This window comes from Coregonus clupeaformis, chromosome 29, assembly GCF_020615455.1.
Source record: "Coregonus clupeaformis isolate EN_2021a chromosome 29, ASM2061545v1, whole genome shotgun sequence".
Lineage (NCBI taxonomy): Eukaryota > Metazoa > Chordata > Actinopteri > Salmoniformes > Salmonidae > Coregonus > Coregonus clupeaformis.
Genome location: NC_059220.1, coordinates 63,826,934 through 63,899,022, shown reverse-complemented (window position 1 = coordinate 63,899,022; position 72,089 = coordinate 63,826,934). Strand labels below are relative to the sequence as shown.

The 72,089-nt window shown below is 43.9% G+C and overlaps 1 protein-coding gene across 2 annotated transcripts; it reads right to left on the bottom strand.

Annotated features, from left to right (window-relative positions):
* Positions 1-31,705: 31,705 nt before the first annotated feature.
* LOC121572288 (Y+L amino acid transporter 2) lies at positions 31,706-65,992 on the bottom strand. Of its 2 annotated transcripts, XM_041884308.2 has the most exons (10): positions 65,910-65,992; positions 48,432-48,943; positions 46,513-46,655; positions 43,063-43,188; positions 38,113-38,257; positions 37,734-37,857; positions 36,990-37,190; positions 36,424-36,573; positions 35,993-36,176; positions 31,706-33,915 (listed from the first exon to the last, which is right to left on the bottom strand). In XM_041884308.2, exons 2-10 carry the CDS (start codon positions 48,737-48,739, stop codon positions 33,821-33,823), a joined length of 1,476 nt encoding a protein of 491 aa, XP_041740242.1. In that variant the 5' UTR covers positions 48,740-48,943; positions 65,910-65,992; the 3' UTR covers positions 31,706-33,820. The 2 variants fall into 2 exon arrangements, with proteins under 2 accessions (XP_041740242.1, XP_041740243.1); XM_041884309.2 differs by lacking the exon at positions 31,706-33,915 and having other exon boundaries at positions 36,033-36,154.
* Positions 65,993-72,089: the final 6,097 nt, after the last annotated feature.

Sequence of the window (72,089 nt, the reverse complement as noted above, 5' to 3'; positions counted from 1 at the left end):
CAGTAGAAATAGCAGTAGCGACAGCAGTAGAGACAACAGTAGACAGTAGTAGAGACAGCAGTAGAAATAGCAGTAGAGACAGCAGTAGAAATAGCAGTAGCGACAGCAGTAGAGACAACAGTAGACAGTAGTAGAGACAGCAGTAGAGACAGCAGTAGAGACAGCAGTAGAGACAGCAGTAGACAGTAGTAGACAGTAGTAGAGACAGCAGTAGAAATAGCAGTAGAGACAGCAGTAGAGACAGCAGTAGAGACAGCAGTAGAAATTGCAGTAGAGACTGCAGTAGAGACAGCAGTAGAAATGGCAGTAGAGACAGCAGTAGAAATTGCAGTAAAGACAGTAGTAGAGACAGCAGTAGAGACAGCAGTAGAGACAGCAGTATAGAAAGCAGTAGAGACAGTAGTAGAGACAACAGTAGACAGTAGTAGAGACATCAGTAGAGATAACAATAGAGACAACAGTAGAGACAGCAGCAGACAGTGGGCAGAGACAAAAGTAGACAGTAGCAGAGACAATAGTACAGACAGCAGTAGAGACAGCAGTAGAGACAGCATTAGAGACAGCAGTAGAGACAACAATAGAGACAGCAGCAGACAGTAGCAGAGACAAAAGTAGATAGTAGCAGAGACAACAGTAGAGACAACAGTAGACAGTTGCAGAGACAACAGTAGACAGCAGTAGAGACAACAGCAGAGACAGCAGTAGAGACAGCAGTAGAGATAGTAGTAGAGACAACAGTAGAGAGTAGTAGAGATAGCAGTAGACAGCAGTAGAGACAGTAGTAGAGACAGTAGTAGAGACAACAGTAGACAGTAGTAGAGATAGCAGTAGAGAGAGCAGTAGAGAGAGCAGTAGAGACAGTAGTAGAGACAGTAGTAGAGACAACAGTAGACAGTAGTAGAGATAGCAGTAGAAATAGCAGTAGAGACAGCAGTAGAGATAGCAGTAGAGAGAGCAGTCGAGACAACAGTAGACAGTAGTAGAGACAACAGTAGAGACAGTAGTAGAGACAACAGTAGAGACAGTAGTAGAGACAACAGTAGACAGTAGTAGAGACAACAGTAGAGACAGTAGTAGATACAACAGTAGAGACAGTAGTAGAGACAACAGTAGACAGTAGTAGAGACAGCAATAGAAATAGCAGTAGAGAGCAGTAGAGATAGCAGTAGAGACAGCAGTAGAGACAGTAGTAGAGACAACAGTAGACAGTAGTAGAGACAGCAGTAGAAATAGCAGTAGAGACAGTAGTAGAGACAGCAGTAGAGACAGCAGTAGAGACAACAGTAGACAGTAGTAGAGACAACAGTAGAGACAGTAGTAGAGACAACAGTAGACAGTAGAATAGACAGTAGTAGAGATAGCAGTAGAGACAAAAACAGTAGACAGTAGTAGAGACAGCAGTAGAGACAGCAGTAGAGACAACAGTAGAGACAGTAGTAGAGACAACAGTAGACAGTAGTAGAGACAGCAGTAGAAATAGCAGTAGAGACAGCAGTAGAAATGGCAGTAGAGACAGCAGTAGAGACAGCAGTAGAAATTGCAGTAGAGACAGTAGTAGAGACAGCAGTAGAGACAGCAGTAGAGACAACAGTAGACAGTAGTAGAGACAGCAGTAGAAATAGCAGTAGAGACAGCAGTAGAAATGGCAGTAGAGACAGCAGTAGAGACAGTAGTAGAGACAGCAGTAGAGACAGCAGTATAGAAAGCAGTAGAGACAGTAGTAGAGACAACAGTAGACAGTAGTAGAGACAGCAGTAGAAATAGCAGTAGAGACAGCAGTAGAGACAACAGTAGACAGTAGTAGAGACAACAGTAGAGACAGTAGTAGAGAACAGTAGAGACAGTAGTAGAGACAACAGTAGACAGTAGTAGAGACAGCAATATAAATAGCAGTAGAGACAGTAGAGACAGCAGTAGAGTCAGTAGTAGAGACAGCAGTAGAGACAGTACTAGAGACAGTAGTAGAGACAGTAGTAGAGACAGCAGTTGAGACAGCAGTAGAGACAACAGTAGACAGTAGTAGAGACAGCAGTAGAGACAGTACTAGAGACAGTAGTAGAGACAGCAGTTGAGACAGCAGTAGAGACAACAGTAGACAGTAGTAGAGACAACAGTAGACATTAGTAGAGACAACAGTAGAGACAGTAGTAGAGACAACAGTAGACAGTAGTAGAGACAGCAGTAGAGACAGCAGTAGAGACAGCAGTAGAGACAGCAGTAGAGACATTAGTAGAGACATTAGTAGAGACAGCAGTAGAGACAACAGTAGACAGTAGTAGAGACAGCAGTAGAGACAACAGTAGAGATAGCAGTAGAGACAGCAGTAGAGACAGCAGTAGAGACAGTAGTAGAGACAGCAGTAGAGACATTAGTAGAGACAGCATTAGAGACAGTAGTAGACAGTAGTAGAGACAGCAGTAGACAGTAGTAGAGACAGCAGTAGAGTCCGTAGTAGAGACAGCAGTAGACAGTAGTAGAGACAACAGTAGACATTAGTAGAGACAGCAGTAGACAGTAGTAGAGACAGCAGTAGAGACAACAGTAGACAGTAGTAGAGACAGTAGTAGAGACAGAGGTAGACAGTAGTAGAGACAGCAGTAGAGTTTATGGGAGAGGCTCTGTGCCACTCTACGGTCATTAATTAGCTACATTATGTGACAAGGCTTTTGGAGCACAGCGTTCTCTCTGCTGTCACTGGGCATTCAGCTGATAAACATGAACTAAATCCTCTCTTACATACAGTACAACAGGAACAACCCTGTGTTGTGTTCACACTTGATGTCTGTTACATGCTAAATGCTTTGTGGACTTCACTGGACAGAAGTTGCTATCCGGTTTTGTGATAAAACAAAGGTGTGGTTGAATTTTTGGCTTCCCCAGTGATTTCACCCACGCACCACTACTGGAAAGTAGAGGGCTTTATGTCCAAAAAATTACCCTCAAGTCTTACTCTGTTGAGTTCAAACAGGCTGCATCATCTCAACTCACTGAATGAATGACATACAGCAATTGTAATCTGTATAACCCTCTCTCTCTGTCTATTTCTCTCTCTCTCTCTCACACACACACACACTCCTTTTCCCCCTTTTCTCTCCTTTTCCCACTCCCTCTTTCCCCCCCCCTCTCCCTCCCCGCCCCCCTCTCATTCTTTGGCATTCAGGTCTCTCCGGCTGAGAGGGCAGAATCGTGGCAGAACGCGAGCGTGTTCAGCTCTGTAGTCAAACCCAATTTGGGCTCACAGGCGTGAGATTTAGACAACGTGTTAGTACCAATCAGTATTCTGTGTCCTACTTCATACAGTTCTGATTAATTTCACAGGGTTGCGTGTTTCCGGTGCCTGAAGCCTTGCCCTACTTCAGCTTAACTGCTTCAGCACACACATCTCTGTTTGTCTGTCCAGTTCTACAGAGAGCTATAGACCCTGTCATACCACAGAGTTGGCCCAGAGTATTGGTCTACTGGACATGCAATGAGGTGACAGCCACATATGGCTGTGTCACTTGAGGTGAGGTCACGTAGAGACCGTAGAGGGTCACCCAAAGGTCACAGACCACCACATCCCATAGACCCATACTATATGGTCAGAGACAGGCTGTTGACCAGTCAAATCACCACATCCCATAGCCATGGTCAGAGAATGGTGCTGGAATAGTGGAGGCAGCTCCTGTTTTCTTTGCGACTTGCGGTAACTCTCCGTGGTTCTAAATCAATAGTTGTTTAGTGGTCCGATAATGCCGGAAACATTAACCTGCTTGATGCTGTAGGTAATGGAACTGTCTGTTACTGTACATACAATATGCTTTGTGGACTTTACTGGACAGAGGTTGCTATCTGGCTTTGTGATAAAACAAAGGTGTGGTTGAATTTATTGGCTTCCCCAGTGATTTTACCCACGCACCACTACTGAAAAGTAGAGGGCTTTATGTTTCTAGAACCATACCGCAATTGAGAATTGATTCACGTTTAGATGGAGTTTTTGGCTGTTTTGGCTTCCGGAGCGAATTCGCCCTTTAAACAGAACAGGTAAGGTCCTTGGACTATAAGGAGTAACGTTAGGGTCCTTTAGTCCAATATTGCACTAGTAGCTAGCTAGATAGCTAGCTAAGCAAGCAACATGTTTCACTTAGCTTGATTCATCAGAGATTAGGCTTTTGGAAAGAGCTTGACATCGGCAAGTCATCATCCTGGTAAAGTTGTCTGTCAGACTACTGTGATCCCCACTATCTATGTCAAGCAAATCAAACAATATTTTGAATATAGCCATCTAATTTATCCCGTTGACGTTGTCCATCAATCATGTCTGTCAACAGCAATCGTGATTAAACACTCTTAAAAACAATGTTGAAAAGGGGATAATGTTAGTCAACTTCGCTAGGTAGGCCCATGTTGGTTGGATAAAAAACGTACCACTATGTTTAGCCAACTGTACTAAGTGTCTACCGGTAGCTTGCAAAGTAAACATTATCAGCTAACAGTACATCGGAATATGCGACCTTCTGCTGCTTGACATGCAGAGCCCAGAAAGGATGGGAAATTAACCTAAACCACTCATACTTGTCAGGTACGATTCACTTTTATTTTACATCACTCAAATATCTAATTAATGGTAGCCAATATTGAGAGATATCGTGAGGCTAGCCTCATGTATCTGAAATTACATGATCAATTGATGTACTGATCATGAAAAGCAAGCAGTTACTTGCTATATAACTCTGATGATAGAGATAAATGTAGAATAATTGGAAATGTGTAGTTCTGACTATGCTCTTCAAGAGGTGATGATATTACAACCACATCGTTTTCCTTTATTTAACCATCCCTTGAAAACGGTACGCAGTTGTCAATGGGTTTTAGATGAGCTACGGGTCTCGTTGCCCCCCCAGCAGGCAAGTCGAACGTTCTTCCCCTTATTGTGACATTTTAATGATAACGACCTTTATAGCTAGGCCTGGAGTTTTTCCTGACCACACAAATTAGGGGTTCAACAAGGGTTCTTCTAAGATCCTCAAAGTTCTTCGAAGAACCTTAACGTTCTTGGCACTGAAAATGGCCTCCAAAAGGTTCTTCCAAGAACCCCATAGGAGGTGGGGTTCATCGAGGAACCTCCTTAGTTGCTGGGGGTTCTTGCAGGAACCTAACTGCCCAACTGAAACACAAGGATTTGAATTTGAAAGGACAGCAGGTGCAGGCACTTAACTGAAAAAATGTAAAGATCTCTTCAATTTAAGGTAAGATTTGTCCCTTGTATGATCTAAATTGATATTGTTTTATGATGATACCATCTATCTTTTCATATTTGTGCAAATCTTTCTAAAACAGAAAATGGACACAATACAATGGATATCAATCAACAAAGAGGTAAAACTATGTAGGGTATAAGAATATGTTGAAGGATAGCTGAATTGGGTGCAGATGACTGAACTGCTCACTTTTGTGTCTGTGTCTGCAGGTATACAGACAAGGAGGCATACAAAGGTTTGTCAATTGGTATGTTATGCAGATCACATTTACCATCCTCTTTCCTTACCTCGTCAATGTATATCCCATAAGCCTCTACATTATGGACAAGGTATGTGTATGAAAACCATGAACTAAAACCAAGGTATGAATACTGTTGTGTGCATATTTTGTTCATCATCTGTATAATTACTATGTTTTTGATTCACAGACTTCACCCTCCCTACACCTCTGATGAATATAACAGGAAACCTGTTCGATCACCATGCACTGCAAAATCATTCTGGCTATGAATACGGAGAACATCAACACATTAACATCAACACGCCAGAGGATATACCCATTATACTTGGGCGTTTACCTCATATTTAGATTTGTTTATTCTGCTTTGCCACTAAAATCATAATAAACACTGACAACTAAAATATTGTGTTATTGTTGTTAGTGTTATGCATATTATTATTATGAACAATAATAATAAGGGGGGGGGGGGGTTAAAAAATTAACCCCAAAAGGTTCTTAGAGGATTCATTTTTTCTTCGAACAATTTATAGGGGTCCAGGAACCTTTTCTTTTTAGAGTGCACATGACCAGATTTTTTTTCCTGACCACATGACCTGAGTTTTTCCTGGTAATAGACTAGACGGAACCAGAATAAATCCCCAGAGGTTTCTGACAGCCCCTCCCTTCTCTCTTTCTGCTGCCTTATCAGCCCAGTGCCACACATCGCACTGAGTGGTCCATTACCGTAGACCATCGCAGACACACACACACACACACACAAACACACACACACAGACACACCAATACAGCTGCTGAATGCTGCTCAATAAGCAGGAGACACTCATAAAAAGGAAATGGGATACAGAAACACTACAGTAACTACTCAGGACACAAGCTGCAGAGCACACTGCTTTTCTGGACGGGTCAGCAACTTGGAAATGGTTTGTTGTTGTACTACAGTGGATCCCAGTCAATAACCTATATCAGTGTTGTATAATGCTCCAACTCCAAGATACAAATCTGCCCTGGCCCAGCCCTTACAAAAACGTACCATGGTACTTTCATTCATACCATGGTATAGTGTGAATCATGGAAATGTACAATGGTTTCAGCCTTGAAGTATGATGGTACCACCATCATTGGTAGAGCATGGTGCTTGCAACGCCAGGGTTGTGGGTTCGATTCCCACGGGGGGCCAGTATGAAAATGTATGCACTCACTAACTGTAAGTCGCTCTGGATAAGAGCGTCTGCTAAATGACTAAAATTTAAATGTAAAATGTACCTAAATATTACCCCACACTCCAAAAATTAGGGGTTCAACAAGGGTTCTTCTAAGATCCTCAAAGTTCTTCGAAGAACCTTAGGGTTCTTGGCACTGAAAATGCCCCCCAAAAGATTCTTCCAAGAACCCCATAGGAGGTGGGGTTCATCGAGGAACCTCCTTAGTTGCTGGAGGTTCTTGCAGGAACCTAATTGCCCAACTGAAACATTTGGATTTGAATTAGAAAGGACAGCAGGTGCAGGCACTTAACTGAAAAATGGAAAGATCTCCTCCATTTAAGGTAAGGTTTGTCCCTTGTATGATCTAAATTGATATTGTTTTATGATGATACCATCTATCTTTTCATATTTGTGCAAATCTTTCTAAAACAGAAAATGGACACAATTCAATGGATATCAATCAACAAAGAGGTAAGACTATGTAGGGTATAAGAATATGTTGAAGGATAGCTGAAATGGGTGCAGATGACTGGGTATGCTAATTTGTATTGGTATGTTATGCTGATCACATTTACCATCCTCCTAACTTACCTCTTCAATGAATATCCCATAGGCCTCTACATTATGGACAAGGTATGTGTCACAGCGACGTGTATGTGGTAGGCGAAGTCAAGAACAGGACACCGAGCTACTGGCAGAAACTTTACTGGATGCAGTGCAAAATACAAAGTACACAGGCAACCTCAAACAGCGAGGAAATAATAAGACCTGCACACATGGGCAACTGCCGCAAAGACCAAAACAATTACGCACAATACACAATGAGAAACAGAGGGTTATAAAGGGAACACAATAAAACATAATAGGAAACAGGTGTAAACAATAAAGACCAAACAAGACAAACACCGAAACATCGATCGGCAGCAGCTAGTACTCCGGGGACGACGAACGCCGAAGCCTGCCCGAGCAAAGAGGAGGTGCAGCCTCGGCTGAATCCGTGACAGTAACCCCCCCTTGACGTGCGGCTCCAGCCGACCCCGGCCTCGGGGACGGCCAGGAGGACACGGAGCAGGGCGAGTCGGATGACTCCGGTGGAAATCCCTCAACATGGAGGGATCTAGGATGTCCCTCCTAGGGACCCAGCACCGTTCCTCCGGACCGCACCCTCCCACTCCACCGAGATACTGCAGGCCCCCCATCCGACGCCTCGAATCCAAGATGGAACGGACTGAATACGCCGGAGCCCCCTCGATGTCCAGCGGGGGCGGAGGAGCCTCTCGTACCTCACTCTCCTGGAGTGGACCAGCTACTACCGGCCTGAGGAGAGACACATGGAACGAGGGGTTAATGCGGTAATTAATGGGCAGTTGTAACCTATAACATACCTTGTTCAATCTCCTCAGGACTTTAAATGGCCCCACAAACCGCCGACCCAGCTTCCGGCAGGGCAGGCGAAGGGGCAGGTTTCACCGGGAGACCCGATCTCCCGGTGCATACACCGGAGCCTCACTGTGGTGGCGATCGGCTCTCGCCTTTTGCTGCCTGATCGCTCGCTGGAGATGGACATGCGCAGCGTTCCAGGTTTCCTCTGAGTGCCGAAACCACTCGTCCACTGCAGGGGCTTCGATCTGGCTCTGATGCCAAGGTGCCAGGACCGGCTGATAACCTAGCACACACTGAAAAGGCGTAAGGTTAGTTGAGGAGTGGCGAAGTGAGTTTTGGGCTATTTCGGCCCAGGGGATATATTCCGACCACTCCCCCTGCCGGTCCTGTCAATAGGACCTCAGAAACCTACCCACATCCTGGTTCACTCTCTCCACCTGCCCATTACTCTCGGGGTGAAACCCTGAGGTAAGGCTAATCGAGACCCCCAGACGTTCCATAAACGCCCTCCAGACTCTAGAGGTGAACTGGGGACCCTGATCAGACACTATATCCTCAGGTACCCCGTAGTGCCGGAAGACGTGGGTAAACAGGGCGTCAGCAGTTTGTAGGGCTGTAGGGAGACCTGGCATAGGAATGAGATGGCAGGCCTTTGAAAACCGATCCACAACGACCAAGATCGTCGTATTCCCCTGGGAGGGGGGAAGGTCCGTGACGAAATCCACCGAGAGGTGAGACCACGGTCGTTGTGGAACGGGTAGGGGTTGTAATTTCCCTCTGGGTAGGTGTCTAGGCGCCTTACACTGAGCGCACACCGAGCAGGAGGAAACATAAACCCTCACGTCCCTTAGCCAAAGTGGGCCACCAGTACTTTCCACTAAGGCAGTGCACTGTCCGTCCAATACCAGGATGGCCAGAGGAAGGTGACATGTGAGCCCAATATATTAATCGATCACGAACCTCGAGCGGCACGTACTTCCGACCCTCTGGACACTGTGGGGGAGTAGGATCGGCATGCACGCCCGCTCGATGTCCGCATCAACCTCCCATACCACCGGTGCCACCAGACAAGACTCCGGAAGTATGGGAGTAGGCTCAATGGACCTCTCCTCTGTGTCATATAGTCGGGACAGGGCGTCTGCCTTAGCGTTCTGTGACCCTGGTCTATAGGTGAGTGTAAATACAAATCGGGTGAAAAACATAGCCCACCTAGCCTGGCGAGGGTTCAGCCTCCTCGTCGCCCGGATGCACTCCAGGTTACGATGGTCAGTCAAAATGAGAAATGGGTGTTTAGCCCCCTCAAGCCAATGACTCCACACCTTCAGGGCTTGCACCACAGCTAACAGCTCCCTGTCCCCCACATCATAATTGCGCTCCGCCGGACTGAGCTTCTTAGAAAAGAAAGCACAGGGGTGGAGTTTAGGTGGCGTACCCGAGCGCTGAGACAGTACAGCACCGATCCCAGCCTCGGACGCATCCACCTCAACTTGGAACGCCAAAAAGGGATCCGGATGTGCCAGCACCGGAGCCGAGGTAAACAGGTCCTTCAGATGCCTAAATGCCCTGTCCGCCTCAGTCGACCACTGCAGACGCACAGGACCCCCCTTTAGCAGGGAGGTAATGGGAGCTGCTACCTGCCCAAAGCCCCGGATAAACCTCTGGTAGTAATTGGCAAAACCCAAGAACCGCTGCACCTACTTCACCGTGGAGGGAGTCGGCCAATTGCGCACGGCTGAAACACGGTCAATCTCCATCTCCACCCCTGACGCGGACAACCGGTGTCCCAGGAAGGAGATGGACTCCTGGAAGAACAGACATTTCTCCGCCTTTGCATACAGGTCATGGTCCAACAGTCTACCCAGCACCCGACGAACCAGGGACACATGCTCTGCGCGGGTAGCTGAGTATATTAGAATGTCATCAATATACACCACTACACCCTGTCCATGTAAGTCCCGGAAAATCTCATCCACAAACGATTGGAAGACTGAAGGAGCATTCATTAACCCGTATGGCATGACGAGGTACTCATAGTGACCCGAGGTGGTACTGAATGCTGTCTTCCACTCATCTCCCTCCCTAATGCGCACCAGGTTGTACGCGCTCCTGAGATCCAATTTTGTGAAGAATCGCGCCCCGTGTAATGACTCCGTCATACTAGCAATCAGAGGGAGAGGATAGCTATATTTGATGGTGATCTGATTGAGACCACGGTAGTCAATACACGGGCGTAAACCCCCATCTTTCTTCTTCACAAAAAAGAAACTCGAGGACGCAGGGGAAGTAGACGGACGTATGTATCCCTGTCTCAGCGATTCGGCGACATATGTTTCCATAGCCGCCGTCTCCGCCTGAGACAGAGGATACACATGGCTATGTGGAAGCGCAGCGCCTACTTGGAGGTTTATCGCACAATCCCCCTGTCGATGGGGTGGTAATTGAGTCGCCTTCTTTTTACAGAAGGCGAGAGCCAAATCAGCATATTCAGGTGGAATGTGCATGGTGGGAACTTGGTTCGGACTTTCCACCGTCGTGGCCCCTACGGAAACACCCACACACCTCCCGACACACTGATCAGACCATCCCTTGAGAGCCCTCTGTTGCCATGAAATGTTGGGGTCATGAGACATCAACCAGGGAAGCCCCAACACCACGGGAAACGCAGGAGAGTCAATCAAATACAACCATATTATCTCCTCATGGCCCTCCTGCGTTTTCATCCTGAGCGGCGCCGTGACCTCCCTAATCAACCCAGACCCCAAAGGGCGACTATCTAGGGCATGGATAGGGAAGGGCACATCCACTGGAACTATAGGAATCCCTAACTTATGGGTGAAATGGCGATCGATAAAATTCCCAGCTGCGCCTGAATCGACTAGCGCCTTGTGCTGGGAATGAGGAGAAACCTCGGGAAACACAACTTTATTACACATATGCGCAACAGGGAGCTCTGGGTGAGTTGGGCGCCTACTCACCTGGAATGACTCATTAGTGCGCAGCCTACTGCCTCGATTCCGAGGAAACCCTCCCCAGCACCGACCAGCAGTGTGTCCCCTGCGGCCACAGTTGGTGCAGGGGACGGCCTCTCTCCTGGTCTCTCTCCTAGTACCAGCACCTCCGAGCTCCATCGGGGTCGGCTCGGAAGTGATGGGGGATGGAATGGACGGCCCCGAGTCCGGACGTCCGCGGGCAGCCAACAGGGTGTCCAGGCGATTCGACATGTCCACCAGTTGATCGAAGTTTAGGTTGGTGTCGCTGCAGGCCAATTTCCGACTCACGTCCTCCCTCAAGCTACATCTGTAGTGGTCGATAAGGGCCCTCTCATTCCATCCCGCGTTGGCAGCCAGTGTCCGGAAGTCCAGTGCGAACTCCTGCGCGCTCCTCCTCCCCTGTCGAAGGTGGAATAGACGTTCACCCGCCGCCTTACCCTCTGGTGGATGATCGAATACTGCCCTGAAGCGGCGGGTGAACTCCGCATAGTTGACTGTAGCGGCGTCTATTCCCCCCCACTCGGCGTTGGCCCACTCCAGCGCCTTGCCGGACAGACAGGAGATGAGGGCGGACACGCTCTCGTATCCCGAGGGTGCCGGGTGGATGGTTGCCAGGTAGAGTTCCACCTGGAGCAGGAAACCCTGACACCCGGCAGCAGTGCCATCATAAGCCCTCGGGAGCAAGAGCCGAATCCCACTGGACCCCGGAGATGAAGCGATGGGCATAGCTGATGGTGGTGGTAGACCAACTTCTTCTTTCCCATCGCTCCACGGTTTTCACCACCTGTTCCATGGCGGTGCCGAGAGCCTGGATCATAGCCGCTTGTTGTTCTACGCGCTCTTCTATTGATCCAGCTGGCACCGCCGCTCCTGCTGACTCCATGTCTAAAGGTGCGTAATTATGTCACAGCGACGTGTATGCGGTAGGCGAAGTCAAGAGCAGGACACCGAGCTACTGGCAGAAACTTTACTGGATGCAGTGCAAAATACAAAGTACACAGGCAACCTCAAACAGCGAGGAAATAATAAGACCTGCACACATGGGCAACTGCCGCAAAGACCAAAACAATTACGCACAATACACAATGAGAAACAGAGGGTTATAAAGGGAACACAATAAAACATAATGGGAAACAGGTGTAAACAATAAAGACCAAACAAGACAAACACCGAAACATCGATCGGCAGCAGCTAGTACTCCGGGGACGACGAACGCCGAAGCCTGCCCGAGCAAGGAGGAGGAGCAGCCTCGGCTGAATCCGTGACAATATGTGTATGAAAACCATTATCAAAACAGTTTTTTTCATTCACATTCACCACAAAAACCAAGGTATGAATACTGTCGTGTGCATGTTTTGTTAATCATCTGTATAATTACAAAATGTTTTGATTCACAGACTTCACCCTCCCTACACCTCTGATGAATATAACAGGAAACCTGTTTGATCACCATGCACTGCAAAATCATTCTGGCTATGAATACGGAGAACATCGACACATTAACATCAACACGCCAGAGGATATACCCATTATACTTGGGCGTTTACCTCATATTTAGATTTGTTTATTCTGCTTTGCCACTAAAATCATAATAAACACCGACAACTAAAATATTATGTTGTTGTTGTTATTGTTATGCTTATTATTATTATTAATAATAATAATAATAGGGGAGGGGGGGTAGTTACAAAATGTCCCCCAAAAGGTTCTTTGAGGATCCATTAAAGGGGGTTCTTTGAAGAACCCCTAAAGGATCCTCCAGGAACCTTTTCTTTTTAGAGTGCATGTCCTATGGATATATCCTCTGGCGTGTTGATGTTAATGTGTCGATGTTCTCCGTATCCATAGCCAGAATGATTTTGCAGTGCATGGTGATCGAACAGGTTTTCTGTTATATTCATCAGAGGTGTAGGGAGGGTGAAGTCTGTGAATCAAAACATGCACACGACAGTATTAATACCTTGGTTTTTGTGGTGAATGTGAATGAAAAAAACTGTTTTGATAATGGTTTTCATACACATACCTTGTCCATAATGTAGAGGCTTATGGGATATTCATTGTAGAGGTAAGGGAGGAGGATGGTAAATGTGATCAGCATAACATACCATTATAAATTAGCATACCCAGTCATCTGCACCCAATTCAACTATCCTTCAACATATTCTTATACCCTACATAGTCTTACCTCTTTGTTGATTGATATCCATTGAATTGTGTCCCATTTTCTGTTTTAGAAAGATTTGCACAAATATGAAAGGATAGATGGTATCATCATAAAACAATATCAATTTAGATCATACAAGGGACAACCATTACCTTAAATTGAGGAGATCTTTCCATTTTTCAGTTAAGTGCCTGCAACCGCTGTCCTTTCAAATTCAAATCCAAATGTTTCAGTTGGGCAGTTACAGTGGGGAAAAAAAGTATTTAGTCAACCACCAATTGTGCAAGTTCTCCCACTTAAAAAGATGAGAGATGCCTGTAATTTTCATCATAGGTACACGTCAACTATGACAGACAAATTGAGGAAAAAAAATCCAGAAAATCACATTGTAGGATTTTTAATGAATTTATTTGCAAATTATGGTGGAAAATAAGTATTTGGTCACCTACAAACAAGCAAGATTTCTGTCTCTCACAGACCTGTAACTTCTTCTTTAAGAGGCTCCTCTGTCCTCCCCTCGTTTCCTGTATTAATGGCACCTGTTTGAACTTGTTATCAGTATAAAATACACCTGTCCACAACCTCAACCAGTCACACTCCAAACTCCACTATGGCCAAGACCAAAGAGCTGTCAAAGGACACCAGAAACAAAATTGTAGACCTGCACCAGGCTGGGAAGACTGAATCTGCAATAGGTAAGCAGCTTGGTTTGAAGAAATCAACTGTGGGAGCAATTATTAGGAAATGGAAGACATACAACACCACTGATAATCTCCCTCGATCTGGGGCTCCACGCAAGATCTCACGCCGTGGGGTCAAAATGATCACAAGAACGGTGAGCAAAATCCCAGAACCACACGGGGGGACCTAGTGAATGACCTGCAGAGAGCTGGGACCAAAGTAACAAAGCCTACCATCAGTAACACACTACGCCGCCAGGGACTCAAATCCTGCTGTGTCCCCCTGCTTAAGCCAGTACATGTCCAGGCCCATCTGAAGTTTGCTAGAGTGCATTTGGATGATCCAGAAGAGGATTGGGAGAATGTCATATGGTCAGATGAAACCAAAATATAACTTTTTGGTAAAAACTCAACTCGTCGTGTTTGGAGTACAAAGAATGCTGAGTTGCATCCAAAGAACACCATACCTACTGTGAAGCATGGGGGTGGAAACATCATGCTTTGGGGCTGTATTTCTGCAAAGGGACCAGGACGACTGATCCGTGTAAAGGAAAGAATGAATGGGGCCATGTATCGTGAGATTTTGAGTGAAAACCTCCTTCCATCAGCAAGGGCATTGAAGATGAAACGTGGCTGGGTCTTTCAGCATGACAATGATCCCAAACACACCGCCCGGGCAACGAAGGAGTGGCTTCGTAAGAAGCATTTCAAGGTCCTGGAGTGGCCTAGCCAGTCTCCAGATCTCAACCCCATAGAAAATCTTTGGAGGGAGTTGAAAATCCGTGTTGCCCAGCGACAGCCCCAAAACATCACTGCTCTAGAGGAGATCTGCATGGAGGAATGGGCCAAAATACCAGCAACAGTGTGTGAAAACCTTGTGAAGACTTACAGAAAACGTTTGACCTGTGTCATTGCCAACAAAGGATATATAACAAAGTATTGAGAAACTTTTTTGTTATTGACCAAATACTTATTTTCCACCATAATTTGCAAATAAATTCATTAAAAATCCTACAATGTGATTTTCTGGAATTTCTTTTCTCATTTTGTCTGTCATAGTTGACGTGTACCTATGATGAAAATTACAGGCCTCTCTCATCTTTTTAAGTGGGAGAACTTGCACAATTGGTGGCTGACTAAATACTTTTTTTCCCCACTGTAGGTTCCTGCAAGAACCCCCACCAACTAAGGAGGTTCCTCGATGAACCCCACCTCCTATGGGGTTCTTGGAAGAACCTTTTGGAGGCCATTTTCAGTGCCAAGAATCCTAAGGTTTTTCGAATAACTTTGAGGATCTTAGAAGAACCCTTGTTGAACCCCTAATTCTTAGAGTGTGGTATTATTTAGATGTGGGGCTCTGCTGGGAGTTTACCTCATTTAGATGTTTTAATTCTGCTTTGCCACTAAAATCATAATAAACACTGAGAAGTAAAATAGTGTGTTATTGTTATGCGTATTATTATTAATAATATTATTAATAATAATAATCATAATAATAATAGGGGGGGTAGTTCAAAAATTATTCAAAAGGTTCTTCAAGGATCCATTAAAAGGGGTTATTTGAAGAACACTTTTAAAGGGTTCTTCTAAGAACTTATAGGGGTTCCCCCACAGTTTCAATTTGAAGAACCCCTAAAGGATCCTCCAGGAACCTTTTCTTTTTAGAGTGCATGGTATTGCCAGATTTTTGTCATGGTATAGATGTGGATCATGGAAATACCATGGTTTCAACCTGCATTATACATTCTACCATGGTAATGCACAATTATGATAAATGTTACCAAAAATGATCATTTGGTACCATTTTTATTAATTGTGCGTTACCATAGTACAATGGCAGTATAATGTATTAAATAAATAACCTCCACAAGGTCAAAAGAGGTTGGTTGGTATTATATTGATGAATTTATTTACCAATATGGGCAAGTTTCTGATAAAGTCAGAGGCAGGCTACTATTGTTGGTCCTAGTTTGTCTGTCACATCAAATAAAAAGGGAAATAGTTGCTATGAAAAAGGCGTAACACTTTCTGTATTAATAGTACAGTTTTTTGCTCATGTTTGGGTTCCCTGTGTTGCCAACCTGAAATGTGGGGGAATGTGAGATATATTGTAGCCTAATCTTTGGCATTTTGTAATCATTTGCAGTATTTATAGTCAAGGGGTGTTGAGCTTGTTTCAGCCTGCAGAGGGAGCCGCTCGCTCTAGTGGTTGCTTCACGCGCTCTCACTCTACAGTGGCTCTCGCACTAGCCTGCCTAGTCGGTGAGTCAGTTGAATGAGCGAGCCAAGCCAACTGAAAACTAACGAGAAAAGCACCAGATAAACAAAATATTTTAAACGTTATCATCACAGTGGGCGAGTTATAAAGCATAGGAAATGACACACCAAGTTAAGCGGAGTGTAATTATATTATTGTTGTTATTTTTTATGATGTTTTGATAGTTTAATTAATTTATAAAAGTCTGTTAGCATAGAAGCTAACTTCGGCTAAAGTTAGCTCCAGTCAAGCTAGCCTGTCGTAGTTATGGTGACAGGACCAATGAACGTTCAGATGGAGTGTAAACAAAGGGAAACATAACTTGCTGTTTTTAGGGATATGTTGAGAATTACATTATGAAAATATATATATGAGGACACAGACCATCATAATACATTGTAAACAACTACCATGCTTTGATGTTTCACTACATGCGACAAATCATGGTATTTTTTTCATTGTACTACCATGGTAGCTAGTACAATGAAAAAAAATATTTTTTTTGGTCAATACCATGGCAGGAAAATACCATGATATTTGCACCAGTACCATGGTATTTTCCTGCCATGGTAGTGACCAAAAAAACATGGTATTTTTTTCATTGTACTACCATGGTAAAACATTTTAAGGGAGCCCAGGTAATCAGGCTACAGCAGCCAGTGGTGGAAAAAGTATGCAAGTAAAGATACCTTAATAGAAAATGACTCAAGTTAAAGTAAAATACTACTTGAGTAAAAGTCTAAAAGTATTTGGTTTTAAATATACTTAAGTATCAAAAGTAAATGTAATTGCAAAAATATATTTAAGTATCAAAAGTAAAAGTATAAATTATTTCAAATTCCTTATATTAAGCAAACCAGACGGCACCTTTTCCTTTTTTACTGATAGCCAGGGCACACTCCAACACTCAGACATCATTTACAGATAGCCAGGGGCACACTCCAACACTCAGACATCATTTACAGATAGCCAGGGGCACACTCCAACACTCAGACATCATTTACAGATAGCCAGGGGCACACTCCAACACTCAGACATCATTTACAGATAGCCAGGGGCACACTCCAACACTCAGACATCATTTACAGATAGCCAGGGGCACACTCCAACACTCAGACATCATTTACAGATAGCCAGGGGCACACTCCAACACTCAGACATCATTTACAGATAGCCAGGGGCACACTCCAACACTCAGACATCATTTACAGATAGCCAGGGGCACACTCCAACACTCAGACATCATTTACAGATAGCCAGGGGCACACTCCAACACTCAGACATCATTTACAGATAGCCAGGGGCACACTCCAACACTCCGCCAGATCAGAGGCAGTAGGGATGACCAGGGATGTTCTCTTGATGTGTGTGAATTGGACCATTTTCCTGTCCTGCTAAGTATTCAAAATGTAACGAGTACTTTAGGGTGTCAGGGAAAATGTATGGAGTAAACATTATTTTCTTTAGGAATGTAGTGAAGTAAAAGTAGTCAGAAATATAAATAGTAAAGTAAAGTACAGATACCCCAAAAAACTACGTAAGTAGTACTTTAAAGTATTTTTACTTAAGTACTTTACACACCTGACAGCAGCCCTACTTGGCAAAGCCATGTTCAGTAGAGTGGTGTGGTGTAATCCACTGTCTTTACTACATGATACTCTACCATTTCAATTAAACCTTCACAGATCTCCCCCACGTGATAGAAGTCTGATTAAATAAGTATCATCACTTCTACTGAGATGAGTTCTCTTAATGGGTGTTTGAATCAGGGTATTAAGCCTAGTAAGAATACCTATGTCACATACGTTAGTATACATCAGTATGAAAATGTATGCACTCACTAAGCTCTGGATAAGAGCGTCTGCTAAATGACTAAAATGTAAATGTAAAATGAAATGGCACTGCTGGTCAACTGGCACTGACAGACCCTGACACAGTGTCAGTCCAACGGCCTTTCGCTTTAAGATGTGACATTTATTTCATGGAAGGGTCTGCTTGTATAATGATTCTCACTAACTAACCTACCACTAACAGTACCTGTCAGCTGTATAATGATTCTCACTAACTCACTTGGCACTAACTTTGTAGCTGTTTAATGATTCAGACTAACTAACTTCTACCTTGAATTTTAGGATATGGGATGGGTAAACTGATCCCAGACCTGTCTGAGGGTAACTTCTACCCGGAGCAGGGCACGTGCCACAGCCGTGTGCCTCTGAGTGGAGGTCGTTGAAGTGACACTACACTGCTGTTGTTGACATGGCATCACCCCCCATGGTGGCCCCATGGGTATCAGAGCTCTGTGAGGATCTGTTCCAGGACCACTTCCTTCCTCACAGTCACATCACATCACACACCAGCCAGCAGCCATGGACCTAAGCCAATCAGCTGGCTGCGTGACCTGATCCCAGACTCTCCTTCAGTTCTAGCTCCTCCCTCCAGCAGAGTGGTTCAAGTTATTATATTCCACTGCAATCACAGCACCCTACTCTATCAGCACATCAACATACTGTACACACTAACACTCTCAAATGGATGCACACACAGGTATGTCAATCTGAAAAGTACATCTCTTTGTATTTATGTTAAGGCAAAAGAGTGACACAAAAACATACTCAACATGGATGGCCATCAGAACATTTACATATATCCAACAACAGTCCAGTTTGAGTCACAGTGGGGGGTGAGAGGAAGGCAGAACACCAGATATCTATATAGAGGACCTCTCACTGCGCTTTATTACATAAGACAGCCGACTACACCACTACGTCCCTTTATCTCCAGACTACACCACTACATCCCTTTATCTCCAGACTACACCACTACGTCCCTTTATCTTCAGACTACACCACTACATCCCTTTATCTCCAGACTACACCACTACGTCACTTTATCTCCAGACTACACCACTACGTCCCTTTATCTCCAGACTACACCACTACATCCCTTTATCTCCAGACTACACCACTACATCCCTTTATCTCCAGACTACACCACTACATCCCTTTATCTCCAGACTACACCACTACGTCCCTTTATCTCCAGACTACACCACTACGTCCCTTTATCTCCAGACTACACCACTACATCCCTTTATCTCCAGACTACACCACTACGTCCCTTTATCTCCAGACTACACCACTACATCCCTTTATCTCCAGACTACACCACTACATCCCTTTATCTCCAGACTACACCACTACGTCCCTTTATCTCCAGACTACACCACTACATCCCTTTATCTCCAGACTACACCACTACATTCCATTATCTCCAGACTACACCACTACATTCCATTATCTCCAGACTACACCACTACATCCCTTTATCTCCAGACTACACCACTACATTCCTTTATCTCCAGACTACACCACTACATTCCATTATCTCCAGACTACACCACTACATTCCATTATCTCCAGACTACATCCCTTTATCTCCAGACTACACCACTACATCCCTTTATCTCCAGACTACACCACTACATCCCTTTATCTCCAGACTACACCACTACATCCCTTTATCTCCAGACTACACCACTACATCCCTTTATCTCCAGACTACACCACTACATTCCATTATCTCCAGACTACACCACTACATCCCTTTATCTCCAGACTACACCACTACATTCCTTTATCTCCAGACTACACCACTACATCCCTTTATCTCCAGACTACACCACTACATCCCTTTATCTCCAGACTACACCACTACATTCCTTTATCTCCAGACTACACCACTACATTCCATTATCTCCAGACTCCACCACTACATTCCATTATCTCCAGACTACATCCCTTTATCTCCAGACTACACCACTACATCCCTTTATCTCCAGACTACACCACTACATCCCTTTATCTCCAGACTACACCACTACATCCCTTTATCTCCAGACTACACCACTACATCCCTTTATCTCCAGACTACACCACTACATTCCATTATCTCCAGACTACACCACTACATCCCTTTATCTCCAGACTACACCACTACATCCCTTTATCTCCAGACTACACCACTACATCCCTTTATCTCCAGACTCCACCACTACATCCCTTTATCTCCAGACTCCACCACTACATTCCTTTATCTCCAGACTCCACCACTATGTCCCTTTATCTCCAGACTACACCACTACATCCCTTTATCTCCAGACTACACCACTACATCCCTTTATCTCCAGACTACACCACTACATCCCTTTATCTCCAGACTACACCACTACATCCCTTTATCTCCAGACTACACCACTACATTCCTTTATCTCCAGACTACACCACTACATTCCATTATCTCCAGACTACACCACTACATCCCTTTATCTCCAGACTACACCACTACATCCCTTTATCTCCAGACTACACCACTACATCCCTTTATCTCCAGACTACATCACTACATCTCTAGCTCTCAGGGGAAATCTAATGGCTGAGTATATTTAACACAAGGCTCCAAGACAGAATATATGAGCTATACCGATTAACATTGACTGTAACTCCTGACTGTTAGTGTCTCCAGAACTATTTCACAGCACTATATCTCCAGCTATAGCACTCAATCTGCTGACTGACTGGCTAATGGCTTCATCTGTGTGCTCCGTTTCACAGGAAGTGCATACACAGTGCATATTAAACGAGCAGCAAGAAGCCTCTCTCGACTCGCTCAGAGACCATAGACATAGGCAAAATAGACACAGGCGCACATGCACACACACACACACACACTACTACTCACTGCTGAACTCCCTGCGGCGGGCCCGGGCCCTCCAGGGCCGGTTGCGGATCCAGTGCAGCCGTCTAGATAGTTCCATGGCCTGGTGCCAGCAGTGTGCCGTGGCCCTAGTCATTCCCCATCCACCCACACCATCACCCGGTGCTCCACGCTGCCTTGTCCTGGAGACAGGAGCTCATCCCTGGCCTGTAGTGGACTGGCTCTGGGCCTGACCCTGGTAGTCTCTGGTACTGGACAGCTACCTGCTAGAATATGTAGTTCATATGGATCTCTGGGTCAGACTGACTGACTGACTGGCTGGCTAGGTCTGTCTGTTTGTTTACAGCCAGTTCTGGGGAGTCTAGTGAGAACATTGTGATGGTGTGGATGGTCTCTCAGCTCTATCTTTAATTCATGAGTCAGTGGAACCCAACTCCCTGGGCTGGGCGGGAGGCTCAGGGACACACACACACATACACACACACAGAGAGAGACACACACACTCCCCAGGCCTCCGCACCTATCGACGGGCTGCATGTGAGACAAGGAGAGGAGGTCACACCCTGCTGAAACGTGATCCGCTACCATCCTGTACGGACCTGAAGGGAGAGGTGAGGACAAGAGAAACAGCGGTCACAAAAACACACTCATACTGACTCATACACACAAATACACTCATACTGACTCATACACACAAATACACTCATACTGACTCATACACACTCATACTGACTCATACACACAAATACACTCATACTGACTCATACACACAAATACACTCATACACACAAACACACTCATGCTGACTCCTACACACAAACACACTCATACACACAAACACACTCATACTGACTCATACACACAAACACACTCATACACACAAACACACTCATACTGACTCATACACACAAACACACTCATACACACAAACACACTCATACTGACTCATACACACTATATAGGGCGTACTGCACTTTCCTCACAAATAAACGCAGAAGATCATCTTTAGTTGGCTGAATAACAACAGATGAGTTGGGTTCCACATTTACTTTGCCTGCAACCCAATGACCATGCAAATCCATAATGGGCTTGTTTAGAGCTGTATTTTGCACTAGAGGGACCTCTAGTGGACGACCCTTTCATTGCATGTTATGTATAATCACTTCATATACTGTAACTAGGCCTAGTTTTGCAAGCCATACTCAAAAGAGGAATTTGGTCTCGATATCAAAAAGCATGACCCTTCCATTGTCTCTGCTTAGCCTCATGTCATTCAAACAAGTCTAAAACATATCCCAGAACTGTCTATTTTCACATCTTTATTTTATTTTAATTCCACTTCATGTACCTGAATCATTTAATATCAAAGTATATACACCTTTGCATTGTAAAGCTTGTTTGTCATTTGGTGCACTGTACATTTCTCCATCAGAAAATCTAACGAATACAAAATGGAACAAAGCAGTCAGTCAGACTCACACTGGAATAATGACTCAACATGTACACATCAACAGGACCATTAAAGAACCTCCACTAGGAGTGACTACAACTTGACCGTCAATGGAACATATACTGTTAATAGATACAATAAACCACAACATATTGACCACAACCAGCTGCATAGGAATGAATGACAAGACCGTAGCATGACAACAACATGAGCAAACGGAATTGGAACGCAATGGAATGAGAATGCTTCAGTTAAATGTTCTGAAGGATGAATTGATGGGTGGTGGGTATATAAGGGACTGGGAGGTGTTTCCATGTGCACCGTGCAATGCATTTAATTGACATAAACATTTGGACAGTAAAGATGTTGCAGATAGACAAAATACTACAGTCATTACAAAAGACTCTTCATGGTATGAGAGGAACAACTTCAAGGACACACCCCCATAGCCTGGTTTCGTAAGAGCTGGCAAGACAGCACAAACAGATCTGGGACCAGGCTAACACGACCATACTGCATCTCCCACGTAATACATCTTGTGCATTACAACTACATAGAAGGCTATACAATAATACAAAAAATAGCCTACATTTGGTCTGACAAATCACACATTTACAAAAGGCACAAGTGAAAACCATACTCTATTATATACAGTATTGTACTCTTAACAAGATGAACCAGTGACAAACTGTACACGACTGATTTTGAGAAGTCTGTTTTCCCCCATGTGAGTGATTAAATTAAAATCAAATACAAAAATCAAATCGAAATTCTGAAGTTTTCAGACACCCAAATATAAACATTCCTACTAAAGATACCAGTGCACCAGTACTAAAGTTTGAGGCAGAAATGCCTAATGTTGTTCTGTAAAGTGATGGTCCTTGTAAAGTGATGGTCCCTGTAAAGTGATGGTCCTTGTAAAGTGATGAGCGATCATTGTGAAGTTAAACCTTAGACTTGTAAAGGAACATGCTTTACACATACATGTATACACCCTGTGAGTTAGGAATGCTGGTAGGAAACACCAACAAGGATGACCTTAAAAACCCTTAACTCAGTCCTGTGGATGATGTCACCAAGAGTGACATAGATAAGGCGAGTGAGATGGGTCTACGTTCTACATTTGTTCTGCCCTAATCCAACCAGAAGAATTCATAAATGTCAAAACGGGCATATGTGCTGCATACCTGCCCACTGACAACAATCAAAAGTTACATCAAAATACTCCAAACACATTAAAAATGGCAGTCATACATTCGTGGAATTGTTTAAATTTCACAATCAGTTCATGTAAGACAAACAAATTAATTTGATTGACAGGTGAAGGGACTCGGTAAACCGCTCTGGATGGAATAAGATAACATTTTACATTAAAGCAAATAGCATGTTGCCATTGACAACATATATACATACATACACCAATAACAGAGAGCACATACAGAACAAAAACATTTGGATGACATTTACTGATAGTTTGGATTTGTTAAGTCCCCTGAACTCACAGTAATCGACAACATTGACTGACTCGTCCCTCAACCTGAAGTTCATAAAACTACCACTAGATGGTGCATGGAAATCAAATGTCCCGGCCAGTAGCTGTAATATTTGGTCTGGCGTATCAATGAATTGCACTGTAAAAGATGATGTTGCATTCCTCTAATAGGATGCAGCTGACAGGATGTTCAATTAAAATGGCATGAATGTGCATATATATGGCATTGGATCCTACCAAATTCATGTTGTAGGATTTCTAGGTCTAAAACAAGATGACAAAAGAACAATAGAAAGTATTATAAACTTGACCAGACTCAAAGCTAGGCACATGTACTCCCTCTCAAGGGGAGTTTTACAGCCTTGAGTCACTTACGGCCACATCGGCAACTCCATCTAGAACTAACCCATCACTCAGGTTACCACATCCCTCCACCCATAGTCCAAACATACCTAACTGAGCCCAAAGAAACATAAACCGGGGGGGGGGGGTAGTTTTTGTAGCTAATCACAGTCAAAAAGGGTCGAACTAACCAGTTCGGGTAGGAATGAGGCAGCAGTGAGTTGCCAAGTAACTAACTGTAAGTGCAATCTTTCTGGGGTTTTGCGGGCTTTGTCTGAGCGTCAGACAAGGGCTGCCTCTGCGTCCCTCACAGCAGGCAATTGAGCTACCTGTGGGATGGCAACGAGTATCTGAGGCTGCTCTACGGCCACTCCATCATCGTCCCAGCCCAGATGGGAGGCTGATCTGAGGCTGCCTGGGTCACTTCCCCCCTCACCAGCAGGTGATCCACGTGGCGCCTCATCACCTTCCCAGCAACATCCAGTCTGTATGAGAGAGGGCCTGTAGTGGTGACCACCACACCTAGTGTCCATTTGTCATTCTCTGAGAAGTCCCTGAACCAGACGAGCGATCCAGCCACCAGCAACCTGGCGGGTTTGATGGTTTTCCTGTTGGTGGCCATCCGTTCCTGACTGAGGAGAACTCTTGTGCCGACACCTGGCTTGAGTAGGTCCCATCTGGTCCGAACAGGGCGGCCAAACATCATCTCAGCTGGAGATATCCCGGTTGTGGTGTGTGGTGTAAAGCAGAAGGCTGCCAGGAATCGGAAAACTATGGCTTTCAATGAGCCTCCTGTTGCCTTTTTCAAGGCTATTTTCATTGTCTGGACTTCCCTCTCCACTAAGCCATTCGTGGAGGGGTGGTAGGGAGCGGAGGTGATATGGCGAATACCATTGGTTGCCAGAAAGGCCTTGATCTCCGTACTCATAAAGATAGCTGCATTGTCTGATACGACTGTATGGGGAAAACCATAAGTGCTGAACACTTCCCTGAGATGCTCAATTGTTGTTGCTGAGTTTGCAGTGCGGACTGGGAAAACTTCAGGACATTTGGATTGAGCATCCACAGCCAACAAGAACATCTCCCCACAGAAAGGCCCCGCATAGTCAATGTGAATGCGAGTCCAGGGTTTTCCAGGCCACTCCCAAGGGTTGGTGGGAGCTTGTGCTGGAGCATTTCGTACCTGCTGGCAAGTAGCACATAACTGCACCTGCTCTTCCACCACTTTGTCTAATCCTGGGCCACCACATGTGTGCTCTTGCTGTGGCTTTCATTCTGGATACTCCTGGGTGCGACTCGTGGAGTTCCTCCAGTAAAGTCTGACGTGCTTTTGGTGGCACCACTACTCAAAGGACCCAAAGCAGGATGCCGTCCTCCACCGAGAGTTCATTTCTCCTTTTTAAAATATGGCTGCAACTCCTCCACAGTACAGTGGGCCGGCCATCCTTCCTGGACAAATCGGCTGACTTTGGAGAGAAGAGGGCCTCTTACAGTTCATTTCTTCAGTTGCCGATGGTCTACTGGAGCTGTTTGGAGCTGTTTCAGCAAGCACACCAGTTCAGCCTGCTGAGACCATTAGCGTTAGCGATGGAGGGGCCCGGTCTGTCCACCAACTCATATTTGTATTGCGCTAACATGAGGGCCCATCTTTGCAGTCGCCCGAAGGCGAATGGGTGTATGTTCTTCAGCTCACCCAGGAGCCCTAACAGGGGCTTATGGTCAGTTTGGATGGTGAAGTGGCATCCGTACGCATACTGGTGAAATTTCGTAATGCACAAGTAGTGCTGAAGACGACAGCAAGCCCTTGGATTTCTGGAAAGCTGTTTTCTGGGGTGTGTGCCACTTCCATTTTGCTCCAGCTTTCAGGAGGAGGTGCAGTGAGGCCAGGACCCCAAGGTAGGCCCATAGCTCACTCACTTCCTTCGGTTCTGGGGCCTCTTTGATTGCTCTCACTTTCTTGTCCAGGGGTTGAAGCTCGTTGGCTATGACTTTGTGCTCCAAGTACCTCTCTTCGGGGGCCAGGAAAACACACTTGGATTTCTTCAAGCAAAGCCCTGTGCTCTCCAGTCTTGACAGCACTGTTTCAAGGTTTTTTAGATGGTCTTCCTCAGTGACACCGGTGATAAGGATATCATCCATGCATACAGCAGTGTGGCCACTAACAGATTCTCTGTTGTTCTTTGAAAGATCGCACAGGCAGAGGAGACTCCAAACGGATGGCTTGTGTACTGAAACAGCCCCTTGTGGATGTTTATCGTAACCGCTTTGCGTGATTCTTCAGCCAGCACCAACTGCTGGTATGCGTGAGACATGTCCAGCTTGGAAAAGCATGTCCCACCTGATAACTTTGTTAATAGCCTCTCTGTTCTTGGCAGTGGGTACTGATCCAGCCTGGAAGCTACATTGGTAGTAGTGGAGGCTGCTGAGGAGTGGACGGCTCATAATAATGGCTGGAACGGAGCAAATGGAATGGCATCAAACACATGGAAACCATGTGTTTGATGTATTTGATACCATTCCACTTATTCCACTCCAACCATTACCACGAACCTGTCCTCCCCAATTAAGGTGCCACCAACTCCTGTGATTGACAGTTAGCTTGTAATCTCCACAAATCCTGATCCTGCGTCCTTGACCACCACCTCCTCTTCTTCCTCAGATGAAGGGTAGTGGGGTTCAGCGACTTGGTGGGCTCGGGGCCCTGACTGTCTTTTAGTGGTCTGGAGTGGGTGTCTCTTCTCCCTAGACAGGTGGCGGCACGCTCGTGCGATATGGCCTTGCTTTTTTTTTTTGCAAAAGTGACATTCTGCGTCCTTAAAGCGGCAATTATTAGGTGAGTGGTTGTCTTTGCAACGATAACAAGCTTTTACGGAAGCTGTGCCTCTTCAGACAGGGCCAGTGACAGCTTGTTTAGGCTCTTAGTACTCTTAGAGGTCTGCTGCCTCTACTGCTATTACCAGGGCTGTTTTCCATGATAACTCTGCAATAGCTAGTAGGCGACATTGTGCCTGCTCACATTCTACGGCCCATACTAGCTGATCTCTGAAACGCTCCTCTAGTGTCCCTCCAAACTCACAGCGTACTGATTCACCTGGACTTCTGCCACAGGGCTGATACTTAAACCTCTCTGCTATCACGTTGGGTTTGAGATCAAAGTGTTCTCCAACACGCCACGTCAGGTCTGCATAAGTTACTTGAGGGGTTGTTTGTTGTGTTATCAAGTCCATCACTAGTCCATACATTGTGCTTCCACATGCTGATAGTAATATTGCCCTTTTTTGTCTGGTCCTCATTCACATCGTTTGCCTCAAAGTCAAATTCAAGTCTCTCAATGTATTTGTCTCTGAATTGGGATCAAACACATCCACTTCAACAAAATATGCCATAACTTCTCAGGTTAAAATAATATATATATATATATATATATATATATATATATATATATATATATATATATATATATATATTTGTGTTCACCTACGGGACTCCGTTAGCAGTGTACTTCAGTCTAACAAGCAAGATTTAGCTTTCAGTGATTTCTTCACGTTCCGTTTGCTCTCTGCACTACTCAACACTGTGTGCTTCTTGCACAGCTAACCTAGTTTCGTTTACTTCTCACAAACTCGCTAGCTAGCTGTCGAAACTGTGACTCCGCCTCCACAACGTTGTCTCTAAGGTCTGCTAAGCGGAAGGAGCTGTAACCCCGAATCAGACAGATTACTTTTGTTCTTGTGAGAATTCTGCTTTGTCCTCGTCGCAAAATATAAACTTGACCAGACTCAAAGCTAGGCACATGTACTCCCACTCAAGGTAAATCTGAACTGCTTTATTTCCTGTTTTACAGCGTCGAGTCACATCGGCAACTCCATCTAGAACTAACCCATCACTCAGGTGAAAGTGAGACATGCATGACCAGTCTATGGCTGAGATTTCATGAATAGGATAACCATTATTATTATTTTTTTGTATATTTCTTTATACAAAACATAATTGAGACCAGTTCGTTTTATTTCATTGGAAACAGATCCTTTCTAAATTTTCCCATTTCTATGTCAGCAACTGTCAGTTTGGTTCTTCAGATAGGCTTGAAATGAAATATGTCAGTAAAATGTAACTAATTTGAATATCAAGTGCTAAATTCAGAGAGTGCTGTTAACGGGTCACTGCTGGTGAATTTAACGCCGTCTTAAGAGAGCTAGCTTGGTGTACTAAGGGCATAGACTAAAATGTTGTAGAGAGCTAGCTTAGTGTACTAAGGGCATAGGCTAAAAGGTCATAGAGCTAGCTTGGTGTACTAAGGGCATAGGCTAAAAGGTCGTAGAGAGCTAGCTTAGTGTACTAAGGGCATAGGCTAAAAGGTTGTAGCTAGCTAGCTTGGTGTACTAAGGGCATAGGCTAAAAGGTCATAGAGAGCTAGCTTGGTGTACTAAGGGCATAGGCTAAAAGGTCAGAGCTAGCTTAGTGTACTAAGGCATAGGCTAAACGATTGTAGCTAGCTAGCTTAGTGTACTAGGGGCATAGGCTAAACGATTGTAGCTAGCTAGCTTAGTGTACTAGGGGCATAGGCTAAACGATTGTAGCTAGCTAGCTTAGTGTACTAGGGGCATAGGCTAAACGTTCCTTTCTGGACACCAATAGGGCAACCATGGTAACAGTTAACATTGTCAGTAACTGGTGATATTGTAACATATCCTGTGTGTGCTATGGTATGCAAGGCCAATAGAATGATAGCATCCACGTTAGATCAAAAGTGGCCTAAATGCAACAGTAACTAAATTACTATCAGTTCATCAAGGACAGATTATATTGGTGAGAAATAACGCTGTAAACAGAAAAGGCAGGACAGAAAATGCAACAAACAGCAATGGCAATCTCATAACACCAAATTGTATTTATTACATTTTAATTCCACTTCACATATGAAATCACTCTAAACCACAAAGTATATACACCTTTGCATTGTAAAGCTTGTTTGTCATTTGGTGCACTGTACATTTCTCCATCAGAAAATCTAACAAATACAAAATGGAACAAAGCAGTCAGTCAGACTCACACTGGAATAATGACTCAACATGTACACATCAACAGGACCATTAAAGAACCTCCACTAGGAGTGACTACAACTTCACCGTCAATGGAACATTTACTGTTAATAGATACAATAAACCACAACATATTGACCACAACCAGCTGCATAGGAATGAATGACAAGACCGTAGCATGACAACAACATGAGCAAACGGAATTGGAACGCAAATGGTGGAATGGAATGAGAATGCTTCAGTTAAATGTTCTGAAGGATGAAGTGACAGGTATATAAAAGGGACTGGGAGGTATGTTTCCATGTGCACCGTGCAATGCATTTAATTGACAAACATTTGGACAGTAAAGATGTTGCAGATAGACAAAATAATACAGTCATTACAAAAGACTCTCTTCATGGTATGAGAGGAACAACTTCAAGGACACACCACCATAGCCTGGTTTCGTAAGAGCTGGCAAGACAGCACAAACAGATCTGGGACCAGGCTAACACGACCATACTGCATCTCCCACGTAATACATCTTGTGCATTACAACTACATAGAAGGCTACACCCCCTGCACTCTACAAGGTGTCGAAAGCGTTCCACAGGGATGCTGGCCCATGTTGACTCCAATGCTTCCCACAGTTGTGTCAAGTTGGCTGGATGTCCTCTGGGTGGTGGACCATTCTTGATACACACGGGAAACTGTCGAGCTTGAACAAGCCAGAAGCGTTGCAGTTGATACAAACCAGTGGGCCTGACACCTACTACCATACCCCGTTCAAAAGGCACTTACATCTTTGGTCTTTCCCATTCAACCTCTGAATGGCACACACACAATCCATGTCTCAACGCTTAATAATCCTTCTTTAACCTGTCTCCTCCCCTTCATCTACACTGATTGAAGTGGATTTAGCAGGCGACATCAATAAGGGATCATAGCTTTCACCTGGTCAGTCTGTCATGGGAAGTTCTGTGTATATTTGAAATGTAATTATATTTGTGCCACGCTTAGTGTGTGCGCGCGCACACACACACACACACAGTACTCTAACAAGATGAACCAGAGAAACTGTACACCACAAGTCTGCCCCCCCATGCGAGAAATACAATTCAAAAGTTCAGACACCCAAATATAAACATTCCTACAAAAGATACCAGTGCACCAGTACTAAAGATTTAGGCAGAAATACCTAATGTTGTTCTGTAAAGTGATGGTCCTTGTAAAGTGATGAGCGATCATTGTGAAGTTAAACCTTAGACTTGTAAAGGAACATGCTGTACACACATCTGTATACACCGTGAGTTAGGAATGCTGGTAGGAAACGGCAAAAAATATTACCTAAAAAAAACTGGACTTAGTCCTGTGGATGGACTGTATCAAGTTGGTGAGTTCATTTGTTAAAAATGTCACTGGTTTGGAATCCATAGTCATGCAGTCATCTTGAGTAAAAAGGCAAAAAGTGACAAAAACCAAAAGGAGTGGAAGAAGAAGTGACGTCACCAAGAGTGACATAGATAATGCGAGTGAGATGAGTCTACGTTCTACATTTGTTCGGCCCTAATCCAACCAGAAGAATTGATAAATGTCAAACGGGCATATGTGCTGTATACCTGCCCACTGACAACAATCAAAAGTTACATAAAAATACTCCAAACACATTAAAATGGCAGTCATACATCCTTGGAATTGTTTAAATTTCACAATCAGTTCATGTAAGACAAACAAATGAATTTGATTGACAGGTGAAGGGACTTGGTGAACAGCTCTGGATGAAATAAGAGAGAACGTTACATTAAAGCAAAATACAAATATAAAAACGCACAAAACCGTCTCTCAAATTTTGTGCACAAGTATGTTTCCATCCCTGTAAGTGAGCATTTCTCATTTGCCAAGATAATCAATCCAACTGACAGGTGTGGCATATCAAGAAGCTGATTAAACATAATTATCATTACACAGGTGCACCTTGTTCTAGGGACAATACAAGGACACTAAAATGTGCAGTTAAGTCACACAACACAATGCCACAGATGTCTCAAGTTGAGGGAGTGTGCAATTGGCATGCTGACTTCAGGAATGTTCAGGAGAGCTGTTGCCAGAGAATTAAACATTAATTTCTACCATAGGCCGATCCAACGCCGACCACGTGTATGGCGTTGTGTGGGCGAGCGGTTTGCTGATGTCAACATTGTGAACAGAGTGTCCCACGGTGGCGGTGGGGTAATGGTATGGGCAGGCATAAGCTATGGACAATTAACAGAATTGTATTTTAATCAACAGCAATTTGAATGCACAGAGATACCATGACAAGTCCTGAGGCCCATTGTCGTGCCATTCATCCGCCGCCATCACCTTATGTTTTAGCATGATAATGCACTGCCCCATGTCGCAAGGATCTGTACACAATTTCTGTACGCTGAACATTTCCCAGTTCTTCCATGGCCTGCATACTCAGACATGTCACCCATTGAGCATGTTTGGGATGCTCTGGATCGACAGGTACGACAGCGTGTTCCAGTTCTCGCCAATATCCAGCGACTCAGTAAAATCTTTTGAAATAGTTGCAAGTTGCGTTTATATTTTTGCTCAGTATACATACACCAATAAAAGAGCGAATACAGAACAAAAACTTTTGGATGGCATTTACTAAGTCTGGATTTTTCAAGTCCCCTGAATGCAGACAGTACTCGACAACATTGACTGACTCATCCCTCAACAACCTGAAGTTCATAAAACTACCACTAGATGGTGCATGGAAATCAAAATGTCCCAGCCAGTAGCTGTAATATTTGGTCTGGGGTCTCAATGAATTGCACTGTAACGAAGATGTTGCATTCCTCTTAAAGAATGCAGCTGACAGGATGTTCAATTAAAATGGCATGAATGTGCATATATGGCATTGGATCCTACTAAATTCATGTTGTAGGATTTCTAGGTCTAAAACAAGATGACAAAAGAACAATTGAAAGTGAGACATGCATGACAATTCTATGGCTGAGATTTCATGAATAGGATAACCATCTCAATTGCAAAAAAGGGTATATATGTTTTCATACAAAACGTAATTGTGACCAGTCCTGTATATCATTGGAAACATCCATTCTACATTATCCCATTTCTACATCAGCAACTCAGTTTGGTTCTTCAGAAACGATTATGGTTTGAAATGAAATATCTCAGTAAAATGTAACTAACTTGACTACTGAGTGCTGTTATGTCGCTGTAGCCGACTTCAACGCTGACTGAGAAAGCTAGCTAGATTGGTGTACTAAGGGCATTGGCCAGAGGTAGCTAGGCAACTAGATTCAGCCACAGGCCGATTTCTGTCAGAGCATATGGACGGGGTGGGACGACAAAATGAGAACCATTTCTACACTGCAAATTGACTACGACTAAGCCCAAAAATAAATTGTATTTGAAAATAATAATTTCATATCTTGACTAGATATTTTTTTATTTGTGGGAATACTTGAACAGACTTCCTAAATTAACCTCATTTTTTGCTGAATTCCTGATTTTAAAGTATTTTGACTTTTCCCTTTACCAAAAAACGAAAGTCCTAAAAACTGTTGCCAACCCCTGGAATAGGTTATCATATCCTGTGAGTGCTATGTACGGTATGTGAGGTCAGTCCATCAAGGACAGATTACACTGGTGAGAAATAAAGCTGTAAACAGAAACGCAGGACAGAAAATGAACATAAACAGCAATCTTTTGTCATGGGAACGAGTGAGTCATCAGGGAGAATAGCTTAACTTGGTAGAGACAAATAAAGAGCACAGACCCAAATAGGAAACACTTTGTTCTTCTAATCCAGTCGGTCAAATTCACCAATAAACATTACTTCAAAAGACATAATGGCTCAACCCATGCCAGTTTCCATACAGTACATATGTCAAAGTCACTTGACACGATCACTTAAGTGGATGGAATAATCTTCAGTGACCCTTGTCCAGTACAGGAGAGTACAGACCTAAAACTGTCAAAGACAGGTCATTGAAAGGCAGTTTGTTGGTGCACTCCACACCTGGCCTAAGGAAAGTAAAGTCGGGCCAGAACAGGCATCTTTGACTAACCCCTCCAACTTAAAAAAAAAACAACATCACTTTAATATCCAACTCATTCAATATCTAGATAAAGCAACAGACACTTCAATCTCCACTAACTTCAAACCTAATCTTTGGTCAGTAGGTCCTGCTATTTGAAAACCTCCTCCTAAAATGGTCAGTAGTACATCCTGTTAAAATCTCCATTTGGGTTTCTAGCTTTTTTTTTTTTTTTTTAATGGTTCAACGTCCATAGTTGACAGTCTCCATAGTTAACAGTCTCCATAGGTGTCAGTCTCCATAGGTGTAACTAGTAGGCGTGAACTACATTGTGCTGTTTGCATGTGGATGTAGTGGGTGACCAGCAGTAGAAAGTGGCTTTCCTCAGGCCAACCATAACACTGAACACAACACTCACTGTGCAGTCCCATAGGAAATCCAGGTCCGGGGTAAAAAAAGAAGAAAAACAGCTTCTCGATAAGTGTTGTGGAGAGGAGGTCGGTGGAGTGTAGCTATGGTGGTGGGCTGTATGTTCCACCCTATGGCTTGGTGTCTCCCTCCATCCCTGCACACCTTCCATCTATCCCTTACTCCAGCTTCTCCTCAGGGATGTTGTCCAGGTTTAGGTCAGGTGAGACCACACAGCACAGACACAGCTTCTGGGTGTTCAGGGAGATCACGTCTGAGTAAAGGAAATACAACCAAGAAGTGTCAAAACCAAGCACAGCTCATCAGAGCAAAGTGTTACAACTTTTATAGTGCCCCCAACTACATTTTAGTCATTTAGCAGACGCTCTTATCCAGAGCGACTTACAGTTAGTGAATGCATACATGTTTTTTTTTCTTCTCATACTGGCCCCCCGTGGGAAACAAACCCACATCCCTGCCGGCCAAACCCTCCCCTACCTTGGACGACGCTGGACCAATTGTGCAGCGCCCATGGGTCTCCCGGTCGCGGCCGGCTGCGACAGAGCCTGGACACAAACCAGGATCTCTAGTGGCACAGCGATGCAGTGCCTTAGACCACTGCGCCACATTGTAGGATTTTTAATGAATTTATTTGCAAATTATGGTGGAAAATAAGTATTTGGTCACCTACAAACAAGCAAGATTTCTGGCTCTCACAGACCTGTAACTACTTATTTAAGAGGCTCCTCTGTCCTCCACTCGTTACCTGTATTAATGGCACCTGTTTGAACTTGTTATCAGTATAAAAGACACCTGTCCACAACCTCAAACAGTCACACTCCAAACTCCACTATGGCCAAGACCAAAGAGCCGTCAAAGGACACCAGAAACAAAATTGTAGATCTGCACCAGGCTGGGAAGTCTGAATCTGCAATAGGTAAGCAGCTTGGTTTGAAGAAATCAACTGTGGGAGCAATTATTAGGAAATGGAAGACATACAAGACCACTGATAATCTCCCTCGATCTGGGGCTCCACGCAAGATCTCACCCCGTGGGGTCAAAATGATCACAAGAACGGTGAGCAAAAATCCCAGAACCACACGGGGGGACCTAGTGAATGACCTGCAGAGAGCTGGGACCAAAGTAACAAAGCCTACCATCAGTAACACACTACGCCGCCAGGGACTCAAATCGTGCAGTGACAGACGTGTCCCCCTGCTTAAGCCAGTACATGTCCAGGCCCGTCTGAAGTTTGCTAGAGTGCATTTGGATGATCCAGAAGAGGATTGGGAGAATGTCATATGGTCAGATTAAACCAAAATATAACTTTTTGGTAAAAACTCAACCTCGTCGTGTTTGGAGGACAAAGAATGCTGAGTTGCATCCAAAGAACACCATACCTACTGTGAAGCATGGGGGTGGAAACATCATGCTTTGGGGCTGTTTTTCTGCAAAGGGACCAGGACGACTGATCCGTGTAAAGGAAAGAATGAATGGGGCCATGTATCGTGAGATTTTGAGTGAAAACCTCCTTCCATCAGCAAGGGCAATGAAGCTGAAACGTGGCTGGGTCTTTCAGCATGACAATGATCCCAAACACACCGCCCGGGCAACGAAGGAGTGGCTTCGTAAGAAGCATTTCAAGGTCCTGGAGTGGCCTAGCCAGTCTCCAGATCTCAACCCCATAGAAAATCTTTGGAGGGAGTTGAAAGTCCGTGTTGCCCAGCGACAGCCCCAAAACATCACTGCTCTAGAGGAGATCTGCATGGAGGAATGGGCCAAAATACCAGCAACAGTGTGTGAAAACCTTGTGAAGACTTACAGAAAACGTTTGACCTGTGTCATTGCCAACAAAGGGTATATAACAAAGTATTGAGAAACTTTTGTTATTGACCAAATACTTATTTTCCACCATAATTTGCAAATCAATTCATTAAAAATCCTACAATGTGATTCTCTGGATTTTTTTCCCTCAATTTGTCTGTCATAGTTGACGTGTACCTATGATGAAGATTACAGGCCTCTCATCTTTTTAAGTGGGAGAACTTGCACAATTGGTGGCTGACTAAATACTTTTTTTCCCCCACTGTATATGCTGGCTTTAAACAAACCTATTTTTCCCCTTCAATCTCTCCTCTTGAAGCACGTCAGCTCTAATCATTATAATACAACCTGTAACATTCTTAAAGGAAAAATCCACTCAAACTATTAGTCCACTCTCGATACAGTCCCAAAATGTTTCGCATGTCAGCAGTCAAGTTTAAGATATTGGACTTTCAAGAAGCAAAGTGTCACTTGATCATATGACGGTAGAGCGGGGCTAGGGTTACAAAAAAGGCTAGAGGTCTCACCGAGCATCCTGCCCAGGAAGGCAGGTCTGGAGGAGGGGGGCAGGTGGATACAGATGTAGTACACTGGAGCTCCAGACAGAGCCACGCCGATGCCCACCAGAGAGTTGATGGTGTCGCTGTAGAGCGGTACTACAACCAGGAACACACTGCATAGGCAGTATACTATAGGGAAGAAGAGGGAGAGCTGGAGAGAGGGGAGGGGGAGAGAGAAAACATGTGCACAAAAGAGATGGAGAGGAAATCTACCAACCATCATCTTCCCACAAATTCATCAAAGCAGTTGATAAAAAAAATATAACTGAAAAGGTAATTTCAAGGATTTGAGCTACATTCTATACCAATTAATAACAGCTTTAAAATATAATAGAACTTAAATTGTCCATCCAGAAGGGACTTTTAGCATCACCTTAAAATAAGTATTAAAACCTTACCTTGACGGGCCGGTGCATGTCCGGAGCTTTGACCCGGAGGTATATCTGGCTGGCGATGGACAGACCGATGAACAGCCAGTAGTTGAAGCTGAAGTAGTTGATGAGCTGGAACACGTCCTTCACACACAGGTAGATCAGAGACATGCCGCCCTGCAGTAGACACAGAACACTTCATAAATCTGATCCTAGATCAGAGAAATGCCGCCCTGCAGGAGACACACAGAACACACTTCAATCTGATCCTAGATCAGAGAAATGCCGCCCTGCAGGAGACACACAGAACACACTTCAATCTGATCCTAGATCAGAGACATGCCGCCCTGCAGGAGACACATTGGCCATGGACTTTGTAGGGAGGACCCATGGTTGATTGTGCGTTGTCATGGACCCCTGCTCCCGGGTGGAAAATACATTAGTAATGTCCATACACGTTCAGACTAGCAGGATATAACCTAAACCTGACCAGGAGATTTACACAGAGAGAATTATTATAAAGCTTATATATGCAACATCACACTACCCACCCATCAATGTGTGACATGACATTTAAGTCGTCATTCACTTACATTGAAGAGCAGGGCTGGGATGGGTGTGTAGCGCTTGACGTGGATCATGCAGAGGACGTTGGGTAAATGGCCCTCCCTGGAGCCCACGAAGAACAGCCTGGAGGCAGCGATGATGGAGGAGTTGAGTCCTCCGTAACAGGAAATGGCCACTGACAAGGGGATTAGCCACCAAGCCCAGCCCAGCACCTCATCAGCAAACGTCTGCAGGGGAAAAAAACAGCATAGGTTCACAGCTGTGATTTGTATACAGCAACCAGAGTCGGAGTCAATTCCATTTATATTCAGTCCATTCAGCAATTCAGCGTCTTTCCATGGAGAAAATTGTAATAGGGATTTTCTGTTTACTTCCTGAATTGACCTAATCTCTGCTAGCTACTGTCAACGCGCCTAAAACGCTCCCTTACTCAGGGCATTCTGTAATTACATGATCATCATTGATTAGCATTGTCCTGTGTACAAGCCAACCTCATCAACTATATGACTTCCTTAACCTGGTTATCATGTGATCTATCCTCACTAGAGAGCAGTGCATCTGGTACAGCTGGTGCCTCAGAGGAACCAGAGAACACACAGCAACAGCTGGTCAATTAGCTACACTGAACAGATGCTGTCAATAAGACCTACCTCGTGACCTGCTAATGGTTTAACCATGGTGTGTGTGTGTGTGTGTGTGTCTTGATCATGATTGACTTCACATGGCAGTTGCCAACTCATCCATACCCTCAAACCCTGAGTAGAACTCACCACAGCAACAGCCTCACTGGCCAGCACGGTTTCAGCATTCATCACAGTGTAGTAGGCAACGTTAGTCAGGATGTAGATCACTGTGACGATGGGCATGGAGATCCCTATGGCCAACGGGAGGTTCCTGGTAGGAATGGATAAACAAATTGATAGAACCCTTTATAAAAACAACAAGGTCACCCTTTGTGGGGAGACAAACCTCGAGAGGAACCAGACGGGCAGGACCTACGTTCCTTTTCTATATACCACCACCACAGTCGGACAAAGACAGTCAAGGAATGACAAGGTATTGCAGTGCAGGGATGGTGGAGCCAACAACTTGGTCTATTTTCCTGTGTGTATTTCTAGAAACATCATGAGGGGGGGGGGCCCTCCTCACCTCTCCGGGTTCTTGATCTCCTCGGTGATGAAGTTGAGTGTGTCCCAGCCGGAGTAGGAGTACAGCGCAGCATACAGAGCCAGGGTCATATCCCCAGGGTTCACTTTAGAACCCTTAAACGAATCCTCAAAGTTCTGCGTCTGGCCTGAAGAAGACAGAGGAGGTGGGGGGGGTAACGATGAATTATAGTTATTAATTGGATATACTGTTGTTTAATGAGTTATAGAATTGGGTTATATAGCCTAGCTATTTTCCAGCTGTACTCAACGCATGCACCACCAACAGCAATATGGCCGGTTAGCAATATGGCACACCCATATGACCGGTTAGCAATATGGCACACCCATATGACCGGTTAGCAATATGGCACACCCATATGACCGGTTAGCAATATGGCACACCCATATGACCGGTTAGCAATATGGCACACCCATATGACCGGTTAGCAATATGGCACACCCATATGACCGGTTAGCAATATGGCCGGTTAGCAATATGGCCGGTTAGCAATATGGCACACCAATATGGCAGGGGGGTAACGATGAATTATAGTTATTAATTGGATATACTGTTGTTTAATGAGTTATAGAATTGGGTTATATAGCCTAGCTATTTTCCAGCTGTACTCAACGCATGCACCACCAACAGCAATATGGCCGGTTAGCAATATGGCACACCCATATGGCCGGTTAGCAATATGGCACACCCATATGGCCGGTTAGCAATATGGCACACCCATATGGCCGGTTAGCAATATGGCACACCCATATGACCGGTTAGCAATATGGCCGGTTAGCAATATGGCCGGTTAGCAATATGGCACACCCATATGGCAGGTTAGCAATATGGCACACCCATATGACCGGTTAGCAATATGGCACACCCATATGACCGGTTAGCAATATGGCACACCCATATGACCGGTTAGCAATATGGCCGGTTAGCAATATGGCACACCCATATGACCGGTTAGCAATATGGCCGGTTAGCAATATGGCCGGTTAGCAATATGGCACACCCATATGACCGGTTAGCAATATGGCACACCCATATGACCGGTTAGCAATATGGCCGGTTAGCAATATGGCCGGTTAGCAATATGGCACACCAATATGGCAGGGGGTAACGATGAATTATAGTTATTAATTGGATATACTGTTGTTTAATGAGTTATAGAATTGGGTTATATAGCCTAGCTATTTTCCAGCTGTACTCAACGCATGCACCACCAACAGCAATATGGCCGGTTAGCAATATGGCACACCCATATGGCCGGTTAGCAATATGGCACACCCATATGGCCGGTTAGCAATATGGCACACCCATATGGCCGGTTAGCAATATGGCACACCCATATGGCCGGTTAGCAATATGGCACACCCATATGGCCGGTTAGCAATATGGCACACCCATATGGCCGGTTAGCAATATGGCACACCCATATGGCCGGTTAGCAATATGGCACACCCATATGGCCGGGTTAGCAATATGGCACACCCATATGACCGGTTAGCAATATGGCACACCCATATGACCGGTTAGCAATATGGCACACCCATATGACCGGTTAGCAATATGGCACACCCATATGACCGGTTAGCACTATGGCACACCCATATGGCGGTTAGCAATATGGCACACCCATATGGCCGGTTAGCAATATGGCACACCCATATGGCCGGTTAGCAATATGGCACACCCATATGGCCGGTTAGCAATATGGCACACCCATATGGCCGGTTAGCAATATGGCACACCCATATGACCGGTTAGCAATATGGCACACCCATATGACCGGTTAGCAATATGGCACACCCATATGACCGGTTAGCAATATGGCACACCCATATGACCGGTTAGCAATATGGCACACCCATATGACCGGTTAGCAATATGGCACACCCATATGACCGGTTAGCAATATGGCACACCCATATGACCGGTTAGCAATATGGCACACCCATATGACCGGTTAGCAATATGGCACACCCATATGACCGGTTAGCAATAGGGCACACCCATATGGCCGGTTAGCAATATGGCACACCCATATGACCGGTTAGCAATAGGGCACACCCATATGGCCGGTTAGCAATAGGGCACACCCATATGGCCGGTTAGCAATAGGGCACACCCATATGGCCGGTTAGCAATATGGCACACCCATATGACCGGTTAGCAATATGGCACACCCATATGACCGGTTAGCAATATGGCACACCCATATGGCCGGTTAGCAATATGGCACACCCATATGACCGGTTAGCAATATGGCACACCCATATGACCGGTTAGCAATATGGCACACCCATATGACCGGTTAGCAATAGGGCACACCCATATGACCGGTTAGCAATATGGCACACCCATATGACCGGTTAGCAATATGGCACACCCATATGACCGGTTAGCAATATGGCACACCCATATGACCGGTTAGCAATAGGGCACACCCATATGACCGGTTAGCAATATGGCACACCCATATGACCGGTTAGCAATATGGCACACCCATATGACCGGTTAGCAATATGGCACACCCATATGACCGGTTAGCAATAGGGCACACCCATATGACCGGTTAGCAATAGGGCACACCCATATGACCGGTTAGCAATATGGCCGGTTAGCAATATGGCCGGTTAGCAATATGGCACACCCATATGACCGGTTAGCAATATGGCACACCCATATGACCGGTTAGCAATATGGCACACCCATATGACCGGTTAGCAATAGGGCACACCCATATGACCGGTTAGCAATAGGGCACACCCATATGACCGGTTAGCAATATGGCACACCCATATGACCGGTTAGCAATAGGGCACACCCATATGACCGGTTAGCAATAGGGCACACCCATATGACCGGTTAGCAATATGGCCGGTTAGCAATATGGCCGGTTAGCAATATGGCACACCCATATGACCGGTTAGCAATATGGCACACCCATATGACCGGTTAGCAATATGGCACACCCATATGACCGGTTAGCAATAGGGCACACCCATATGACCGGTTAGCAATAGGGCACACCCATATGACCGGTTAGCAATATGGCACACCCATATGGCCGGTTAGCAATATGGCACACCCATATGGCCGGTTAGCAATATGGCACACCCATATGGCCGGTTAGCAATATGGCACACCCATATGACCGGTTAGCAATATGGCACACCCATATGACCGGTTAGCAATAGGGCACACCCATATGACCGGTTAGCAATAGGGCACACCCATATGACCGGTTAGCAATATGGCACACCCATATGACCGGTTAGCAATATGGCACACCCATATGACCGGTTAGCAATAGGGCACACCCATATGACCGGTTAGCAATAGGGCACACCCATATGACCGGTTAGCAATATGGCACACCCATATGACCGGTTAGCAATATGGCACACCCATATGGCCGGGTTAGCAATATGGCACACCCATATGACCGGTTAGCAATATGGCACACCCATATGACCGGTTAGCAATAGGGCACACCCATATGACCGGTTAGCAATAGGGCACACCCATATGACCGGTTAGCAATATGGCACACCCATATGACCGGTTAGCAATATGGCACACCCATATGACCGGTTAGCAATATGGCACACCCATATGACCGGTTAGCAATATGGCACACCCATATGACCGGTTAGCAATATGGCACACCCATATGACCGGGTTAGCAATATGGCACACCCATATGACCGGTTAGCAATAGGGCACACCCATATGACCGGTTAGCAATATGGCACACCCATATGACCGGTTAGCAATATGGCACACCCATATGACCGGTTAGCAATATGGCACACCCATATGGCCGGTTAGCAATATGGCACACCCATATGACCGGTTAGCAATATGGCACACCCATATGACCGGTTAGCAATAGGGCACACCCATATGACCGGTTAGCAATATGGCACACCCATATGACCGGTTAGCAATATGGCACACCCATATGACCGGTTAGCAATATGGCACACCCATATGACCGGTTAGCAATATGGCACACCCATATGACCGGTTAGCAATATGGCACACCCATATGGCCGGTTAGCAATATGGCACACCCATATGACCGGTTAGCAATATGGCACACCCATATGACCGGTTAGCAATATGGCCGGTTAGCAATATGGCACACCCATATGACCGGTTAGCAATATGGCACACCCATATGGCCGGTTAGCAATATGGCACACCCATATGACCGGTTAGCAATATGGCACACCCATATGACCGGTTAGCAATATGGCCGGTTAGCAATATGGCACACCCATATGACCGGTTAGCAATATGGCACACCCATATGACCGGTTAGCAATATGACCGGTTAGCAATATGGCACACCCATATGACCGGTTAGCAATATGGCCGGTTAGCAATATGGCACACCCATATGACCGGTTAGCAATATGGCACACCCATATGACCGGTTAGCAATATGACCGGTTAGCAATATGGCACACCCATATGACCGGTTAGCAATATGGCACACCCATATGGCCGGTTAGCAATATGGCACACCCATATGGCCGGTTAGCAATATGGCACACCCATATGACCGGTTAGCAATATGGCACACCCATATGGCCGGTTAGCAATATGGCACACCCATATGACCGGTTAGCAATATGGCACACCCATATGACCGGTTAGCAATATGGCACACCCATATGACCGGTTAGCAATAGGGCACACCCATATGACCGGTTAGCAATATGGCACACCCATATGACCGGTTAGCAATAGGGCACACCCATATGACCGGTTAGCAATATGGCACACCCATATGACCGGTTAGCAATAGGGCACACCCATATGACCGGTTAGCAATATGGCACACCCATATGACCGGTTAGCAAGTAAAGCTCTATCATGAAAAGGCAGCAGGACATTGTCATGGTTACACAGGTGTATCCCCAGGTGCCATACCTTGTATCAGCTTGATCATCCCAGTGATGATGATGACGATGAGAGCCAAGACCTTCGCTACTGTAGAGACCACCTGGAGGATGGCCCCCCACTTCACCTTCATACAGTTCACACACGTTAGGAGACCTAGGAGGAGGAGGAGAGGAGAGATCAGTATGGGTTTGACAGGGGAACTAGAAGGAGGAGAGATCAGTATGGGTTTGACAGGGGAACTAGAAGGAGGAGAGATCAGTATGGGTTTGACAGGGGAACTAGAAGGAGGAGAGATCAGTATGGGTTTGACAGGGGAACTAGAAGGAGGAGAGATCAGTATGGGTTTGACAGGGGAACTAGAAGGAGGAGAGATCAGTATGGGTTTGACAGGGGGAACTAGAAGGAGGAGAGATCAGTGTGGGTTTGACAGGGGAACTAGAAGGAGGAGAGATCAGTATGGGTTTGACAGGGGAACTAGAAGGAGGAGAGATCAGTATGGGTTTGACAGGGGAACTAGAAGGAGGAGAGATCAGTGTGGGTTTGACAGGGGAACTAGAAGGAGGAGAGATCAGTGTGGGTTTGACAGGGGAACTAGAAGGAGGAGAGATCAGTATGGGTTTGACAGGGGAACTAGAAGGAGGAGAGATCAGTGTGGGTTTGACAGGGGAACTAGAAGGAGGAGAGATCAGTATGGGTTTGACAGGGGAACTAGAAGGAGGAGAGATCAGTATGGGTTTGACAGGGGAACTAGAAGGAGGAGAGATCAGTATGGGTTTGACAGGGGAACTAGAAGGAGGAGAGATCAGTATGGGTTTGACAGGGGAACTAGAAGGAGGAGAGATCAGTATGGGTTTGACAGGGGAACTAGAAGGAGGAGAGATCAGTATGGGTTTGACAGGGGAACTAGAAGGAGGAGAGATCAGTATGGGTTTGACAGGGGAACTAGAAGGAGGAGAGATCAGTATGGGTTTGACAGGGGAGTCCTCAGGTATAGAGAAAACCTGAAATTGACCATGGCAATCCTGGTTAAAATCTGTTTACCATGAGTACAACAACTTGCTGACTCACCAAGCTAGTGGAACTAGAAATGGATAGAGATTCAGACCTGATAAAGCTAGCCTAGCTAGTGGAACTAGAAACGCTACCAATAAAGCAGAGTTACAGTGTGATAAGGCTAATGGCTTAGAAATTATTCCAGTTATACAACGGGTGGGTCTAATCCTGAATGTTGATTGGTTAAAACCGCATTCCAGCCGGTGTCTATTCCACAAGTTACCACCGGCTAAATCTATGACGTTAAAATGCCTATTTACTCTGTTCCATCTGACTGCGCAAACCACTGTCATCAGCCCAGGCAGGGAAGTTATAAATAATAATAATAATAATGATAATAAGCCATTTAGCATATTTTCGAGGGTCGGCAAACCGTGCCAATATATCCTCCAAACACCGGCGTCGAGGGCATTATCACTTAAATAGTCAGATAAACCCATCTCTATCCACCACTACAGAGAGTTGATAACAACATTACAGTCCAGGAGAACAGGACTCCCTTCATCATGTAAAGTAATCCCCATCAGATAACATTCAGCAGGACAGTGTGCACCTGCAGGCACAGAGAGGGAGGGATTTGACTTAAATCACTGTGCTGCATAGCAATTTCCGCTCTACTGGCATGTCACCCTGGTCCCAGTGGATATGTGCAAGGCTTTTGCATGGTCATCCCAGAAAGAGCCGGAAAGGAAAATAAGCCTGAAGCCTCTTACTGTATTTACAAGTGTAACGTTTTGAATAGCTATCCTTATTTTGTTGGTCTATACCAGGGGTATTCAACTATTAACCAGCAGGATCCGGACCTCGTAGGGTTTCTGTCCTACCTGATCTCCCAGGTCTAAACGAGTTCCTGATTAGAGGTGAACAATGAAAAAATGCAGTGGAACTGGCGTCGAGTTCCAGAGTTGAGTTTGAAGGGTTTAATAACGCAACTCTCGACCTCGAGACTGCGCTTTTTCCATTGTTGCCCTCTAATCAGGGACTGATTTAGACCTGGGACACCAGGTGTGTGTAAATAATTATCAGGTAGACCAGAAAACCAGCAGGCTCCTGACCTCATAGGTTCAGAGTTGAATACCCCTGGTCCATTCTATGGTATGTTAATAGCTGCATGCACACACAGGAAACAGGAATGTGGCTTTGGCCACACCACATCCAAAGCTAATGGAAGGACAGTGTAAACAGAACATTTCCAAATCTGATGTTGAAGAGAGGCGGATCTTACTACACATATTTTACTCATGTTAAGACAGCATACAGTGTAATATGAACATCAAACAGATTAGCGGTTGTGTGCGAATAGATCCATCGGAAATTAAATCAAGGGTTTGAACAAGGTCCTAATGTTGCTGGTCAGCGTTTTTATGCTTCAGGGAGAATTTCTATAATAATATAATATGCCATTTAGCAGACGCTCTTATCCAAAGGCACTTAGTCATGTGTGCATACATTTTTACGTATGGGTGGTCCCAGGGATCGAACCCACTACCCTGGCGTTACAAGCGCCATGCTCTACCAATTGAGCTACAGAGGCCATTCTACAATGGCTTCACACGACAACCAAATGCTTCCATGACAAGAGAATCATGCTGTTGTTATGGCCTATGGCATTTATGTACACCAAGTCCTGTGTTTTGGCAACATGGATTCTTTCACATAGGGTATTGTTATAGCCACACCTTTTCAGAAACATGTAACCATGTGTAGCATATACCGTTACAATGTAAAGGACACTCAAAATCCCCAAAACTAATTCTAAGCTTTTAGTACAGCAACTTCATTTCCCTAAAACACGATAAATAAGTAAAGCTTTTCAGTTCACTAATAGGATGTCAGGTTGCCTCAGCATAGACCTCAGCCTCTTACACTAACCAGAGAATCAGTCCTCCTGTACTCACTCATCATTCATGAAGGAAGTAACGTGTTTGAATGTGAATGTCTAACCAGGGCCCAGAGAGAAAGAGCACTGACAGCATGGCCTAATTCCTGAGGGGATTCAAATAAACACCACATCAGGCTCCTTTGATTTCTTATATCTGCGTGATTCAACAGAACACCTTCTGAGCCTTCTCCATGTTTGTCAGACAACAAAGCACATATCTGACCTTGAGGGGCTCCAAATGAACACAAACACACGCATTTCCCCCTGGCAACCACAGCGATGCAACAGGATATGAAAGCTACAAAGTAAACACACAGGTGCACTTTAAGACCTGCAAGGCAGGTAAGCATTAAGGGAGGACAAACATCAAAAGGAATGTAGTAGTGTGATCAAACTTCTGGGTTGAGTTCAGTAGCACAAAGTAGAAAAACATTTTGCAACCGAGAACAGAAATCTGTGTTCTTATTGGACAAGTTCAGGTAGTATCTCCGTACTTCAAAACAGGCAGAGGGAGGAAAATAAGTGAGCTCAGCTCATCTTACCGATGATGGCTGCTGCTATGAGTCTCACAGCATCGTAAGGGGCTGTGCAGGTGGGGTAGAAGGGCTGCACAAGGTAGTTGGAGAAGGTGAGGGCTATGACAGCCTGGCAGGCTGGCTCCACAATCATCAGGGATGTCCACAGCCTGATAATTAAAAACAAGAAGAAATTAGAGAATTAATGAATAAATTACAATTTATATAGAGCTTTTATAGATGCTCAAAGCCCTATACATAAAATAGATTTTGTACTTTGATAAATAGATTCTCTCAATGAGAAACCTACAGTGAGGGGAAAAAAGTATTTGCTCCCCTGCTGATTTTGTACGTTTGCCTACTGACAAAGACATGATCAGTGTATAATTTTAATGGTAGGTTTATTTGAACAGTGAGACACAGAATAACAACAAAAAAATCCAGGAAAACGCATGTCAAAAATGTTATAAATTGATTTGCATTTTAATGAGGGAAATAAGTATTTGACCCCTCTGCAAAACATGACTTAGTACTTGGTGGCAAAACCCTTGTTGGCAATTACAGAGGTCAGACGTTTCTTGTAGTTGGCCACCAGGTTTACACACATCTCAGGAGGGATTCTGTCCCACTCCTCTTTGCAGATCTTCTCCAAGTCATTAAGGTTGAGGCTGATGTTTGGCAACTCGAACCTTCAGCTCCCTCCACAGATTTTCTATGGGATTAAGGTCTGGAGACTGGCTAGGCCACTCCAGGACCTTAATGTGCTTCTTCTTGAGCCACTCCTTTGTTGCCTTGGCCGTGTGTTTTGGGTCATGCTGGAATACCCATCCACGACCCATTTTCAATGCCCTGGCTGAGGGAAGGAGGTTCTCACCCAAGATTTGACGGTACATGGCCCCGTCCATCGTCCCTTTGATGCGGTGAAGTTGTCCTGTCCCCTTAGCAGAAAAACACCCCCAAAGCATAATGTTTCCACCTCCATGTTTGACGGTGGGGATGGTGTTCTTGGGGTCATAGGCAGCATTCCTCCTCCAAACACAGCGAGTTGAGTTGATGCCAAAGAGCTCCATTTTGGTCTCATCTGACCACAACACTTTCACCCAGTTCTCCTCTGAATCATTCAGATGTTCATTGGCAAACTTCAGACGGGCCTGTATATGTGCTTTCTTGAGCAGGGGGACCTTGCGGGCGCTGCAGGATTTCAGTCCTTCACAGCGTAGCGTGTTACCAATTGTTTTCTTGGTGACTATGGTCCCAGCTGCCTTGAGATCATTGACAAAATCCTCCCGTGTAGTTCTGGGCTGATTCCTCACCATTCTCATGATCATTGCAACTCCACGAGGTGAGATCTTGCATGGAGCCCCAGGCCGAGGGAGATTGACAGTTATTTTGTGTTTCTTCCATTTGCGAATAGTCGCACCAACTGTTGTCACCTTCTCACCAAGCTGCTTGGCGATGGTCTTGTAGCCCATTCCAGCCTTGTGTAGGTCTACAATATTGTCCCTGACATCCTTGGAGAGCTCTTTGGTATTGGCCACGTTGGAGAGTTTGGAATCTGATTGATTGATTGCTTCTGTGGACAGGTGTCTTTTATACAGATAACAAGCTGAGATTAGGAGCACTCCGTTTAAGAGTGTGCTCCTAATCTCAGCTCGTTACCTGTATAAAAAGACACCTGGGAGCCAGAAACCTTTCTGATTGAGAGGGGGTCAAATACTTATTTCCCTCATTAAAATGCTAATCAATTTATTACATTTTTGACATGCATTTTTCTGGATTTTTGTGTTGTCATTCTGTCTCTCGCTGTTCAAATAAACCTACCATTAAAATTATAGACTGATCATTTATTTGTCAGTGGGCAAACATACAAAATCAGCAGGGGATCAAATACTTTTTTCCCCTCACTGTATATACATCTGAAAGTGGAATAAGGGGGGGAACCTCACCTAATAAAAGCCAGGAAGCCTCCAAAGGACTCCAGGATATATGCATAGCTGGCCCCAGACTTGCGGATGGTTGTTCCCAGCTCGGCGTAGCACAGAGCCCCGAACACGGAGAAGACCCCGCCGATGGCCCACACCACCAGAGACAGCCCGAAGGAGCCTGTGTAGAAGAGAACCCCTTTGGGAGACACAAAGATGCCCGAGCCGATCATGTTGCCCACGATGAGGCAGACCCCGTGGAGCAGAGAGATCTCCTGCTTCAGACGCATGGAGCCAGTCGACAAGGTGTCGGCATCTTTCTCAGCCCCCATGGTGATGGTTTGGGTGGGGGCAGAGACAGAGACAGGGGTAAAGGACTGGAGAGAGGGCTGGAGGGATGAAGAACTGGAGACGGGTGGAGGGACAAGGACAGAGGTGGGTGCAGCACGTCACTAAGCAAGGCCACGGTGTCTTGTGCTCTCAACTGATGGTCATCATGTTGTCCTTCATCAGCTGGACACGTTCGACAAACAAGGCTGTAGGGAAATTAGGACAGTAAAATGTTAGCGCAGGAGGCTAGACAACATAACTTCCCATGTGAAACTGTTAGGCCTCAGGCAATGACTTCTTGTATTAGGTACTGTAAACTGCAGCATTTGAGGAATAGAATCCAAAAGAAACCAGAATTATTAACCAGATACCTAGCTAAACCTACATATGCAGCGGATGACAAACTACTTAAAGAGAACTACAAAACATGTATCAAGTCTACAGTCTCTCTACAGTGTGTCTGCGCCACAAGCAGCAGCAGAGGAGGAGTTCAAATCATTAGTGTTTCTGGGTATTTGTATTTATTATGGATCTCTGATTATATTTCCTGTCAAGGGAGCAGGTACACTTCCTGGGGTCCAGCAAAATTAAGGCAGTTATATACAATTTAAAAAAACATTAAAATACATTCACAACACATTAAGTGTGTGCCCCCAGGCCCCTACTCTACTACAACATATCTACAACACAAAATCCATGTGTACAGTGCATATGTTATGTGTTTGTATGCATGTGTCTATGTTTGTGTTGCTTCACAGTCCCCGCTGTTCCATAAGGTGCATTTTTAAATCAAAATGTTACTACTTGCATGAGTTACTTGATGTGGAATAGAGTTCCATGTAGTCATGGCTCTATGTAGTACTGTGTGCCTCGCATAGTCTGTTCTGGACTTAGGGACTGTGAAGAGACCTCTGGTGGCATGTCGTGGGGTATGCATGGGTGTCTGAGCTGTGTGCCAGTAGTTCAAACAGACAGCTCAGTGAATTCAACATCTCCACTTTGAGCCAGGCGAGATTAACATGCATATTATTAATGTTAGCTCTCTGTGTACATCTAAGGGCCAACCGTACTGCACTGTTCTGAGCCAATTGCAATTTTCTGAAGTCCCTCTGTGTCACCCGACCACACGACTGAACAGTAGTCAGAATGCTGGCATTAAGATTGCACTGAATGAGCTGTATAAGGCCATAAATCAACAGGAAAACGCTCATCCAGATGCAGCGCTCCTAGTGGCCAGGGAATTTAATGCAGGGAAACTTAAATCCGTTCTACCTAATTTCTACCAGCATATTAAATGTGCAGCCAGAGGTAAAAAAAAAAAATGTAGACCACCTTTACTCCACACACAGAGACGCATACAAAGCTCTCCCTCGCCCTCCATTTGGCAAATCTGACCATAACTCTATCCTCCTGATTCCTGCTTATAAGCAAAAACTAAAGCAGGAAGCACCAGTGACTCGGTTAATAAAAAAGTGGTCAGATGACACAGATGCTAAGCTACAGGACTGTTTTGCTAGCACAGACTGGAACATGTTCCGGGATTCATCAGACAGCATTGAGGAGTACACCACATCAGTCACTGGCTTCATCAATAAGTGCATCGATGATGTCGTCCCCACAGTGACCGTACGTACATACCCCAACCAGAAGCCATGGATTACAGGAAACATCCGCACTGAGCTAAAGGGTAGAGCTGCCGCTTTCAAGGAGCGAGACTCTAACCCGGACGCTTATAAGAAATCCCGCTATGCCCTCCGACGAACCATCAAACAGGGAAAGAGTCAATACAGGACTAAGATTGAATCGTACAACACTGGCTCTGACGCTCGTCGGATGTGGCAGGGCTTGAAAACTATTACAGACTACAAAGGGAAGCACAGCAGCGAGCTGCCCAGTGACACAAAACTTCCAGACGAGCTAAACCAATTCTATGCTCGCTTCGAGGCAAGCAACACTGAAGCATGCATGAGAGCACCAGCTGTTCCGGATGACTATGTGATCACGCTCTCCGTAGCCGATGTGAGTAAGACTTTTAAGCAGGTCAACATTCACAAGGCCAGACGGATTACCAGGACGTGTACTCCGAGCATGTGCTGACCAACTGGCAAGTGTCTTCACTGATATTTTCAACATGTCCCTGACTGAGTCTGTAATACCAACATGTTTCAAGCAGACCACCATAGTCCCCGTGCCCAAGGACTCTAAGATAACCTGCCTAAATGACTACCGACCCGTAGCACTGACGTCTGTAGCCATGAAGTGCTTTGAAAGGCTGGTCATGGCCCACATCAACAGCATTATCCCAGAAACTGTTAGATTAATTTGCATTTTAAGAATAATGACAAAGGATTTCACCCCAAATACAGTATAAATGTGTAAACTGTGTAGTGTCAACCCACTAACAGAGGGGGGCGGGACTAAACATTCCAGGGTGAAGGAGAAGGTGGAAACTGTTTAAGAAAGCCTCCTAAAGGTGGGCGGAGCAAAGTGCCTTTGTGTGTCAAGGGGTATAAAACAGGAGTGTATGGGTTTTGGCGCCAGAGCTCTCCATGAATAAAAATACAGATCATTCTTGCTGGTTGTGGACCTTGAATCATTTATGATTAAAACCAGAGCCTTACAACCTCTGGTAATGATTCAAGCTTAGGTTGAATTAGAGATAGAAATTCTCTTGACAGAAACCCTAGACCCACTCCAATTTGCATACCGCCCCAACAGATCCACAGATGCAATCTCTATTGCACTCCACACTGCCCTTTCCCACCTGGACAAGAGGAACACCTACGTGAGAATGCTATTCATTGACTACAGCTCAGCATTCAACACCATAGTGCCCTCAAAGCTCATCACTAAGCTAAGGATCCTGGGACTAAACACCTCCCTCTGCAACTGGATCCTGGACTTCCTGACAGGCCGCCCCCAAGTGGTAAGGGTAGGTAACAACACATCTGCCACACTGATCCTCAACACGGGGGCCCCTCAGGGGTGCGTGCTCAGTCCCCTCCTGTACTCCCGGTTCACCCATGACTGCATGGCCAGGCACGACTCCAACACCATCATTAAGTTTGCCGACGACACAACAGGGGTAGGCCTGATCACCGACAACGATGAGACAGCCTATAGGGAGGAGGTCAGAGACCTGGCCGTGTGGTGCCAGGACAACAACCTCTCCCTCAACGTGATCATGACAAAGGAGATGATTGTGGACTACAGGGAAAAAAAAAGAGGACTGAGCACGCCCCCATTCTCATCGACGGGGCTGTAGTGGAACAGGTTGAGAGCTTCAAGTTCCTTGGTGTCCACATCACCAACGAACTATCATGGTCCAAACACACCAAGACAGTCGTGAAGAGGGCACGACAAAGCCTATTCCCCCTCAGGAGACTGAAAAGATTTGGCATGGGTCCTCAGATCCTCAAAAAATTCTACAGCTGCACCAACGAGAGCATCCTGACTGGTTGCATCACCGCCTGGTATGGCAACTGCTTGGCCTCCGACCGCAAGGCACTACAGAGGGTAGTGCGTACGGCCCAGTACATCACTGGGGCCAAGCTTCCTGCCATCCAGGACCTCTATACCAGGCGGTGTCAGAGGAAAGCCCTCAAAATTGTCAAAGACTCCAGCCACCCTAGTCATAGACTGTTCGCTCTGCTACCGCACGGCAAGCGGTACCGGAGCGCCAAGTCTAGGTCCAAAAGTCTTCTCAACAGCTTCTACCCCCAAGCCATAAGACTCCTGAACAGCTAATCATGGCTACCCTGACTATTTGCACTGCCCCCCCCCCCACCCCATCCTTTTACGCTGCTGCTATTCTTAATTATTTATGCATAGTCACTTTAACTCTGCCCACATGTACATATTACTTCAACTAGCCGGTGCCCCCGCACATTGACTCTGCACCGGTACCCCCCTGTATATATAGCCTCCCTACTGTTATTTTACTTCTGCTCTTTTTTTCTCTCAACACTTTTTTTGTTGTTTTATTTTTACTTTGTCAAAAATAAATGCACTGTTGGTTAAGGGGTGTAAGTAAGCATTTCACTGTAACGTCTGCACCTGTTGTATTCGGCGCATGTGGCCAATAAAATTTGATTTGATTTGATTTAGTCCAGGTGCGACAAAACTAGGGCCTGTAGGACCTGCCTTGTTGATTGCTCTGCCTTAACAGCACTGCGCTTTATTATGGACAGACTTCTCCCCATCTTAGCTACGGTTGTATCAATAGGTTTTGACCATGACAGTTTACAATGCAGGGTTACTCCAAGCAGTTTAGTCACCTAAAATTTCTCAATTTCCACAAAGCCAGTGCAGTGGCATGTCGTTAGTAAAGATTGAAAAAAGGGGTCTAGACCGCTGCCCTGGGGAATTCCTGATTCTACCTGGATTATGTTGGAGAGGCTTCCATTAAAAGAACACCCTCTGTGTTCTGTTAGACAGGTAACTCTTTATCCACAATATAGCAGGGGGTGTAAAAGCCATAACACATACATTTTTCCAGCAGCAGACTATGAATCGATAATGTCAAAAGCTGCACTGAAGTCTAACAAAACAGCCCCCACAATCTTTCATCAATTTCTCTCAGCCAAATCAGTAATTGTGTAAGTGCTGTGCTTGTTGAATGTCCTTCCCTATACGCATGCTGAAAGTCTGTTGTCAATTTGTTTACTGCATTTTATTGGTCAAACACAATTTTTTCCAAAAGTTTACTAAGGGTTGGTAACAGGCTGATTGGTCAGCTATTTGAGCCAGTAAAAGGGAATGACTTGCTTCCCTCCAGGCCTGAGGGCATACTTTCTAGTAGGCTTAAATTGAAGATATGGCAAATAGCAGTGGCAATATCGTCCGCTATTATACTCAGTAATTTTCCATCCATGTTGTTAGACCCCGGTGGCTTGTCATTGTTGAAAGACCATTTTTTCACCTCTTCCACACTAATTTTACAGAATTCAAAATTACAATGCTTTGTCTTTCATAATTTGGTCATATATTCACTACCAGTCAAAAGTTTGGACACATTCAAGGGTTTTTCTTTATTTTTACATTGTAGAATAATAGTGAAGACATCAGAACGATGAAATAACATATGGAATCATGTAGTAACCCCAAAAGTGTTAAAACAAATCAAAATATATTTTATATTTGAGATTCTTCAAATAGCCTCTGAACAGTTGATGTTGAGATGTGTCTGTTACTTGAACTCTGTGAAGCATTTATTTGGGCTGCAATTTCTGAGGCTGGTAATTCTAATGAACATCCTCTGCAGCAGAGGTAACTCTGGGTCTTCCATTCTTGTGGTGGTACTCATGAGAGCCAGTTTCATCATAGCGCTTGATGGTTTTTGCGACTGCACTTGAAGAAACGTTCAAAGTTCTTGAAATGTTCCGTATTAATTGTCCTTCATGTATAAAGTAATGATGGACAGTTGTGTCTCTTTGCTTATTTCAGCTGTTCTTGCCATAATATGGACTTGGTTTTTTACCAAATAGGGCTATCTTCTGTATACCCCCCTAGCTTGTCACAACACAACTGATTGGCTGAAATGCATTAAGAAGGAAAGAAATTCCACAAATTAACTTTTAAGAAGGCACACCTGTTAATTGAAATGCATTCCAGGTGACTACCTCATGAATATGGTTGAGAGAATGCCAAGAGTGTGCACGGCTGTCATTAAGGCAAAGGGTGGCTATTTGAAGAATCTCAAAAATAAAATATATTTTGATATGTTTAACATCATGGTTACTACATGATCCCATGTGTGTTATTTCATAGTTTTGATGTCTTCACTATTATTCTACAATGTAAAAATAAAGAAAAACCCTTGAATGAGTAGGTGTCCAAACTTTTCACTGGTAGTGTACTTGGATGTGTAGTGTCAGCGTTTGTTGCTGGCATGTCATGCCTAAATTTGCTAATCCTGCCAATGAAAAAAATCATTAAAGTAGTTGGCAATATCAGTGGGTTTTGTGATGAATGAGCCATCTGATTCAAATGAATGATTGAGCGGAGTTTGCCTTTTTGCCCAAAATTTCATTTAAAAAGGTGCTCCAAAGCTTTTTACTATCATTCATCTTTGTTTCATAGAGTAGTTTCTTCTATTTATTCCGTTTAGTCACATGATTTCTCAATTTGCAGTACGTTTGCCAATCGGATGTGCAGCCAGACTTATTTGCCATTTCTTTTGCCTCATCCCTCTCAACCATAAAATGTTTCAATTCCTCATCAATCCACAGGGATTTAACAGTTTTTACAGTAATTTTTCTTAATGGGTGTGTGCTTATGGGATAAGCAATTTCATAAGTGTCAAGTGCAGCGTCTGGTTGCTTCTCATTTACACACCACTGACCGACAAATATTATTTACATCAACATAGGAATCACTACAGAACTTATTGTATGACCTCTTATACACTATATTAGGCCCAGCCTTTGGAACTTTGGTTTTCCTAGATACGGCTACTATATTGTGATCACTACATCCGATGGATTTGGATACTGCTTTCAAGAAATGTCTGCAGCATTAGTAAAGATGTGATCACTACATGTTGATGATTACATTCCTGTGCTGTTTGTAACTACCCTGGTAGGTTGACTGATAACCTGAACCAGGTTGCAGGCACTAGTTACCGTTTGAAGCTTTCTCTTTGAGTTCGCAGCCTGATGAAAGCCGGTCAATATTTAAAATCACCCAGAAAATATACCTCTTGATATCACATACTGTACATTATCAAGCATTTTCCAGATACTGACTGTTAGCACTTGGTGGTCTATAGCAGCTTCCCACCAGAATGGGCTTTAGGTGAGGCAGATGAACCTGTAGCCATATTACTTCAACAGTATTTAACACGAGATCCTCTAAGAGTTACAGGAACGTGGTTCTGAATAGAAGAAAACAGCCACACCTAAACCTTTGGCATTTCTGTAGATCGTATGACCTGCAGATACAGTGCAGTAGTGCTAGTGAAAGCTACAGCAAGGTCTCGTGACTGACTGTTTTCCCACTAACAGGTTACTGAGAACAAACTAGTGGGTGCCTTAGAATTCAGAACAAGGCTTTTGTTATTGGAACACACTACCCATGTTATGCATAGTATAGTACTCACCTTAATGATTCTGATCCCTTCTTTTCCTCTCTCTGAAGTGTAACTAAAATGACAGAGGCCCAACTCAACTCGTCTGGGATTCAAGTCGCCGTTTACTCAAGTTAGACGGTTTACATACACTACCGTTCAAAGGTTTGGGGTCACTTAGAAATTGTTTTAGAAAGAAATGCCTTTTTTTTGTCCATTAAAAGATCAAATTAATCAGAAATACAGTGTAGACATTGTTAATGTTGTAAATGGCTATTGTAGCTGGAAACGGCTGATTTTTTATATGGAATATCTACATAGGCAAATTATCAGCAACCATCAGTCCTGTGTTCCAATGGCACGTTGTGTTTGCTAATCCAAGTTTATCATTTTTTTTAAAGGCTAATTGCTCATTAGAGGGGGGGAGTGGACACTTACCTGCTCCAGAACATCTTCTGTCTCTGTTTAGCTCTGTTCTTGAGCCACGAACAGAGAAGCTCATATGGACTCCTATGGTTGCCGTCTCCTCCAGCACAAACAGCTATGGGACCATGCTACCCTTATCAAAGAAATCCCTTATCAAAGATGCATAATGGTCATGCTGCGTTTGTGTGTGTGTAATGCCTCCCTGTGTGTGTGTGTGTGTGTGTGTGTGTAACACCTCCCTCTGAGTGCATTTATAATAACAGTGTTTGTAATGCCTCCCTCTCTGTGTGCGTTTGTAATGCCTTTCTCTGGAAGAGACTTCCTCTCCTCCTCTACTAGTTCCTCTCTCATCTCCATTAATAGGAATATATTAGGTAGACAGAGGGACACCAGTCATGCAGACATGCCTATTAGATTCCAGCAGCATCTGGACTGGTGGTCTGCCTTTATGCTCTGTGAAATACACTGCCTTCAATTAAAAGTATTCAGGATTCCTGGCAGTACAACACTAGGCTACTGCATGCATATGGACTCTAGGAATGACTCCTAGCATAGACTACTCACTGATTCAACAAAAATGTATATCAGTAGTGCCATATCACAAGGAATGCCATGTGGGAATTGATTTTCCCACTCCTGTGTCAACATCAGCTTGCAGCAAGTGATGCAATAGTATGATTAATCTGGCTGTATTACACAATTAATTGGTATATACAGCCTGAAACTAAGCCAAACTTACTCAACCGGTTTCCAGAGGAAACATATTGTTTACCTGACTTTTGGTTTGGTACCAAGGTAAAATAAATGTTATATTGGATATTCAGTTCTCTAGTCATTAGCTATTGAACCAAGCATGCCATGACAACAGAAATTGTATATTCTGAATCAGGGGAGAATGGAGAACAAAATTGGTCCCTGTGTGTGAATTTTCATTTGGATTTCAAATCGTAAAAATTAAACAAATCTGCAATTCACACAAAAATAAGGTGTTTGTTCTCCATCCTCCCCCAATTCAGAATATACCATTGTCATGGCATGCTTGGTTCAATAGGTAATGACTAGAGAACCGAATATCCAATATAAAAACCAACTTTACCTTGGTGCCAAATGAACCATATACCTACCGTGAAACAATACTTTCCTGTGGATATTTTGAACCGCACCAACCTGGTCACTTCGTATTATTATGTACGTAAATCCGAAACACTCCATTTAGTATAATAACGTTACATTTCGTATGGTATGTATGACCTTTGTGGATGTCCATCAACCATTTTGTACGATAAATGTTACAAGTCGTATTATATGTAGTGAATATGTTATGAATTTGCAAAACGTATGATATGTTACAAATTCTAGCTAGGTGGCTAACGTTAGCTAAGCTCAGGGTTAAGGTTAAGTTTAGGAGTTAGGTTAAAGGGTTAGCTAGAAGGGTAAAGGGAAAGGGTTAGCGAACACGCCAAGTAGTTGCAAAGAAGGAAAACATTTGTAAGTAGTTGAAAAGTTGCAAATTAGCTAAAAAGCTGAATTTGTCCATGATGAGATTCAAACTCGCAACCTTTGGGTTGCTAGACGTTCGCATTATACGCCCACCCAACATTTCACCTTAAGTAACCATGTCTTACGCAACCATACCAAATGTAACATATCATACTAAATGGAGTGTCTCGGATTTACTGTACACAGAACAGGGTTTCCGTTAGCAGATAAAATAAAATTAAAAGCCAATAAAATTGGTACCGGCCAATTGTCCAGGAGAAGAAAATATTTTTTGCCCCATTTAATAATTCATTGATGGAAATACATTTTACCTGTCATGCTTAAAATCGGTCTACGGGTTAATTTGCATAATTCTGTGGAATTAAATTGGTGCATGTGTATATATTCATTATGTATCACAAGCACAGCATACAGATAGTGCCTTTTAGCGGGAAATCTGTCAGACAGTGCTTTTATAAGCCCAATTCTCAATTCAAATCGTGTGTTTAAAATATTTTTTGGGCCACGGTTAAAAATAGCTAATATTGTTATTTCTCAACTGGTAATTGAAGCATGCTTCCCATTTGCCATTAAAATGCATAGGCAACGGAAGGCAGGCTTCATAAGCACGTCACACACCACTTTGCAATGAGCTGGAGGCAATATGCATTTTGAAAACCTATAGCTACTGAATTGTTTGAAACCTGAACGTTTTACTACATACAGTGCATTCGGAAAGTATTCAGACCCCTTCACTTTTCCACATTGTAATGTAACAAACATTCTAAAATTGATTAAAATGTTTTTCCTCAATCTACAAACAATACCCCATAATGACAAAGTGGAAACAGGTTTTTTGAAATCTTTAAAAAAAATAAAAAACTTTAATATCTTATTTACATAAGTATTCAGACCCTTTACTATGAGACTCGAAATTGAGCTCAGGTTCATCCTGTTTCCATTGAGCATCCTTGATGTTTCTACAACTTGGAGTCCACCTGTGGTAAGAACCTGATGGTCACTCTGACAGAGCTCCAGAGTTCCTCTGTGGAGATGGGAGAACCTTCAAGAAGGACAACCATCTCTGCAGCGCTCCACCAATCAGGCCTTTATGGTAGTGGCCAGACGGAAGCCACTCCTCAGTAAAAGGCACATGACAGCCCGCTTGGAGTTTGCCAAAAGGCACCTAAAGGACTCTCAGACCATGAGATACAAGATTCTCTGGTCTGATGAAACCAAGATTGAACTCTTTGGCCTGAATGCCAAGCGCAACGTCTTGAGGAAACCTGGCACCATCCCTACGGTGAAGCATGGCGGTGTCAGCGTCATGCTGTGGGGATGTTTTTCTGCGGCAGGGATTATGAGACTAGTCAGGATCGAGGGAAAGATGAACGGAGCAAAGTACAGCGAGATCCTTGATGAAAACCTGCTCTAGAGCGTTCAGGACCGCAGACTGAGTCGAAGGTTCACCTTCAACAGGACAACAACCCTAAGCACACAGCCAAAACAACGCTGTTTTTACTTTGTCATTATAAATTAGTGTGTAGATTGGTGAGGGAAAAAAAACTATTTAATCCATTTTACAATAAGGCTGAAATGTAACAAAATGCGCAAAAAGTCCAGGGGTCTGAATACTCTCCGAATGCACTGTAGGTCTCAGTATCTTATTAATCATTTTAGGTAATGTTGGAATGATACATTCCTTTGTGTATTATAATTAGCTGAAGTGCTTTTCTCCACGAGGAGGGGATACTATATAATGTTGTTGGGTCTGTAACCATGAGGAGGGGATACTATATAATGTTGTTGGGTCTGTAACCATGAGGAGGGGATACTATATAATGTTGTTGGGTCTGTAACCATGAGGAGGGGATACTATATAATGTTGTTGGGTCTGTAACCATGAGGAGGGGATACTATATAATGTTGTTGGGTCTGTAACCATGAGGAGGGGATACTATATAATGTTGTTGGGTCTGTAACCATGAGGAGGGGATACTATATAATGTTGTTGGGTCTGTAACCATGAGGAGGGGATACTATATAATGTTGTTGGGTCTGTAACCATGAGGAGGGGATACTATATAATGTTGTTGGGTCTGTAACCATGAGGAGGGGATACTATATAATGTTGTTGGGTCTGTAACCATGAGGAGGGGATACTATATAATGTTGTTGGGTCTGTAACCATGAGGAGGGGATACTATATAATGTTGTTGGGTCTGTAACCATGAGGAGGGGATACTATATAATGTTGTTGGGTCTGTAACCATGAGGAGGGGATACTATATAATGTTGTTGGGTCTGTAACCATGAGGAGGGGATACTATATAATGTTGTTGGGTCTGTAACCATGAGGAGGGGATACTATATAATGTTGTTGGGTCTGTAACCATGAGGAGGGGATACTATATAATGTTGTTGGGTCTGTAACCATGTTTGCCAGTGAAAGTTCAGTAATAGGCCCATGTAATTCCAGTTAATATTGTGAGGGTTGTTTTGTGCAATCTGTGCATCGGTATAGGCCTATTGTCTATAAAAGTGGATCCTCGTGATTGTATTGTCCTTCCTTTTTGACCACATAGGCCTACTAAAATTCTTGCTCACTCAGTAAAAAGAGTTAAGGCTTCAACATCTTGCTGAATATGTAGGTGTCCATTTTGAAAGTGCTGAACGAACGCCTAAGAAACGTATCCAATATAGCCTATAGCACAGGCTTCTATGTGCTCAGCCATGCATCGTCTTTTTTGCAAACAGTGATTAAGTTATATTATTAGCCTAAATTATGACTATCCAATTTACTCATCACATTACGAATAGTAGGACGTAAATGCAATTATGCATGGAATGCTTCATTATAAAGGAAATGTTGCTTCCCCAAACTTGGAACACGTGCTGCATAGGCGAGTCGTTTTTTTGGTTTATCTGTACTTTACCATTTGTGTTGTTTTTGACTACTTTTACTTCTCTACATTCCTAAAGAATATAATGTACTTTTTACTCCATACATTTTCCCTGACACACAAAGGTACTCGTTACATTTCGAATGCTTAGGAGGACAAGAAAAGGGTCCAATTCAGGCACTTCCACGAGAACATCCCCGGTAGTCCCTATTGCCTCTGGTCTGTTGGCCTAAACACACAGTTGAAGTGGGAAGTTTACATACACTTAGGTTGGAGTCATTAAAACTCATTTTTCTACCACTCCATAAAATGTCTTGTTAACAACTATAGTTTTGGCAAGTAGGTTAAGAAATATACTAAGTTGACTGTGCCTTTAAACAGCTTGGAAAATTCCAGAAAATGATGTCATGGCTTTGGAAGCTTCTGATAGGCTAATTGACATAATTTGAGACAATTGGAGGTGTACATGTGGATGTATTTCAAGGCCTACCTTCAAACTCAGTGCCTCTTTGCTTGACATCATGAGAAAATCAAAAGAAAATCAGCCAAGACCTCAAAAAGAATTGTAGACGTCCACAAGTCTGGTTCATCCTTGGGAGCAATTTCCAAACGCCTGAAGGTACCACGTTTATCTGTACGAACAATAGTACGCAAGTATAAACACCATGGGACCACGCAGCAGTCATACCGCTCAGGAAGGAGACGCGTTGTCTCCTAGAGATGAACGTACTTTGGAGTGAAAAGTGCAAATCAATCCCAGAACAACAGCAAAGGACCTTGTGAAGATGCTGGAGGAAACAGGTACAAAAGTATCTAGATCCACAGTAAAACGAGTGCTATATCGACATAACCTGAAAGGCTGCAAATGGGTCTTCCAAATGGACAATGACCCCAAGCATACTTCCAAAGTTGTGGCAAAATGGCTTAAGGACAACAAAGTCAAGGTATTGGAGTGGCCATCACAAAGCCCTGACCTCAATCCTATAGAAAATGTGTGGGTAGAACTGAAAAAGCGTGTGCGAGCAAGGAGGCCTACAAACCTGACTCCGTTACACCAGCTCTGTCAGGAGGAATGGGCCAAAATTCACCCAACTTATTGTGGGAAGCTTGTGGAAGGCTACCCGAAACGTTTGACCCAAGTTAAACAATTTAAAGGCAATGCTACCAAATACTAATTGAGTGTATGTAAATGTCTGACTCACTGGGAATGTGATGAAAGAAATAAAGCTGAAATAAATAATTCTCTACTATTATTCTGACATTTCACATTCTTAAAATAAAGTGGTGATCCTAATTGACCTAAGACAGGGACATTTTACTACGATTAAATGTCAGGAATTGTGAAAAACTGAGTTTAATTGTATTTGGCTAAGGTGTATGTAAACTTCCGACTTCAACTGTACATGCTTCGTTTGTAAATGACGTCTGAGTGTTGGAGTGTGCCCCTGGCTATCGGTAAATTTTACAAACAAAACAAGAAAATGGTGCCGTCTGGTTTGCTTAATATAAGCAGTTAAAAAAGATTTGCTTACTTTTGATTAAGTATATTTTAGCAATTACATTTACTTTTGATACTTAAAACCAAATACTTTTACTCAAGTAGTATTTTACTGGGTGATGCAGTTTTACTTGAGTCATTTTCTATTAAAAGGCATCTTTACTTTTACTCAAGTATGACAATTGGGTACTTTTTCCATCACTGTTAATTACCATAATCTAAATATGATTTGTCATTCTGAGCACCGTGGGTGGACGCCCTAATCAGGTTACGCACCCAATGCATATCAGTGGCGGTCGGTGATGTTTAAGATGAGGGAGGACAATAATTTTTTATATGAGCACGGCCTTATTTCTATTACAGCATATTGGATGACTGTCATTCATTTTCCATTCACCCAGCTCAATGTAACATCAACAGGTTTAGGCTACTACATGATACTCTAATGTTCCCTATACCCATCATGAGGTTGCTACAACCTAGTCTATGAATGAAACTTTACAACTTACAGAGGGTGCACAGGTCGAGAGGAACATTTGAGTAATCAAGGTAAACAGCGACACATTCAATAACGCCTTGCACACTGGTCTAGGGTGTAATCATTAGTCCAACAGTTGCAAACAAGTGTTTCTATTGGACAAATTCAGGTATGTTTATCCCAGTTTCGTTTGCTTCCATTTAAGAAACGTTTTAACAGAATCGGCGGAATGAATACACCCGATTACACGCAAAGTTCACTTTCATAGCAGCCAAAAACACCAAGATAATTCTGCTCGTTGTATAATTTCTCGAATATACAGGCTCTCTTTTCACCCTTTCTCTTCGCTTGTGGAGTTCAGTGCACAACACATCAACTGTCTGACCAGGCAAAAAAAACTTTACAAGCCAAAACGTAATCTCACAACCACTAATCGCTATACACAGCCTACATCGTTATCACCATATTGGCTAACGGTATAGTTAACGTAGCTACTAGAACTAATGCGTTAGTAAACCCGCTACAATCATGCAGTAGTGTACAGTCAGTAAGCAGTTACACTATATTTATAAAACCAAAAGCTTACCTTGACTTGGATGAGTTCCAGTGTTAGATATCCACAGCCAGCTAGCTAACATAGCATCACTGTTTGAGCCGGGTGGTCAAGTAGGCTAAACTAGCTAGCTGCAGTCGCTAGCTAGCTGCAAATTGCTAGCGCGTTCTCTTGCGTCTTCATTTTTAAAGAAATTCCTTTTTACAAAACCGTTCAACTATTGTCTTTCTCCCTCTTTGAGTCAACTACTCACCACATTTTTGCACTGCAGTGCTAGCTAGTTGTAGCTTATGCTTTCAGTACTAGATTCGTTCTCTGATCCTTTGATTGGGTGGACAACATGTCAGTTCATGCTGCAAGAGCTCTGATAGGTTGGAGGACGTCCTCTGGAAGTTGTCATAATTACTGTGTAAGTCTATGGAAGGGGGTGAGAACCATGAGCCTTCTAGGTTTTGTATTCATGTCAATATACCCAGAAGAGGACAAAAGCTAGCTGTCCTCCAGCAACACCATGGTGCTACCCTACAGAGTGCTGCTGAGGCTACTGGAGACCATTTCAAAACAGTATGTTTTAATAAATTATTTGGTGAAGTTAATATTTAGTACAGTTATATCTAAAAAGGAACTTTAAATGTTTCACTATTTTTATGAAATTCAATGAGGAGGATGGTCCTCCCCTTCCTCCGTTGAGGAGCCTTCACTGATGCATATGGGTCAGGTACATTTCTCTAATGTCCAGTAAATTAAAATGCTGCCCGTTAATGTCCAGTGCCACATTTTCATAAAGCATTGGTACAGAATAATACGAAATGCTCTGAGACCAGGTTGACCACACGGACAACAGGTAGAGTAAGTTTAAAGGCAATTTTACTAAACGTTCTGGCTTGTAAGAAACATTTACACGATTTTTGGGGCAGGCATTCGTTTCAAGCTGTATATAGGCTACCAATGAATTGTGTATTACAGCCTGATAAATCAGACTAGTGATGCAACAGCTTGATCACATGGAGTAATTTTACCTGCTTGAAAGTAAGATATCACTGACCATATGTTCTGGATAGAAGAAAAAAAAAAACGGGGTTAAATATGCTTAGGCTACATTCTTTAAAAAAAAAAAAATCCACCACCATTTTCGTATTTTCTGACAATTTAGGAAATTGGGACACGCTTGGCTGAACGCGATGTGTAACAACGTACATTTTCCGAAAATACGAAAACGGTGGTGGAAATGTGTGTTTCATTATGAAAAGTACACATATTTTCCCCGTTTCCCCCCGCAATTATATTTAGTTAAGGAGGAAAATTATGCCTTTGCAGTGTGAATGGAGAATGCTTTACGTACGAGCCGGTCCACGGGGGACACGAGAGCATTACCGGGAATGCACATCAAGCCTTTGCGGACTAAACTCACCATGGAGTGGGTTTTAGTCTGCTAATCAAACCTAGGCTGTGTTCGTAACTTCAATGTGGAGTGTCAGGGCGTGCGCTCTGGGCGTTTGTAAATTCAGAGCGTTATCAGATTGTCCGTTTGTAAATTCAGAGCGTTATCAGATTGTCCGTTTGTAAATTCAGAGCGTTATCAGATTGTCCGTTTGTAAATTCAGAGCGTTATCAGATTGTCCGTTTGTAAATTCAGAGCGCACACTGGACGATCTGGCCGAGGAGTACACTCACTAACTGTATGTCGCTCTGGATAAGAGCGTCTGCTAAATGACTTAAAATGTAAATGTGAAAATGAGTAGGGTTGATCCGAGCGTTCGGACCTCACAACGGCAGTCAAGCACCAAAACTAACTGGCTAACTAACTAGCTAACGTTACTTCCAGACACATGAGAGAACACCACACTGACCATTTTACTCGCCCTAGCAGAGCTGGTTAGGCTGTTCATGTTATCCAGAGCGTTGGTGACAACAATTTAATAACGCTTTTTTTGTCGACGTATACTGACACCGGACATATTCAACGGGTGTTGAGCGTTCGTAAATTCATCAGTTATTCTGCGTTCTGGCACACTCAGACGAGAGTGTTTTGAAATCGGAGTAGATAGCTAGAGCGAATTTACAAACTAGACTAAGTGCAGGTCTAGCACCTATGCACTATCGGCTGGCTAGACCTACGCTACCAGGGAAACGAATCAACTTTATTGGCCCACAACATCAATCCAAGTTGCAGTCAAACAACAAACGTGGACACATTCGAACAAGCTGGCATGTGTAAAACTGGACACTTGGCAAGCATACCTTAGCTAGCCGTTTTGTTTTACGTTTTAGCCACAGACCCACAAGCTCCAGTCCGTTGTTGAGCTGAAGCTAGCTAAATAAATGTTGTAAACTGTATCGTTTAAGTAGTAGTCATGCCAAAAGTTAGCTAACTAACGTTAGCTTTGCTAGTTTTAGCTACTGTAACTATTTTTCGGTAGCTATCTAAATCATACTTACAGCTAGAGAACTGTCAAACGTACAAATTATAAACTTAAAGAATAACACATTTTCCAGGTAGTTCGAGTAAATACTAAAAAGTACCAGATTGTTTCATCTAACTAGCTACTAACCACGTTTGAAACCTTTCCTACCAGTACACATGACATGCTGATGATGCTGAACTGCTGCATGTGCGTGGCAGTTCAATCCAGTGACGTTTAGCTAGCTAGCAAGTTGAGCTAAACAACTGGCTAGTGAAACATCTGAAATACGACTTGCAACATCTGATCAAATGTAGATAAGAAGCTAAATCTAATTCTCTCCCAAAATACTTAGATAAAGCCTTACCTTGAGAGCTCTTTCAATGAGACTGGAACCCCATGTGCAAGATTACTCAATGCTGGCTGTTCGATTGTCGTGGCTGGATTGGCTCGCTGCCTTTTCATCATCACTTGTGAGTCGTCACTACATTTACCCGCTCCTCCTTCACTTTATTTATTTATTTAACCAGGTAAGCCAGTTGAGAACACGTTCTCATTTACAACTGCGACCTGGCCAAGATAAAGCAAAGCAGTGCGATAAAACAACAACACAGAGTTACATATTTACATTTTCATTACATTTTCGTCATTTAGCAGACGCTCTTATCCAGAGCGATTTACAAATTATGATAGCCAGTGGGACAACCACTTTACAATATATCTAAAAAATATATATATATATATTTATTTAATTATTATTATTATTATTATTTTGGGGGGGGTGGGGTAGGGGGAGGGTAGGATGATTACTTTTATCCTATCCCAGGTATTCCTTAAAGAGGTCGGGTTTCAAGTGTCTCCGAAGGTGGTGAGTGACTCCGCTGTGTTCCACCATTGGGGTGTCAGAGCAGCGAACAGTTTTCACTGGGCTGGGCGGGAACTGTGCTTCTGCAGAGGTAGTGGGGCCAGCAGGCCAGAGGTGGATGAACGCAATGCCCTCGTTTGGGTGTAGGGACTGATCAGAGCCTGAAGGTACAGAGGTGCCGTTCCCCTCACAGCAGTGGCGGTTCTAGACACATTTTACTAGGGGGGCCAAGGAGGGGCCAGTGTTTAATCAGGGGGGCACACATAAAAAAACTGGCAACACATGATATTCAAAGATTATAAACTTTATTTTACTTTAAAATCATATGACATTTATTATAACACGTATTTTGTACAAGAGTGCAGATGCAAGAGAGATAGTGCCATAAAAATGAAAAAAAAAAAAATAATAATAATAATTAAAAGTACAGGGTACAAATACAGGGTTCATATTCAATGTGAACAAAACTCCAGGATACAACAAAGGGTACAACAATGTGCCATTTCCTATTTATGGAAGCCCCACTACTGTGGACAGTTGATTCCACATTTTGTTTTAAGAAAGAAAACTTTCTGAGTGATTTATAAACAAAACACACTACCCTGTATCCATTTAGGTAAAATAAACCTATGTAGGCTATGTGCAAGAACAACAAGTCACTTATGATATTAAATCGTTTTTCTTACCTTCGACTCCTGCAAATCGTAGCTCCTCTCGCAAATAGTAGTTGCTGAGCTCTCATTCACCGAAGCAGCACCACACGTGGCAGGCAGGCAGATGGCAGGATACAGTTTTTGGGTGCGCCACTCTAATTTACCCGTGTAGAACGTTGCCGTGTAGAGCGTTGCATTAGTTCCGCTTTTGGCGCTCGCGTGTAAAATAGTTATAAATTCATAATTTTTTATTTGGTCAGCACGGGGGGGCCACAGGGGTGGCCAGGGACATTTCCAGGGAGGCACGGGCCTCCCCCGGCCTCCGTGTAAAATCGCCACTGCCTCACAGCTCCGTAGGCAAGCACCATGGTCTTGTAGCAGATGCGGGCTTCAACTGGAAGCCAGTGGAGTGTGCGGAGGAGCGGGGTGACGTGAGAGAACTTGGGAAGGTTGAACACCAGACGGGCTGCAGCGTTCTGGATGAGTTGTAGGGGTTTAATGGCACAAGCAGGGAGCCCAGCCAGCAGAGAGTTGCAGTAATCCAGACGGGAGATGACAAGTGCCTGCATTAGAACCTGTGCCGCTTCCTGTGTAAGGTAGGGTCGTACTCTGCAAATGTTGTAGAGCATGAACCTACAGGATCGGGTCACTGCTTTGATGTTAGCGGAGAACGACAGGGTGTTGTCCAGGGTCACGCCAAGGTTCTTTGCACTCTGGGAGGAGGACACAACAGAGTTGTCAACCGTGATGGCGAGATCATGGAGCGGGCAGTCCTTCCCCGGGAGGAAGAGCAGCTCCGTCTTGCCGAGGTTAAGCTTGAGGTGGTGATCCGTCATCCACACTGATATGTCTGCCAGACATGCAGAGATGCAATTCGCCACCTGGTTATCAGAAGGGGGAAAGGAGAAGATTAATTGTGTGTCGTCTGCGTAGCAATGATAGGAAAGACCATGTGAGGATATGACAGAGCCAAGTGACTTGGTGTATAGAGAGAATAGGAGAGGACCTAGAACTGAGCCCTGGGGGACACCAGTGGTGAGAGCACGTGGTGCGGAGACAGATTCTCGCCACACCACCTGGTAGGAGCGACCTGTGAGGTAGGACGCAATCCAAGAGTGAGCCGCGCCGGAGATGCCCAACTCGGAGAGGGTGGAGAGGAGGATCTGATGGTTCACAGTATCAAAGGCAGCAGATAGGTCTAGAAGGATAAGAGCAGAGGAGAGAGAGTTAGCTTTAGCAGTGCGGAGAGCCTCCGTGACACAGAGAAGAGCAGTCTCAGTTGAATGACTAGTCTTGAAACCTGACTGGTTTGGATCAAGAAGGTCATTCTGAGAGAGATAACAAGAGAGTTGGCTAAAGACGGCACGCTCAAGAGTTTTGGAGAGAAAAGAAAGAAGGGATACTGGTCTGTAGTTGTTGACATCGGAGGGATCGAGTGTAGGTTTTTTGAGAAGGGGTGCAACTCTCGCTCTCTTGAAGATGGAAGGGACTTATATATGGGGTAAAACAAAACATAAAGTCAAAAATACCACAGAAAATATATATACAGTGTGTGAGAATGAGGTAAGGCAATAAATAGGCCATAGTGCAAAAATAGTTACAATTTCGTAATTAACACTGGAATGATAGATGTAGAAAAGATTATGTGCAAATAGAGATACTGGGGTGCAAATGAGCAAAATAAATAACAATATGGGGATGAGGTAGTTGGGTGGGCTAATTTCAGAATGGCTGTGTACAGGTGCAGTGATCGGTAAGCTGCTCTGACAGCTGATGCTTAAAGTTAGTGAAGGAGATAAGAGTCTCCAGCTTCAGAGATTTTTGCAGTTCGTTCCAGTCATTGGCAGCAGAGAACTGGAAGGAATGGCGGCCAAAGGAGGTGTTGGCTTTGGGGATGACCAGTGAGATATACCTGCTGGAGCGCAGACTACGGGTCGGTGTTGCTATGGTGACCAATGAGCTAAGATAAGGTGGGGATTTGCCTAGCAGTGATTTATAGATGGCCTGGAGCCAGTGGGTTTGGTGACGAATATGTAGTGAGGGCCAGCCAACAAGAGCGTACAGGTCACAATGGTGGGTAGTATATGGGGCTTTGGTGACAAAACGGATGGCACTGTTGTGATGATTATACCCTGTGATGCAGATAGGAGGAGGATGAAGCATCTATCTAAAGTCAGGTTGAAGTTAGTTGTTTTGTTGAGTTTAGTTAGGATGAAATACAATTAGTACACTGAACAAAGATATAAACGCAACAGTAAAGTGTTGTCCCATGTTTCATGAGCTGAAATAAAAGATCCCAGAAATGTTCCATGCGCACAAAAAGCTTATGTCTCTAAAATGTTGTGCACAAATTTGTTTACATCCCTGTTAGTGAGCATTTCTCCTTTGCCAACATAATCCATCCAGATGTGGCATTTCAAGAAGCTGATTAAACAGCATGATCATTACACAGGTGCACCTTGTGCTGGGGACAATAAAAGGCCACTCTAAAATGTGCAGTTTTGTCACACAACACAATCCCACAGATGGCTCAGGTTTTGAGGGAGCGTGCAATTGTCATGCTGACTGCAGCAATGTCCACCAGAGCTGTTGCCAGAGAATGTATTGATAATTTCTCTACCAACGTCATTTTAGAGAATTTGGCAGTACGTCCAACTGGCCTCACAACCGCAGACACGTGTATGGCGTCGTGTGGGCGAGCGGTTTGCTGATGTCAACATTGTGAGTAGATTGCCACATGGTGGCGGTGGGTTTATGGTATGGGCAGGTATAAGCTGCGGACAACAAACACAATTGCATTTTATTGATGGCAATTTGAATGCACAGAGACACGTGACGAGATCCTGAGGCCCATTGTTGTGCCATTCATCTGCCGCCATCACCTCATGTTTCAGCATGATAATGCATGGTCCCATGTCGCAAGGATCTGTACACAATCCCTGGAAGCTGAAAATGTCCCAGTTCTTCCATGGCCTGCATACTCACCAGACATGTCACCCGTTGAGCATGTTTGGGATGCTCTGGATCGACGTGTACGACAGCATGTTCCAGTTCCCACCAATATCCAACAACTTCTCACAGCCATTGAAGAGAAGTTGGACAACATTTCACAGGCCACAATCAACAGCCTGATCAACTCTATGCAAAGGAGATGTGTTGTGCTGCTTGAGACAAATGGTGGTCACACCAGCTACTGACTGACTTTTTGATCCATGCCTAAGGTACCTGTGACCAACAGATGCATATCTGTATTACTAGTCATGTGAAATCCATAGATTAGGGCCTAATGAATTTATTTCAATTTACTGATTTCCTTATATGAACTGTAACTCAGTAAAATCTTTGAAATTGTTGCATGTTGCGTTTATATTTTTGTTCAGTATATTTAACCAACTAACAAGGGAACCTTGGCTCCTTGATTTCCTTTTCTGTGAGAAGGGGAAACCTGTGTGCCTGTGAACACTCCTGAAAATTGCCATTTCAAAAGGTTAGTTCACAATCTCACTGGATGATGATGGGGTATGAGACCGGTGTGTGTGCATCTATTTCAATTCCCCTAAATGAGCATCTGATGCTCATCCAGACAGTCCTAAAGAGGTCCATTATGGTTAATCAGTACCTCTTGGGTTGAACCAGTACCTGGGCAAAGGAGACTATGAATATGACGAGCCTTTGCCCAGATACTGGTTCACTCTTGGGTGTGATGTGTCTGGGTTTTCCCTGTTATTTTGTTGATTATTTATTCGAAACAGTAGTGCCATAGCCTCTTATATGGGTCATTCTTGGGCTCAGGTAATATTTCAGTCCCCCTGACTTTTTATATTATATTCCAAGTATTGGGTCACCGAAATGAAATGTTAAAAGATTTTGTATGTCAATTGAAATGTCCAGTATAATGAATTAAAATAAATATAGTATTAATTTAAACGTTATTATTAAAAAATCTTATTTTTTAACTGACACTAAGAATTGTGTCATGTCCCCCAGGCGTTTCACTTAATTTTTACTTGGGAAATTAATATTAAAATGTGCACATAATTAATAACTTTTGCCATTAATGCAAACATATATTTGTGTTCTTTTGTTGAGAAAATATTTGTATCAAACAAATGCATGATTATTGATTAAAATCACGCAATTTAGCTCTGTCCCTCAGTCTACACTCAACCCCGTCACGCCAATTAAACTCTGCCAATAAAAATGGTCAGTACACCCTTATGTGTCATCATTAACAGGAAGTGACATCATTCAACAATTTTTCAACCGCATGGTACAGAAACAGTCAAGTAATCACAATCTTTTATATCTGTATTTTGTTGTTTTTTAAAAGTCAGGTGGGGATCGTCGAGCTGATGAACTCAACCCTGTTACATGAAATAAAGATGGAAAACTAGTACTTATCAAAATTATACTTTAACCCATAAAAATATATAATCTATTAATTTCATGCACACCTTGTGGTCTCCTGTCCTTCACCACATGAGGAGCAGAGGCCATTTTGAGGCAAAAAACTCAACCCTGTCACATGTTTCATTGTAACAGGGTTGTAAACTTGTTTACAGGTTGAGTTATTTACTTTATTTATGAATATTGCATCTAAACAAATGAATTATTCAATATATTATACATTATATATTGTTTATATTCACTCATGAAACATGCTGTAACGTGTTCCATGTGAACAAAAAATATATTTGAATGCAGGTAGCCTAGTGGTAGGAGAGTTGGGCAAGGCTCTCAACTTCAGTTGTTCCTTTAAGTCGCTCTAGATCCTAAATTATAGTGTATACATGTATATATTCTAAGAATCTTTGATTTAACGTTATCCATTGAAACATCTAGGGAATGATCAGCAGCAGAAAGATGAAAACGCATCAAAATGCTGACCCAGAAAAAAGGGAACAATACCTTGAGAGAGAGCGTCAGAGACGGAAAATAAATGTTGAGGCAGGGAAAAAGAAAAAGATCAGTGATTTAAGTGAGAGAGACCAGCGTCAGAAGCGTAAACAGTGGAGAACAGCATACAAAA

Bases quoted from the DNA above. Each gene is read 5' to 3' on its own strand.
- LOC121572288 (XM_041884308.2), bottom strand. From the start codon at position 48,739: ATGGGGGCTGAGAAAGATGCCGACACCTTGTCGACTGGCTCCATGCGT. The intron at 43,189-46,512 runs GTAAGATGAGCT...TCCTCCTCCTAG, and splicing joins CATAGCAGCAGCCATCATCG to GTCTCCTAACGTGTGTGAAC. The intron at 37,191-37,733 runs GTGAGTTCTACT...TTTCCCCTGCAG, and splicing joins CCAGTGAGGCTGTTGCTGTG to ACGTTTGCTGATGAGGTGCT.